General features: G+C 38.0%; 2 protein-coding genes and 2 long non-coding RNA genes across 4 annotated transcripts; 2 read left to right on the top strand and 2 right to left on the bottom strand.

The window, feature by feature from the left end:
- Positions 1-18,324: 18,324 nt before the first annotated feature.
- Positions 18,325-24,888, bottom strand: LOC141361624 (uncharacterized). Its single transcript, XM_073863181.1, has 8 exons — positions 24,748-24,888; positions 23,002-23,234; positions 22,776-22,867; positions 22,586-22,690; positions 22,294-22,487; positions 22,188-22,211; positions 19,514-19,878; positions 18,325-19,231 (listed from the first exon to the last, which is right to left on the bottom strand). The coding sequence occupies exons 2-7, from the start codon at positions 23,102-23,104 to the stop codon at positions 19,761-19,763; spliced, it is 636 nt and encodes a 211-aa protein (XP_073719282.1). The 5' UTR covers positions 23,105-23,234; positions 24,748-24,888; the 3' UTR covers positions 18,325-19,231; positions 19,514-19,760.
- A 19,938-nt stretch (positions 24,889-44,826) lies between these two features.
- Positions 44,827-46,975, top strand: LOC141361457 (uncharacterized). The gene is made up of 2 exons (XR_012367540.1): positions 44,827-45,696; positions 46,213-46,975. It is a non-coding gene; the product is annotated as an uncharacterized lncRNA (long non-coding RNA).
- Positions 46,976-47,668: 693 nt separating this feature from the next.
- On the top strand, positions 47,669-51,760 carry LOC129437187 (uncharacterized). The gene is made up of 4 exons (XR_012367539.1): positions 47,669-48,662; positions 49,170-49,234; positions 49,362-49,460; positions 51,408-51,760. It is a non-coding gene; the product is annotated as an uncharacterized lncRNA (long non-coding RNA).
- A 12,139-nt stretch (positions 51,761-63,899) lies between these two features.
- Positions 63,900-67,680, bottom strand: p2ry12 (purinergic receptor P2Y12). The gene is made up of 2 exons (XM_055195738.2): positions 67,527-67,680; positions 63,900-66,619 (listed from the first exon to the last, which is right to left on the bottom strand). The coding sequence occupies exon 2, from the start codon at positions 66,603-66,605 to the stop codon at positions 65,568-65,570; it is 1,038 nt and encodes a 345-aa protein (XP_055051713.2). The 5' UTR covers positions 66,606-66,619; positions 67,527-67,680; the 3' UTR covers positions 63,900-65,567.
- Between the last annotated feature and the right edge of the window lie 4,409 nt (positions 67,681-72,089).

Here is a 72,089-nt window from a genome sequence, read left to right as displayed (position 1 = left end):
ACGCAGGTAGTGCACAGTGACTGGATATCAACTCGCTGTGGCGTTTATAAGCGTGCAGATCAAGTGGACGCGCACATTAACTAAAGTGCAGGGAATATAAAACTGACAGATTTGGATGGATAAACTGAAAAACCGCAATTCACATGCGCGTATTGCACCGTGGGGGTCGAACTGAACGGTTCAATAATGTATTGAGAATTGTGGCATCCCTAGCATATACTGTATATATATTTGTCAAATAGCTCTGCTATTACTATTTATCTGGCCTGTTAATTGTTTTGTCTAACTTGGGAGAGATTTTTGAAATCAGGAAGGGAGCCAACACTTTTTCATTACACCACTGATCTATGGCCTTCCTTTAACTCAGCTTTCCGTTGTGCCACATTACCTTGGTTGTGCATTATTTTCAAAAAATTCAAAGGACCGGAGTCAATTATTCCTCTTATACCACGTTTACCACAAAAATTGCTCTGTGCCTATTTTTAACACATTTCAAAGGTTAGATGTGGGGTTAACGAAAAATAATGAACACCCATGCACTCTTAAAAAGAATGTGTTAAAATAAAAAAATCTGTGTTATTTTTGGAACAACACACCTTGTATTGTTTTAACACATCTTGTGTTGTCCCTTTTACTTATTTGAACACAAAATCAACACGAAATGACACATACTGTGTTAAAATAACACATAATGTGTCAAATAGTAAAACACAAAACAATGTGTTAAAATTAACACATCCTTCAGAATCCTTCAGCCAATCAGAATAAAGCATTCAACAGCCCTGTGGTATAACTATATCAAATGTAGGCATACATAAACTTTACCTAAATTAACATAGTCATCATTGATGATTTACATCAATGACTCAGTAAATGTATAAGGCAATAATTAAAAATAGACAGCTCCACATGCATGGCAGACGCACACCCTCATTACATGGTAATTTCTAACTTGATGCTATATAAATCAAAAGCTACACATTGTTAAATTGTATTTGTTTAATGTTTTCAGTTGATAAGACATGCTTTTTGATTATTGAAATTAAATTTAACCACTAAAACCAGAATCCTGAAAAATGAACACAGAATTTGAGAATATATAGATCGGAACTTGGGAAAAAATAAAACATAAATTTCATAGGTCCCTACTGTATATGATCAATGTGACTGCCACAACATACAGGTTGTGCTCAGGTCTAAGTGCTCATTTTGCACGTCATCGATCATCTAATTCACTAAGACGACAAGTGCACAAAATGTGGCATTTAGCGGATTCTGCCAACAAATTGACGTGACGTTTAGCTGATTCTGAGCGGTATTTCTGAATGGTGTGAGGCCAGGATTAAGCACATTTATAAAGAAAAGTGTTTGCTTAACATATAATACGTATGAGAGCATTCTGTCAATATCATTATATTGCATCTGAGCTCCTAAATTTAAGCTCCAGTTTTAAGAATTATATTTTCTGTGTTGTGAGACTATTTGTTTGTTACTGTGTGTTTGTACTAGTTATGATAAACATAATCAAAGTAACTAACATAGTAAAATAGGCCCTAATCACAACTAGAATATAAGTTAAAGCTTATAAATGTTTACATATTTAATATCAGGTTAAAGAGTTAAAAGTTTACATAACTTATGCTGATTATTTGGCAGTCATATTTAGTATATTATTACTTACCTATTTGTTAGATAATTCTTGAATCAAAACATGTGCAGTATAGACCCATGGACCAGAGCTATGAGATCTCAGGAGCATAAAACACATAGACTCGGATGTGCAAATGCTTCAAGCTTATTTGTTCTGTTTAGAAAGTCATCTTAAACAGGAAGTCTTGGTTGTGGTGGTTTTCTTTTTATGCCAAAAATGTTTGCTCTTAAGGAAATGATGAAAGCTCACAGGAAAATTACTGAGAAGGCACAATATGTGACCCTGAACCACAAAACCTGCATTAGGCACAAGAAGGTCCTAAAAACAGAAAAGCATTTCAAGTGGGATGATAAAACTCCCCTTCAACAGCTTTAGTTGGTGACTGCGGTTGCAAAAGAAAGATTTACAAATGAGGTATACAATAGAAGCAATTAGAACAACACAAGAACAGTAATACATAAATGCTAGTCTCATCAACACAGTGTAGCTAAGGGTTAAAGGAATATTCCATTTTCTTAAAAGAAAAATCCAGATAATTTACTCACCACCATGTCATCCAAAATATTGATGTCTTTCTTTGTTCAGTCCAGAATAAATTATGTTTTTTGAAGAAAACATAGCAGAATTTTTCTAATTTTAATGGACTTTAATAGAACCCAACATTTAATTCTTAACTCAACACGTAACAGTTTTTTTCAACGGAGTTTCAAAGGACTATAAACAATCCCAAACGAGGCATAAGGGTCTTATCTAACGAAACGATTGTCATTTTTGACAAGAAAAATAAAAAATATATACTTTTAAACCACAACTTAAAGTCAAGGTCCAGTCCAGCGCGATCTAACGTAAATGCGTGGTGACGTAGGGAGGTCACGTGTTACATATCTAAAACGCACATTTGCGGACCATTTTAAACAATAAACTGCCACAAAGATATTAATTAGTATCAGTTGACATACAACAACGTAGGAACGGTCCTCTTTCTCAACACATGTAAACACTGGGGCGGAGTTTCGCGTTCGTCCTCTGTGACCTCTTGACGTGATGACGTATTGCGGTGACGTAGTGGGGTCAGCTGGCGCATCACGACCGGATCTACACGACGAGAAGTTGTGCTTTAAAGGTGTATGTTTGTTGTTTTTCTTGTCGAGGGTGACGGTCGTTTCGCTGGATGGGACCCTTGTGCCTCGTTTGGGATTGTTTGTGGTCCTTTGAGACTCCGTTGAAAAAGACTGTGATGTGTTGAATCAAGTATTGAATGTTGGGTTCTATTGAAGTCCATCAAAATCAGAAAAATTCTGCAATGTTTTCTTCAAAAAACATAATTTCTTCTGGACTGAACAAAGAAAGACATCAACATTTTGGATGACATGGTGGTGAGTAAATTATCTGGATTTTTCTTTTAAGAAAATGGACTAATCCTTTAAGTTACACACCAACCATTTAAATAACTGCAACTGAAAAACATTTCCATCACACACACACACGCCCGTGTGCGCATTCTGGTTTCCATGTTTTGTGGGGACATTCCATAGACATTTTCAAGAAACGTGATCCTGTTTGATTTATAAGCTTGTTTCCTCATGGGGACCTCAAAATGTCCCCACAAGGTCACCAGGTACACAAAGTCAAGAACAGTATTTTGCTCAGATGTGTTTACATGTATTTTTATGATTGTTTAACTGTAAGAGGCTTTTAACTATTGCGGCATAAGTACATTTCCCAGATGAGTTACGTGAATGCTTTGTTTCGGACAATCTTACTATTGCAAGATAAGTATATTTACTATACAAATTAGCTGAATGCTTTGTTAAAGAGAAATGTATTTAGTTTAGACTTAAAGTGATGGAATGTGTCTGATTCTTGAAACTTTTTTGGTAAATTATTCCAGAGCTTAGGGGCTAAGTAGGAAAATGATCGACCACCTTTAGACACTTTTGATATTATAGGGATAATTAAGTGACCAGAACTTTGCAACCGCAGTGTACGTGATGGATTGTATTCTTGATTGCCTTTATTGTCATTGCATATAGCAACGAAATTTAAATTCTGAACAGAAACGAAATTCTGAAAAAATTATTTCACCATGATCGGATGTTAAAAGTAGGTCATTTGTAACTGTAAGCAGTGTTGTCTCTGTGCTATGGTGGGGCCTGAATCCTGATTGGAACTTTTCATATGTACTATTATTCACTAAGAATGCGCATAGCTGGCTTGCCACTACTATTTCTAATATTCTAGAAAGAAAAGGGAGATTTGAGATTGGCCTAAAATTATTAAGATCTCCCTGTTTAACTCTTTCACCACCAGCGTTTTTTTTTAAATTTGCCAGCCAGCGCCAGCGTTTTTCATGATTTTCACAAAAGTTTAATGCCTTCCAGAAAATGTTCTTCTTCAAATATATAAACATACAATATACCAAATGAAAGAACAAACCCTCTGCTTTCAAACAAAAAAAAACCGTTTCATCCTACCTTCAGCAGTTCTTTTGTAATCAGCTTTTGAATATGGGTAGGTTTCTGCAAAAACACCACATTTTGAGCAAAAAGCAGAGATAATTCCATTTTTGTGACGGACTTTTCATAGAGATCCCATTCAGAGCGATCTTTAAAACAGACACCGACATGCAGCAGCTTGCCATAGGGCAATACTTCCGGGTTTAAAAAGTTGCGGAAGGGCGCCACCTAGTGGATAATAGCGGTATTGCGGAAAGACGGAAATACTCGTCATTGGCGGGGAAGCGTTTTCTCTTGATTGACGAGATATCTCGTCAATGGCGGGGAAAGAGTTAAGGTGCGGTCTAATAACTGCCAGTTTTAAAGCTGTTTAAACGTATCCTAGTTCTAGCGATGAGTTTAAGATGGGTCTGACACTACAGGAAATACCTTTTTAGCAATTTCTTGATGACAGGGTCTAATAGACACAACAATGATTTGGATAATTTTATTAATTTTGAGAGCTCTTCTATTGTTGTAGCTTTAAATAACTTAAGTTGTTCAACACTAAAACCTTCTTCACCAGCCTCACTACTTCATTACACTTAGGGCATGTAAAACCCTCTTTGCTGACAGAAGAAGCTAACCTAGAACATGTGGCATGAAATGTAGGTTACAATAACAAGCGGAGTCTTACCGCTTTCATGCTGGGCGGTGGAGTCTCCGAACATGGTTCGTGAAGCTGCATCACGTGGGGGACGAGGTCCTCGCATGCTCGTTTGCTTGCAGGGTCTGGGGCCAGGGTGATGTTAGGCACGCTGTGCTAAATGCTAACGTTAACCGGCACTGTTTGGTGATGCAAACTGTAAACCTGCCTTCCTTGGCGATCTAATAGCGGATTCATCCAATGTATGTTTTTCTGACCTGTCTACACCAGATCGGGAAGCTGTGGAGGAGCTGCTGCCAGGCCTTCACAGATTCAGCGTGCCTCATATCACCCTGGCCTCAGACTTTCACAGGCAACCGAGGCGTGCAACAAGCGAGCACCCTATGCGATGCAGCTTCACAAACCACATTCGGGTGAACGGAGACGCCATCGCCCAGCATGAAAATGGTAAGACTCCGCTTGTTATTGTAACATGTACTACTTGCCACATGTATAGTTTAGCTTCTGCCGTTAGCATAGAGGGGTTTACATGCACTAAGTGTTTTGACGTAGTAAGGCTGACTGAGAAGGTTGCTGAACTAGAATTGCGCATCCGAACGCTAGTTGAGAATAGCAAGACTGCTAATGTTAATATTACAAATACTGTATCGAGCGCGAATAGTGTTAAGCGAAATACTAATGGGTCGGTTCCAACAATAGATGCTAATGTTAATATTACAAATACTGTATCGAGCGCGCATAGTGTTTATTAAAATACACGTGGCGCGGTTCCGCCATCAGAGTCAAGTCGGCGGACTAACTGGGTGACTGTCAGGCGGCATAGTCATATACTGCGTCCATCTAAGACCACTACGGTAATTTCTAACAGTCTGTTAAAAGTGCCCTGGTCATTGGCGATTCTATACTCAGGAACATTAACATTGAGGCACCAACTACCATAGTCGACTGTATACAGGGAGCCAGAACGTCTGACATTAAATCCAAACTTAAAGTGCTGGCTAATGGTAAGCATACGTTTTCTAAGATTGTTATTCACGCTAGCACGAATGACACCAGGCTCCGCCAGTCGGAGATCACCAAAGATACTATTAAAGAGACGTGTGAAATTGCAAAAACAGTGTCAGACAATGTAATATGCCACCTACCCGGAGAGATGAAACACACAGTAGATTAGTATCACTTCACAGCTGGATGTCAAAGTGGTGTCCTCAGCATAATGCAGGGTTTATAGACAATTGGAAGCACTTCTGGGGGAGACCATTCCTCCTAACCTGAGATGGCCTTCATCCGTCATCGGAAGGAAGTGCTATACTCACTAGAAATCTGATCAGTAGTCTGACTATCCAGGGCCCAGGTCAAGAAACAGACAGATCGGCTTAACCGTTTATCTGTTAGCTGCCGGCGATATGTCAAGATCACTTATATCCCAGCACTTAGAGTCTATTCTACCAGAATATCAACACATTTCAACTGTATCTGTTCCCCAAACAAACAAATACAGAGCACAGCTTGCCACATCTGGTACAAATCTGCTTAACATAAAATTAGAAAACAATACACTAACAGATGAACCTCGAATGTTATAATTCGGCCTTCTTAACATTAGATCGCTTACCAATAAAGAATCTACTGACCAAAACTTAGATGCACTCTGTTTAACAGAAACCTGGCTTAAAGCAGACGACTACATTAGTTTAAACTAATCCACCCCACAAGACTACTATTATAAACACAAACCTCGATTAAAGGGGAGAGGGGGTGGTGTAGCTACAATATACAACAAATTTTTTTAAAGTAAACCATAAATCTGAACTAAAATTTAAATCATTTGAAATAATGTTGTTAAATATGGAAATAATTGATCACAAGAACAAACAGCTTTCTTTTGCCATAGCTACAATCTATAGACCTCCGGGCTACCACGCAGATTTCCTTAAAGAAATAACAGATTTCCTGTCTGAGCTTGTAGTCACTTTAGATTAAGCTCTTATCGTTGGTGACTTTAATATCCACGTTGATAACCCAAAAGATACATTAGGATTAGCGTTTATGGATGTTCTGAATTCTCTCAATATTAGACAAAAAGTGACAGGGCCCTCGCATACTCATAAGCACACATTGGACTTAATTTTGTGACTCTGGCTCAATATTAATGACATTGAAATATCACCTCAAAACGATTTCTGACCATTACCTTGTGTCATACACTGTACTTTTAGATAGGATCACTCGATCCACAACATGCTACTGACTAGCCAGAACAATAATTTCCACCACTAAAGATAGCTTTATTAGCACTCTTCCAAAAGGTAGCTAGAAAAATGAAAAGAAATTATAGAAGCACAAAGTTAGAGGTATAGCGTTCACCATGGAAAGAGAGTGTTCAACACTACAGACAGGCTACAAAAATCGCCAGATCTACGTATCTCAGCAAACTTATTAAAGAAAATCATAACAACCCTCGTTTCCTTTTCAGCACACTTGCGAAACTGACTAGAAACAAAGAACAAACAGAGTCCAATAGTAAACTCCAACACAATAGTAACGACTTCATGAACTTCTTTTAGGGCTGGGCGGTATGAGCAAAAATTTATATCCCAGGTTTTTTTTTTTTAGGAATGGCGGTATCCGATATATATCTGGTATTTCTTACAAAAAGGATAATAATGTTGTCATGACTGGGTAGGTGAGACAGGACGCAAACGCAGAGTTCAAAATATAAATAACATTTAATAATAAAATGGGGAAACAAAAACACGAGGAGTAACAGGGTAGCAAAAACATAGTAACATCCAAAACAAGTAACACGGGAAACAGACATGGTAAGCAATGACAATGATCCGGCAATGAGTGTGACACAAACACTGGTATAATACACAAAGACTAATGACACACAGGTGGAATGAATGATGTGATAATTAACAAGTGTCCAGGTGATGACAATATAGACACAAAACATGACACGGATCACCGTGACATAACCCCTCCCTCTACGAGTGGCTACCAGACACTCACATAAACAAAACAAAAACAAAGTCTGGTAGCGAAAGTCCAAGGGAGGGGTGGAGGGCTTGGGGACCCTGGCGAAGCCGGCAGCCGCCGGGATGAGACCAACAGGACGGTTGGCCGGACTGCGCAAGGAGAACCGGAGCGATCGCTCCGAGAACCGAGGCAGACGAATTACCCCCCTCCTGGGAATCGTCGACGATCAGATGCCCCCGGAAATCATCTCCCATCCCCTCGCGGAAACGGAGACCCTCACTCGGTAGCCACCCCGGGGAAATGATCGGGCGTGGTCCGTTCCGGATCCCCCTGCGAGCAGGATGGTGGTCCTCCGAGGGACCGTCGACGACGACTCAACCATTGGGGGACCGCCTGGGCCGATCCTCCTCCCGCAGGCCCGCAGGAGCGAGCGATCGCTCACGGTGGTCCCCAAGAGACATCGGGGCTGATGGGGAACGAACCCCGATGTCACTACTCCCCCTCGACAAAACCCCTGGGGGAGCCACCCTCCATGAACCTGCTGCGTCCAATGTGGCCGGATCATTCTGTCATGACTGGGTAGGTGAGACAGGACGCAAACGGAGAGTTCAAAATATAAATAACATTTAATAATAAAATGGGGAAACAAAAACACGAGGAGTAACAGGGTAGCAAAAACATAGTAACATCCAGAACAAGTAACACGGGAAACAGACATGGTAAGCAATGACAATGATCCGGCAATGAGTGTGACACAAACACTGGTATAATACACAAAGACTAATGACACACAGGTGGAATGAATGATGTGATAATTAACAAGTGTCCAGGTGATGACAATATAGAACAGACACAAAACATGACACGGATCACCGTGACAAATGTTACTTGAAAGTCAAAGCCTTTATTTAAACAGTTTGCATAATCTTTGTGGCTGAAGTTGTACCATAAAGTTGTAAACACTCCCTAATAAACTATCTATTCCACTGCAAACCAAAACAAAAAATAATGCTATACCATGCAGTACCATATAAAAAAATCATCTTTGTTAGAGCCTTTATCTTACCTGAAATGACTGTATGCCCATGTCCTTGATGGGTGGTGAATGTTTGTCAAACCAAAGTTGTTTAACTGGGTTTACTTGACTTTATATACAAACCAGTGAAGTTCTTAATCATTTCTTTTTTTAACTTTGCTTTGTGCACATTGGCATTATCATGTAATATGATTTTTTAATCTATAATATAATTATAATTATAGAAAAGTGTCCTGCCCATACTATTGAAATTATTATATCCATAAAAACACACAATTCTCATTAATATACTAAACTGCCTGTAGCATTAAGATTCTTGTTCACAGAATTCACTAAAGTTGTCAAACCTCTTCATTAGAAGGGGTGTCACAGTCCTTTTGTCCTTACAGTGTATTCCAGTCACAAACATTGACAAAACTTTAAAAACATATCATCCAAAATAATAAAGTTTATACAACAGATGTGGTTCTGGAATCTGATTGGCTACGTGCAAACTGAAACTATAAAGCACGCACATTCAGCAAGTTTAAACTGTCTCTGTTTTATTCACACACATCCTCCCTTACTATTTCTCATTAATAATCTCATTAATTCACACTAATAGCTTTACTGAAGCAGCACAGTTATTCGTCGTTACTAAATCTAAAGTGACGTTTTAAAATTAAATAACGGAGACTTGTTTGTGGCTGTTATACTGGGCTTTGAATCTGAGGAAAAAGTTCACCACAAAATAAAACTCCTTCGAAGTTTCTGTTTTATCTACGCACTTGTCCCGTCAAACTGATGTATAAACACAATATCAATCACCTGACATTGCTATAATAGTGATGAGGAATAACTGCAATAGCGTATTAGATAAATATGTGTTGTGATGGAGCGTCAGACATGTTGTTGTTGGGATAAAAGCACACATATACAGCGGTAACTTAATTCCAATTAACTCTCTGTAAAAGCAGATTGAGGAGACATTTTATTTTAGCCTTGAACTCAATTATTACAATGCTGCGAGTGCATGCAGCTGCAGTTTTTGAATGTCCACATTCATGAGGCGGATCCAAGCGTCACAGAGTTTTTGCGTGCTTCTCCATGTCGCGTACTTGCTGTGACGGGCGGGCTCGGGCAGAGCGCTTCTCCATGTCGCGTACTTGCTGTGACGGGCGGGCTCGCGCAGAGCGCATGTATGCGCGCGTGAGTTGCATTAAACCATATCGATATGAACGGTATTGGCTAATTCCACATCGCGTCGGGAACCGATATCGATATACCCCCTAAATCCGATATACTGCCCAGCCCTAACTTCTTTACTAAGAAAATTACGATTATTAGGGAAAACATCGTAGGTACGCAAGCAGCCACCAATCTACCCAATAGTACATTTAACACTGGATTACCAAACGAACATCTTGAGTCATTTAAAGCTACTACAATAGAAGAGCTCTCTAAATTAGTAACGTCATCCAAATCATCGTCCTGTAAATTAGACCCCGTTCCCACAAAATTACTAAAAGAGGTATTTCCTGTAGTATCAAACCCAGCACTAAATTTCAACTCATCTCTAGAATTAGGCTACGTTCCAACAGCTTTCAAACTAGCAGTTATTAGACCACTCATTAAAAAACCAAACCTTGACCAGGGAGATCTTAATAACTTTGAACCACTCAAATCTCCCTTTTCTTTCTAAAATATTAGAAAAAGTAGTGGCAAGCCAGCTACGCACATTCTTAGCAAATAATAGTACGTATGAAAAGTTCCAATCAGGATTCAGGCCCCACAATAGCACAGAGACAGCACTGCTTAGAGTTACAAATGACCTCCTCTTAACATCCGATCGTGGTGAAATCTCACTCCTTATATTACTAGACCTCAGTGCAGCCTTTGACACAATAGATCACACAATCTTACTCAATAGACTAGAAAACTATGTTGGTATCAGTGGTCAGGCGTTAGCCTGGTTCAGATCGTATCTAACCAATCGCTATCACTTTGTTTATGTAAATGAGGAGGAGTCATATCACCCCCCCCCCGTTAAATACGGCGTACCGCAGGGATCAGTTTTAGGTCCTATCCCAGTGGTCTCAAACTCCCGGCACGCGGGCCATTTGCGGCCCGCCCTGCCCCTCTCTGCGGCCCGCCTCACCTTTCAAAAATATAACATAATCTGGCCCGCAGAAAAATTTTCATTCACTTTGTTTTATATTCGTTTGATTTTTGATTTAAACGTTCTAGTGTTCGTTCACATGTCGCGTCTAACAACGCGTTAAATCGAGTCAAAGCATTTACTTTCCAAAGTGCTCGGGAGCGGAAGTTGCGCTCCGTGGCGTGGGTCGCGTTACCCATTGCTACGCAGCCATGAACCACGCGCTCCTTATGTCGAGGATAACGGAATGCGTGATCGGATTTTAATTCCTCAACTGAACCTCGCGTCAATCATATCATTGTCACCATGCGATCTGTTAATCTGGTCGGGACTTTGTAGTGTTTGTCTAGAGAAGATTTGTTACTTCCGGGTGGATATCAGCTGTTACTCAGAGAAGATCGAGCTGCGGTGGGCTTCACCTCACGTCACAGCATCTAATGGAAACACCGCATATGGAGGCAGAGCGGTAGATGTAATGCAACACATTTTAAACTACAGAAAAGAGCCATCAAAGTTCCCAGGTTAAGAAACGAGAAAAGATGAGGAGAAATGTAAAGAAGATAAAAGTATGTATACTGCTATATATAATGAAGTATAATATATTATTATGTAGCTTTCTATTCAATTACACATAGAGCAGTACTATTATTTTTTCTGTCCAATATATCTTATATAACATGGACTAATTCCAAAGTTATGGGATCACTTTCAATTATTAATATTTTCCCACATATAATAGAAAATTTATGAAAACTGAAATAATAAAGAACATAATGAAGTCAATACTATGACTGAAAAACAATCCAAAATAAATCAAAACAGAAACGCTTACTGGTGGTAATTTTTATAATAGTTTATAAATGTATACAGAAATTTAATTTGTTAGTTCAGTGCAAGGTTATAATAGGTCTTATTTAAGATAAGGATAAGAAAAGATTTACTTACTTTTATAAAGTAATATATATTAAAAAGATAAAAAGAAATATGAGCAGTGGTTTTAAGTATTATTATACATTAAATAATAGAAATTAAACATGACATTTACAGAAATATTGTACTTTTTTGAACGTTAAAATAGCACTGCGGCCCCCTGATGAAATTTCTGTCTTAGAAATGGCCCCAAGCCAGTTTGAGTTTGAGACCCCTGTCCTATCCTGTTCTCGTTATATATATGTTGCCTCTACTCTAGGAGATATTATCAGGAAACATAACATACGTTTTCATTGCTATGCGGATGATACCCAACTTTACATCTCCACACATCCCAGCGAAACATACCAGTTTTCTAAGCTAACAGACTGCATAAGGGATATTAGTGACTGGATGGCACATAACTTTCTTATACTAAACTCCAATAAGATAGAGATACTTATTATCGAACCGAATCGCTACAAACATAATTTGACAGATTACAAGTTGCCCATAGATGGCTGCACTGTGGTGCCAACTTCCACAGTTAAGAATTTAGGTGTGATGTTTGACAGCAATTTATCCTTCGATAGCCATATCTCCAATGTCTGCCGCACAGCATTTTTCCATCTTAGAAATATCTCAAAAATACGCCATATGTTGTCTGCATCAGATGCAGAGAAGCTTATCCACGCTTTTATGACCTCTAGAATAGACTATTGTAACTCGTTACTCAGAGGATGCCATGCAAATCAGGTAAACAAGCTTCAGCTAGTTCAAAACGCTTCTGCAAGAGTGCTTACTTGATCTAAGAAGTATGACCACATAGGCCCAATTCTGGCATCTTTACACTGGCTACCAGTTAAATATCGCATACAATTTAAAATATTATTAATCACCTACAAAGCCTTAAATGGCCTAGCACCTTCATATCTTCGAGAACTACTATCAGAATATAATCCATCACGTACACTGCGGTCACAAAATTCTGGTCTCTTAATTATCCCTAAAATATCAAAAGTGTCTAAAGGTGGCAGATCCTTTTCCTACTTAGCCCCTAAGCTCTGGAATGATTTACCAACCGATGTCTGAGAATCAGACACAGTAGATAACTTTAAATCTAGACTTAAAACTTTTCTCTTTAACAAGGCATTCACATAATTTGTTTTAATAATGGTACTCATCTCACAATAGCTAGTTTGTACAACCTAATAAATAAATAAATTAAAACCTAATTTTCTTCAACTCTTCAAAGCATGGTAAATGTTATTAATATATGTTCAAACTTTGAATTAGTAGTCAGTTGAGTCTTAATTTGGCACATATCTGGGTTGCGATTTTGGCTTTTTCCCATGATTTTGAGAGTATGTTTCTGTTTTAAAGTTCAGATGGGGGGCCCCATACATAGACTCGCCCGTTACATTAGTAATATGCTCGCTTATTAATTCATAGCCGCAGCAAATTTAGCTGCTTGTGCTATCGCATACCTGTCAAGTTTTGGATTTGAAAATAAGGGAAATTTTCCGGCGCCCACCGCGAACAGTCCCACCACCAACCCAAACAAGCTCCAGTATTCCTTACATTTTAAGACTGGTGAGGGACGGATAATATTTTTTAAACCAGTGCTGATAATTGTGTTAAAATTAACTAAACAAACTAATTCATTAGCAAGAAAACTAATGAAACACACAGCTCTGTGAAAACTACATTTCATAAGTCACACTCAAACTGTACATACTATTGTCACGGTAGGCAAACACACTGTTTCCTCCGTGTCTTGTGTATGGTGTTTACTCACCTGTGATGTCATGTGCTCGTTATCCCGATTCCCTTCACCTGTGTTGATTGTCTCACTCCAGCTGCTAATCATTACATGCTCTCCATATATACTCACTCTGCTCTCTGTTCCCTGCCAGATCCTTGCTCTATGTCGATCTCAGTATTGTTTTGGACTGTTTTGTATAGCGTGTGGATTGTTTCGTGTGTCGTCTTCGTGTTGGATGTTCCGGTCTTCACCTCTTGGATTATTACCACAGACCCACTCCACCAACGGCACCAGCAATCACCAGCACCCGCTCACCACCGTAGTCCTTCAATCACCATTGCCATCATCTGGACATTTGTGTTTGTTCCTGTTCCCTGTGTGTCATTCCAGTGTTTTAATAAATCTTTGTTTACATCTCCTGCGACTGTTTCCTGTGAAGTTTATTGTTACAACTATACACATAAATTTGCATCTGTACAAAACCCACTGGCCTTAGGTTGAAAAGCCTTATTTTAACTTCTTTTGCATTATACCTTAATGCCAAAATTATTTATAAACCATTCACTTTTCTTTGTAATGAGAACTGTCATTTAGAAAATGAAAATGCTAGATGGGGCAGTGGCCCAAACCAAAAAGAGCACTACGGGGGGTGGTACTATTAGTATGGTTTTAATAAAGTATTATAAATAAATGATGTGTTACTATATTACTAGCATCAACTTAGACTTAAGTGATTACAAGTGATTATAATGGGAAAATATAATAACAAGAATTAAAGTTTGACAATAGATATTCAATATGATTTACCTGCTGGCTTGATGGAGCTTTGAATCCATGTTTGCAATGTTTAACTGCCTTTACCAGCCTCCCTTTCCGTTCTCTGTCTTTATTTTGTGAAGCCATTGGTGTTTTTTGTATTTTTTGTCTACAAAGTGTGCCAACAACAGCAAATTTAGTGTTTATGTTAACTTAGATCTGACCGGGAACATTTAATTCATTAGACAAGCATTGTAACGATAATAATGTGGATATTTTGTTGCTGTTTGCTTGCTAACTTGTTAGCACTTTTAGAACACCGACAGCAAATCATTAACCGAAGAAATACATAAACAAACTTCCAAATTAGTAATTCTGCAGTTTAACAACTGATATAATGTAATAAATCTACCTGTTGATGCAACAAACTTCAGACAGAAACTGTCGTCTTCGCTCTCCAGGCAGAGAGTGCACACAGAGATGCTGCGGAGCGGGTGGGAAAACACGAAGTGGATTAGCGGAATCAGTGGACCTTTAGCGATCTGGGATTGGGAATGTTTTTTTTATTACTCCGCCCGGGCATTACTATTTTTGTAATAACGCAGGTTAAAATACGGGAGATTTACGGGAAAATACTAACACGGGAGGACGGTGGGAAAGAAGGGTAAAATACGGGACTTTCCCGGCCAAAACGGGATACTTGACAGGTATGTGCTATCGTGTATTATGTTGTGCTATCTGTCGATTTTTCTGTGCTTTTCACTGCTTTTATTAATGTAAAGCTGCTTTGAAACAATTACCAATTGTGAAAAGCGCTATATAAATAATATTGAATTGAATTGATGCTAGCAGACTATATGCTAAGACTGGGTGTTACTAGTAATAAATTGTTTCGCTTAGTAATACTATTCAATAATGTCAATGTTAAGTATTCCTGAGATAAACTAATAAGTTATATTAAATAAATAGGAACAAGAGAGTAAAAAAGAGGATTTAGACAATAAACTTGACAGAGTTCCAATCTTAGATCATGCAGCAGCGAACTGGAACCGAAAGTCAGCAGATGAGTCAGCAGATCTCTGTCTACAGAGACCGCGTTTTTTTTACAGTGTGATCAGGAGACATGCAGCTAGCAGATAATGAGGAGATCTTTACTGTATGAAACATAAATGTTTTATGGCCTAAAACGACGAGAGAAATTCGCTTAGAGCGCCTTTAAAATACCACAACATTTTAAAGTAACTTTAAACTAACCTTAATTACCAATTACCATGTTACTCCTTCCTAACACCATTAGGCTGGTGTAATTACACATATATTACTTCGCAGTAAGTAAATCTTGAATATTTATCATTTGAGTAAGCATATATTCCCCTTCAATTATTACCATTTTATTATACCTTTAAATCAACACAATTTACATTGTTATTGTCCTGAAACTGTACAGAAATTGTCTGGAGATTGCACAGTAATTACTTGTGCAAGGTTAAAATAAAATAAAAAATGTGGTTTAAAAATAAAATTACCAAGAAATGACATATAACCATAACATTACCTAGTTATTATTGGGACAACCTGGAAGGGCTTTGGGACAGAAATTTACTGTGATCATTGCTCCTAAGATCTTGTAAAGTGGTTGAGTGGTTCATGTAGGTTGTCTACAAATCGGAAGGTTGGTGGTTCAATCCCCGGCTCAACCTGACCAAGTGTCGAGGTGTCCTTGAGCAAGACACCTAACCCCAGCTGCTCCCGACGAGCTGGATGGCGCCTTGCATGGCTGACACTGCCGTCGGTGTATGAATGTGTGAGTGAATGGGTGAATGTGAGGCAAAATTGTAAAGCGCTTTGGGTGGCCATTGGTCTATGAAAGCGCTATATAAATGCAGTCCATTTACCATTTACCATTTAAACTTGTCGACCTTTATCATCTTTACACTTAAATAAAGTATACAAGAATGTAATTCAGAATTTTTTCCACAACAATTTGGTGTCAGAAGTGGCATCCCTTGACTGGACTACTCGGACCTTGAAGGGAAGGTGATTGTGCATATTGGACTTCGTTGTAACCTATAGTTTGGATATAATGCTTGTTATAGTTATTCTGACAGCTATTTTTTTATTCATAATTTTCTGTTTTTTCCCTGATGTTCTGCATATCTTAAATAATATATCTGGCAGTAGACCCTGTTTTCTAAACAGGATGGAATTAATAACTATAGTGTTATGTCAATTAAATATACTTTGTGTTACAACCTAGTACATTAATGAAGTCAAATAGCACCATAGACCACCATCTACAGTTCTACATTTCATTCCGCTTTGACATTATAGGTTCTCTAAGCGAATCTGCGAGACGCCAGTTTTTGTTGACGTTCAAAGTGTTGTTAAACAAAACGGTTCGTAGCTAACTCCTCCCCCTCCCTTCCGCGCTTCTTCATGAACGCGCAGCAGTCTACCGTATGATGCTGCGGTGATGGCTCAACCAACTCCCTCAGGCTCTCCGTAAGTAAATTGTAGAAGTTTAAAATAAAATGTACGTTTTAATTTTAAGTTGTTAAACATTAAACAATAGTCTGTTGATTGTAACGGATTCTGTAATGTGAATCCAGTAAGCATAGCGGTATCCTACTTGCCATAAAAGACAAGCGTTAGCCCCCGCGTTACAAATTCTTATAATACATTGTTAGCTGTGTGTAACTTCTCGTTTCAACACTCATCATATAGTTCTGCTACTCCTGGAAGAGGACGTGGCAGGGGTCGGGGTGCTGCCATTCTGTTAGAAAGTGTTGATATGCAGCGAGTCCAGATGTTGCGGGCTGAACGACTCACGTCAGAGCAAGTAGGCTAGCATTTGTTGCCATACCTGAATAGTTTCACTAAATCTTATCTTCATATACCTGTAAATTATCTGCATTACACAAATGGTAATACTCTAGGAACAAATAATATATTCAATGTTATTTCAGGAGAGGATCCAGAGTCTTAGTCTTCAGGAGTCACATCAGCTCCTGCAGAGATCTTATTCGACATCATGGCCACACAGGACACCCCTGCAGCAGCCCCCACTCCTATCCCGGGTCATCCTACCTGGTGTGTGTGTCTGCATTGCAGAGAAATGCCAACAGACATAGAAAGCAAGTGTTGTGGACAACGTCCGAACAGTTGCATTTCCACCCTACCCCATTTTGACATGTATATTTTAGAGGAAGGGGTCCTTAGATTATCAAGAAGGGTCTGGAATGACATAAGGGCTGTCCAGGATGCCCCAGAACCTGGTGAAAGCAATAAACAGTTCCGACATGCTGCCTACAGGCAATATGTGGTTTGGCAGTATGGGTTCCTTGGCCCAGGACATAGGGTTGTCATACCAAGCTGCTGCGTGTGTAAGATCAGAGAGCAGTACCCAGAATCACATGGTCAGTATACCGGGTTTGTATCTAGTAGAGTTTAGACCCACCTGTTGTTCTAAATAGTTTGACTGATAATATTTTATAAATATATTTAAAATTGTCAGTGCGATAATGGTTTTTGGCCATGGTTCTGTTCACATTTTACTGTTCATTTTATTAATGTTATTTATTTCACAGTTTTCTTGTTTACATTACATTTTTCTTTTCAGAAATTGTATGTATTTGGTATTGTTAAATTATGTCTTATTAAATATTATAAAATGACATGAGAGTATGGGTGTCTGTCATATACAATTTACAACAGATAAGTAAAAGAACGTGTCACACATTGAGTCAACTTTGTTTATTGCAAGCAGTGTCAGGAACAAAAAAAAAATATAAAGTGCGTAGTTCACAACAGCAACATGTGGAGTTGGCCCTCATTCTAGTGCCTCTGGGTGCCCTGTACACAAAGAAACACAAAAAGTGGTTTTCAATATTTATTTATTTTTAACTCAAAACAATTGAAAGTGTGATGGTTTATAAAAACGTTAGCAGCAACAAAACGGAAGAACCATGGACATTTTATTCTAACAACTCTAACACACTTGCTAACATGGATAGATTTATATGTTTTGTATACGTTTCTGTAAAGTCGATATATATATGAGACTTATTGGTATTGCAGATATGTGTAGTATAACACTCATCTAGGTTAAAAATATGGAGTATAGACCCACAATGAAGAAAATATATATAATGGTGATGGTGTGTATATTGTTATTTGTATATGTATGTATTGTGGCTGTGTATACACACATACATACCACACACACGGGCATGGTGCAATATTAAATTTTTACCTCTGCAATGATTTGATTATGTGGGTATTGTTGATGTATATGGGTATGGTGCAATATTATATCCTTACCTAAGCAATGATTTGATTATTTGTTTATTGTTGTATATGTATATGGGTTTGGTGAATTCTGCAACTGTATTGTTATCACTTTGCAAATGTTATTTAAATGGACAGCTGTGTAACACGTGCTGAAAGTCTGATGAAGGGTCGTAAGGGCTTGAAACGTTACAAATAAAAATCACTTTATTGGTAGTTCTCTGGTGTTCGGATCTTTACTTTTACTTTTATCCATATCTTTGATCCTTCACCCGTATTATTTGGATGTGCGTGATAACACCGTGCTTATAGAACCATGGACATTGACAATACTGCAAATTTGTACAAATGAGCATCTTCTCACCTATTCCTCTGGTGTGCTGTGTCCTTAGAAGCTCCTCTGTTAAAGGTGCTGTCACACCTGACAGGACTCCAAGACGTCTTGGGTCACCAGGTCTTTTTGTTGCCCTAAGGGGAAGAGCTGCGGATGCCAGCCTTTTCCGTACAATAGCAACCTGGAGCTCTGTGATGTAACTGTAGTCTTTCTTGACCTTCACTGAGTACAGCCGCCATCTCCTGGACCGTTTGCTGTAAAGCTTGGCATACCTGTTTAAAAAAACCCCAATAAAAAATAGTGCTGGTAGGGGCATCTTAGTATTTTAATGTTTCCAACATATTTATAAACAAGTTTATATTTTTGAGATCAATTAAGCACAGATTTATGTTGCTGTAAAGTATGGTGTATGGCAATACACGTTGGTCCAAAAGTTAAAGCCAGGGTATGTGTGCTTTAACCAATAACCCCTGCCTGTTAGTCAGTACTTTCCATAACACTTCCCCTTGTGACCCACCCTAACAACATTCATTGAATATCGTGGAACATCTTACTGAAGACTGCCATCTCGTTTTTTATTTGGTGCTCTGTTGATGTGGTGATTGTAGTCAAGAGCGGCAAGGAAGACTCGTGCACTGTACACTGCATGTGTGAAGCAGAAACGTTTGCTGGCGTACATTAATATGTGATTATGGTGCTCTGTTGATGTGGTGATTGTAGTCAAGAGCGGCAAGGAAGACTCGTGCACTGTACACTGCATGTGTGAAGCAGAAACGTTTGCTGGCGTACATTAATATGTGATTATGGTGCTCTGTTGATGTGGTGATTGTAGTCAAGAGCGGCAAGGAAGACTCGTGCACTGTACACTGCATGTGTGAAGCAGAAACGTTTGCTGGCGTACATTAATATGTGATTATGGTGCTCTGTTGATGTGGTGATTGTAGTCAAGAGCGGCAAGGAAGACTCGTGCACTGTACACTGCATGTGTGAAGCAGAAATGTTTGCTGGCGTACATTAACCCTCTGGGGTCCGACCATTTTGGGACACTGTCAGAGGTTCTGACATGCTCTTACATTTGGTCTTTTTTCAGTTGCTTTAAAACATAACAATGGCAAGTGTCTCATACCACTGTGTTCAGCACAAACTGGGCTAAAATATTATATGAGCTACATGTATGTACATGTTTGTATTTTTGAGAGAAAAAGGTTTATGCGTGGTTTTTTAAAAAGCTAAAATTTTAAGTCACTGATATAAGTCCACAAAACCCATACTAAACATGTTTTAACAAGACTTTCCCAAACAGAATCTAGTAGTCTAGAGTTTTTTCTTTAAAATGATGTGAAAATCATCCTGCCTACTCATTCACATAAACCAGTATATTGATTTAGAAATTGTAAGACACTTTTTGTTTAGAGGGGCCGTATGCGAGAAGGATTGATTGACAGCTAGCAAACAAAGGCTCGCATAATGAGCTGCATAATGAGGGAGGAGGGAACTACAGTAAAGAATGTGAGGACAAATGAACATGTTTGTTTGAGGTTTATTAAGAAGTTAACAATATAATCAAAATAGAAATGAAGGTCAGTAGGACCCTATTCAAAAACTTGCTGTAAACTTCATGTGGCTCATGTTACCATACAACTTTATGTCCAAAGAGTGTGAATATGTTTTTCCACTTCATAGTTTACTGATGAGAGGGATGCAGACCTGTAAGAGAGTTATGAACAGCTGTTAGCATAAATTGTCCACAGAAATACCCTTACATACATAACTGATGGGTAAATGATAGCACTTGTAACGGTGGTCGCCTAAACTCAATATACTGTATAAAAAAAACTTGGCCTAGGCGGGTTTCGAACCCGGGTCTACCACATGGCGGCCTAACGCACTACCGCTGCGCCACCATTTGGTCACGTGATTGGTGTCTTTTACACACCTAGGTAGACTGGCCAAGGTAAATTTATAATTAAAAAAAAAGGCGAGTCTCCGTGTAAACAACGCGGAGCTCATAATAAAACGGTGTCGCGTGTAAAACGCAATGTATGGAATGCGTTGCATGTAAACAATATCATATTACAGCAGACCGGGGGGGGGTCTGCTGTAATATGATATTGTTTACATGCAACGCATTCCATACATTGCGTTTTTACCCCAGTGCAGCATTACTCAAAGTTGCCATGAAGGATACGAAAGTGTCTACTGTACAGCATGTAACAATGAAATCCGCCATTACGTGATCACGCGTACTCGTTTGTAAATAAGCATGTAAACATGGAATCTTACAGCACACACTTAAAAGACACAGCAGTGCAGCATTACTCAAAGTTGCCATGAAGGATACGAAAGTGAATAACTGTGTCTAACACTGTACAGCAAACAATGAAATCCGCCATTACGTGATCACGCGTAAGTTACTCGTTTGTAAACAATGCAAACGTTTTTCAATCCGAGGCGTGCAGTCTGTTGAGGTTGCTTATGTAACGTTAGGCTGAACTGCACAAGCCATAACATATTACATGATAGCAAATATAAATGAAGACAAATGACTTACAGTTTCTTCAGGAATATATCCGCCTCCATTGCGCCTTCCATTGTTCTTCTTCTTAGGTAACGTTAAAGATAAACGCTTCTCTTCCTCAATGTCCAGACATAAATGAAGATATTCATCTCGTGTGTGTATAAAGTTTATAATCCAAACATGCGCTAAAGTCTTTAAATCTTATCAAACATTACGCTTTGCTGGTGTGAACAGCTCATCTCTTCATTACCATGTCAACAGCGTGTGGGCGTGACGGCATTAGAGATAATGAGCTCAGCCAGGAAAAACGGTACTCTCTTTACTTCAATGCAGATTATATAAACAGAAAATATTTGTTTTTGATAATAATTAGCTTGTTTAAAAGTAGACATTTCAGGCTTTCTTTGGATATGTGTATTAAGTTTCAACTAATTTTTGTAACGTGATTTGAGAGACAGCTGGCGGAGACAGAAATGTCTGAATGAGCCCCCTGTTTATTTTCTTTATTTGACAAAAACACAAAGATCTGTTGTTATTGTGAATGTACACTAATTAAAGAGGACCCTTCAGAGTTTCAAATGATGTCAAACACGTAAGTGTTTGATTATTAATGATGGAGTATTTTAAGTTGATTCTGCTATGATGAGGAGAAAACACGTCAAAACGCGTCCCGCGTTTTTGGACCCCTGGGGGTTAATATGTGATTATGGAACGACTCAAGGTCTGCAGTTGATCTGGGGAAAACAAGAAGTGTAAGTTGAACCATTTACCAACAGTGAACACATGAAATGTGTTATCTACAAAAGTATTACTTACCTGAAATGTAAATACTTAGGAACATCCTTAAGCCATCGTGCATTAAGAATTAGTTCACAGAGTTTCTGATGGGCTTCTGAGTTAGGCTCTATCCATTCTTTTTCCCTTGGCTCCACAAGGGGACCATGATGGCAGCTACCCAGAGCCCAAGAATGCTCCCCGGTTACATGGTGGAGTAGGCCGACCCACATGTCCTAAAATGTAAAAGAAGGCAGAAATGTCAATTTCTGTTGCATATTTATATCCACATGCCAATTACTTGTTCGTTTTATAAATTGACACAAATACATACAAAGAATTCATCATAGTTCTCAGCAGTCTTGCAACAGTGCCAAAAATGGTTGCAGATGTCTTTACACCATTCCAGAAGAATAGAGCACCCCTTCTGTTGGCCTAGCTGTAAAACAATATATAATGTGCATGTTTTATGGCATGTCACAGAAAGACTATTACATATGTGAAAATACAAAGTGTGGTATTACCGCTGTCAGCCTTCTGCAAAGATTTTTTGAACCATGCCAGACATCGAGAGAATGGAGAACACCCTTATCTTTTAACACACCTGTCTTTGGATCTGTAAAGTAAGAACAAAAAAAAAGAGAGATACATGCACCCATTTAAAACGCATACTGAAAGTACAGTCCTAAAGGCAGCTGTGTTGCAACAACAATCATTCCAAATAAATACTCAAGCATAACCACTACTTACTGAAAAGAGCTGAAATCTGTGTGTTGACATCTGTGCATATCTCAGTCAGCTTGACATTTCGACAGAGGTCATCAAATGTTCGGAGAAACCCCTCCTTCTCCATGGCCACTGAATTTCTTGCCGTCTCCCTCTTGTCAATATTGACAATTGAAATGATTTTTTTGTGTCATTGTCCATGACAGAGTATGAACAGTACTGTGCGCAGAAACCAGGACTGTCCATCCGGCCATCTCCTGTTGGCACATTTGAGAAGCAACTGAATAGAAGTGTGGTTACATTGACCCGTGACAAATTAAATGTGCAGTAGAGTCCAGAGTTATTTAAAAAAAAAAAAGAAAATGTACCTGTAAGGTTTTGTTCTGTGTTTTCTTGTATTCTTTGTATTTTTGTTATTTGTACTTGTATTTTGATTCTCTGCTCTTTTGGACTTTTATTTTGAAACTCATCATGGCATGTCACGCTTCACACTTCCTGTTTGTTTTTGTATTTAAGTCACTTCCTGTACACCTGTTCCCTGCTGTATATTACAATAGTAAGCCAGCCTGTTACCTGCTCCTGTTATCTGTTTGAATCTGTTTTTTGTTATCTGTAAACCTGTTGCATGTATCTGTTCCTGTTTTGACCTGTGCCTGTACTTGGTAGTGGTGGGCAGAGCGAGGCTTCGTGAAACACTGAAACAGTTGAATCAATTGTGCCGTATGTTTCGAGGCTTCGAAACATCAATCCGAAACCGCCTCCACAGTGACACCTAGCGGTCGTTTGCATGTCTTTACATAAAGCAGCCTTGACAAGATTTTAGATGAGCGCTGACAAATTGTATCCCACATGTTGTTTGATTGACACATAACTGATAGGATGGGAGGGTGGATAGTGCTCTCGACTCTCATGCGTAGATCTTAGGATCGAACCCGGGAAATGCGTGCGCTACGTCATCATAATAAAATTCTTTTTGTTGTTGTTTTAACATCTGTTTGACAACTACATGAGCTTTTAGGCTCACAATTGTCGATAACTATAGTCTATTCGGGTCTATTTAATAAAAAAAATGGAATAGAGATATACCAAATAAATAATAAGAGATTCATAAAATATATCAAGCCATAATATGCCACATTGTTTACATATAAAGATCTTTATTCAAATATATAAATTGTTCTGTGTTGATAAACTCAACCAGCTTCTTTTTTACATATAATTTCTCCAGCCTTTGAAAACATTCTCACACAAGGGACACTTTTGCTGGCATGCATTTTTTTGTAAGTGTTACATACATATGAGGAAAAATGACTTCTTTTCAGTAAATTATAGTATTTGATCTTGCCAAAAACGCATCTATGAGGTATTGTCAGATTCGTTTCCTACCCTGTCAGTTTAAGATTCAACGCAGATTCGACAGGTACGCCAAATACTTTCGAAATACTTGTGAAATGCACCGCTTAGTGTTTTGAATCACTTCATCACATGACATGGGTGTTTCGAATCACATTTCGGAGCAGTGTTTCGATACATTTACGCTTCGGGATCTCGACACAGTATCGAAACGTCAGTTTCGCGGGAGCCATCCCTAGTACTTGGATATTGCCTGTTTTGCCGCCTGCCTTGAACCTTAGCCTGTTATTGGATTACGATTGTGGATTACCCTGTTTGGATATGTTTGCTGGCCCTTTTTGGGATTTTACTCAATAAACACCTTTTGCACATGGATTCACCTTTTCTCCGCTTTCTTTAAAGCACCCGTTACAGTACCCAGGGCCACAACACGTTGATTTGATTGAAGCTGCCTGATGATTTCTGTTCTTTTTGTTTCCCAATAATCAATTATCGTGTTGATACAGAAGTGATCCTGGATCCTGAAGAAAGTTGTCTGGTTTACCATTCGCATATTCATGAACTTGAATAGCAGAGCAATTTTGGTGTAATTGTTTCCGGACAACAATATGTTGGTGCTAAGAAGAAAATCGTTGGAGTGCATACCTTGTGAGAACTTTGGCTGCGAAAACCACTTCCAAACAACTTGACCACGTAGACATATCTGTAATACATTTAAACATAAGAAATGTGTATAGCTATTGACACAAATTTCATAACCAATACAAGGTATTGCTCTACACAAAATACAAACATATTCCTGATAAACACTGAAAATTTACCCATTCAACAACTGCAGCAGTGCCTCTTTCCCGGACAACCACCTCAAACGGTTTGGGTGCGCCACAACATTTTTTGGTGGTCCGGTCCAATCGCTGTACATGCTCTGACTGGAATGTCCAAATACTGCACAAGCTGTTTCAGACTGCTGTGGTATACTATTGAGGCTGGTACACCAATGATGTCATCTTCACATAAAACTTTTATAAAACCAGGATGTGGTTGATCATCAGTTAAGGTGTTTTCCTCTTCCTCCTCAATGTCTTCAATATCATACAATGTGTCTTCCATATTCATTTCAGGAACATCATCCAAGTTCAATTGTGTCTCAATGACCCCACCAGTCTTATTCACAAACATAATGATGAGAAACCATAACATGAGTCTGAATTGAGAAAAAAATACATACCCATTATTGTTGCATGACATACCTGACATAAATCCTTGGTACATAGTCTGGATCACTATCTGAACCACTGGTTTCCTCTTGGTAATCATCTGCAACATCTAACGGGTCCTCTGGGTCCTCGTCAGGACAGGTTATGGTGTCCTCACAGTCTATACTACAGAAAGTGTAAAGATAAAAATGTTATGCTTTTACAAACGTGAGATGTACCTGCAAACTACACAACAACTATTACTTACGTGGCATTCCTAAGGTCATTGAAGACATTCTCGTCGAATGTATGTGCAGTGACCGTGGTCTCATTCAGATCAACTGATGACATACTAGAAAAGATGTGAAAATAGTATCACACTATGCTTCGGGTTGGGAATATAGCACATGTGTAAAAATAACTTTGCTATCTGTGTAATGCTGCATTGGTCAATGGTAATGTGTGTATGAGCAATATTCAGGTGCCCAGATATTTCACAAAGGTTGTTATAACTTCCAAACTGGTCTCACAACCTTCTGTTGAACCAAGTATGTGATAATGGAGTTATCTTGACAACCTTTGGCTGGTGTAAATCTGCATTGTGTTATGCATATTAGCATATGACTTGAGTTAGTAACTTTTAGCAGTTCACTCAGACGGCCTGGGACTGGAGATGAAGAATGCCTAAGCAAGGCGTTGGATAACATGGGTTCATTGTGAACCTTTGTAACCTTTATACAATTTTGCATTTGAAGAACACCTGAATTTTGCTTCAATAAAGAACAGAAAAAAACAGAAAACTTTTCCAGATTATAGTTATTTTGTACACACCTGGCTTCCAATTGTTCAACTACTGATACAGTGCTCCCGTCCATATATTGCACTCCCTGCATGGCAAACTCATCTCTATTACACAAACACAAATAGAAGAGATTATCACATAATTTGAGACAGAATATCACATAAATACAGTATGCATAACAAAAATTTGAACAGTAATCAATGACAAACTCTCTCACCGTCCGGACAAGGACTGGGAGCCAATGCTAGATAATTGTGGTGGGGAAGGTATCATGGTCCCAGCCTTGAATGGCGTGGAGGTATATTTGTTCGTCTTGTAGCTGTGCAGGCAACAAAGTGAAAAACAAAGCAATAAACTGAAATGATCGTTATAAAATAAAATCCATGAGCACTTACATATTTAGGTTTTTGTGTTAGCATAAAGTCAAGTAAAATTATTCATTAAATACAAAGTGTAGTGTTACTGATACTTCATTCAAGGTGTAATGTCGCCGTATAAACGATCATGTAGAAAATCGAAATATTACTAGAAAACCACTGCCAATTGGAAAGCTAAAGTTCTCCCAGTAAGCATAAATAAAGCCTCCATCGTAATCAAATTATGTCAAAGTTGTCAATAGGATATAAGTGAACATTCACATTCATAACATTGTCTGTAAACAATAATTTACACAAACTTTCGCCCTTCCGTGAGTTTGCTTGATCATGTCCACTTCAGAGCTTATGTTAGCCCAAAGGTTAGTTGCTATAAACCTATTAGTTATATTCACCAAGGTTAGCACTGGCTGCATAATTCTAACGTGAGCTAATTTCATCGTTGTGTTGGTAGGTTATAAAGAAAAAACAAATTGAAGTTACGCACCTGTCCAGCAAAAACAGAGCCACCTGTACATCGGATTGGAAGCCCTTCTGCCCGCGGAGTTCTCCCCACCTTTCAAAGGCTTTTCCGATGTAAATCCGGGACTTCGAACGTTCCTTTTCCTTTTCTGCCAACTTTGCCCTTTGTTCAGCGGAACGTCGTCTCTTTGGCCGTGTATCGGCCATATCCAAATTTCAGATTTTATAGTCACCGTCTACGAGAGTTATCCTGACCTCACGCTTTTCCCTTCTCCAGTCCTCACACCCCGTTCATGTGCACGCGCACTAATTCCCCAAAACCCACCCCCAAATCCTTCTTGTCGTTTATTGGCTGGAACTTGTTTGTTATGCTTCGTTGGGTTAGGTTTGGCCATTTTGTTATTATTGCAGTTTGTGAAGCCTGCGCTGTCTACTGAGACCGCTTTTTTTACAGTGTTATCAGGGAACGGGTAGCTAACAGATAGTGAGGAGATGTTTGCTGTATGTAACAAAAAATGTTTTATGGCCTAAAACGCATCAATTCGCTTAGAGCGCCTTTAAAGTATTATTAACTTGTGCAGCATTGCACTGTCTCTCCCTGCAAGCTTTATACTTGTCTTGACTCATTACCATAGATAGGGGTACTGATTGATAGAGGTTTTGGGATACTATGTTATGTTTACAAGCTGATATTCACTTTGAAAACTGTTTCTCTTTAGGCAGAGATTGTTTTTTTCATGTTGTAGTTCTGTTGTCTCTTACACTGTACAATAAATGTTCATTCTGACATTTCAGCAGACATCCTATTAAAATGTATGTATATGGTCCTTGTGGTTGTGGAGATATTCAACATTTATTGTTGGCATGTCGAGTTGAACAGGAAACCAAAAAATTGGCCTGAAATTGCATGTACAAGTAAAAAAAATTCAGCTTGACAACCACCCTAATATCTTGCCCATGGGTGTCTTCTAACTAAAAAATAAGATGACAGCTTGTACTAAAACATGTCCGCAAAAGTCTTAACGGAAGCCCTTTTCAGAATTGGCCCCCCTGACTAAAATACGAAACAGATTTTTCAGAAAACACGTGTCAATGTTATGGGCCTAATTAGGAAGTATTATGATGAGTGTCACGGTAATGTCCATATGGCATAAATGTACAGCTGTAAGATAATACAACGTGTTTAAGTTAACATTTTGTTTATAGCTACATTTAAGCAGAGACAGTAAATGTTTAAGGAACGTACTGACAGGCCCCCCTCACAAAGTACATAGGGTCCAGGATCGGCCCTGCTCTTTGCAATAAAGAAACTCTCCGATATAGGCAGAATAGAAGGATCATGTAGAAGAGCTTCATGTAGAGGCCTGAAATGTTTTTAAGAAATGGGCTGAGTCAGGCAAAAGCAGGCATGGCCCCTTGTTTGAGAATAAGAAAAGCACTATCTGCACCATGAGTCTCATAACCGCGTTGCAGATTGGTGTGTTAGCTACAGTAGGCTACTGATCAGTAAAAGCAAGTGAAATATCTTGAGATGAAGGAAAATATGCTTTTATCCTTACAAAATCACCCTTAAGGTATTTAATTGATGAATAAATAAAGGTTAAGAAGATTGGACCAGAGCGACCAACGGAGTCAAATAATTTGTGTGCTCCACCACTTCTCATGCCAAACGAGGCTGGCTAGCTGGATATCATGTAAGTCCTGAGTTTTATTTTTTTCCCCTGTTTGCTAGACTGCACAAAATTTTGTGGCGCGTTTGAGCTGCCGTTGCGTGGATAATGAGAGCTCATATATAATCCGGTATATTCCGTGGCTTGGTCAACCTTGAAACGAGACAACGAGAAAACAACTGTGTTTAAGAGAACTTCAAGAACCATGTAGAATGAGCTGTTGGACTGTAAGTAAAAAATTGGCTATTGCTATAAAAGCAAAAAGAAATGTATTAACCTGTGATTAGGCAACTTTAGTGTCTCTTTTTGTGTGTGTTTGGTCGCGTTAACCAAAAAGTCTTTGACAGAATTTTTTTAAGCAGGGAAAAGGAAATTCTGAACGCCATTTTGGCAGATTGCACATACTACTTAACTTGAGAATGTAATTCCTAGTCATGTCCGGTCGGTGGCAGTGTGTTGCTCAAATGACGCCCTGGTTTCTAAACATTCTCGCGATATTTTGATGTCTTACACGGATTGGTTTGCACATGGCTGCTGAAGTTAAACACTACAGGAGCACTGCAACCAGACGCCTGTCTAAGGACACAAAATCTAATGACAAGACTCTGCATTAATCTGCCTTCATGCGTTTATTACACAAGATGGTTTCTTCAGATGAGTTTAGTTCAATTCATATTTTTACACGTTTATTGATATTTTAATCGCAGTAGTATTTCGTTATTTGATTTGTTCATATTTGCCTGTTCAGCATAAAGATTTTGAGTTTGTTTGCACCCCCCAATTTTTTTTAGCACCAGCCGCCACTGATCAAGATGCAGCACACTAAATCCTGACACGTTGCAGCTTTAAAACCACACACTTGCTTTATCACCCTTCATGCAGTTTGTACACATCCACAAGATCGTTCTGACACAACCTTATCTGACAGTGACTACAAACTTTTTGTTGATGCTTCTGAAAAATGTGATGAACACACAGGCCAAAACAGAGCATATTTGCAGTTACTGTTAACCCTCTGGGGTCTAAGGGGTTTTTAGGGCCCTAGGGAAGTTTTGACATGCACTGACATTTGTGCTTTTTTCAGTTGCTTAAAAACATATAAATGGCAAAAGTCTCATAACACTGTATTTAACACAAACTGGGCTACAATATTATATGATCAATATATATGTACATGTTTGTATTTTTGAGAGAAAAATGTTTATGCGTGGTTTTTGAAAATGCAACATTTTTTAAGTCACTGATATAAGTCCGCAAAACTCATTCTAAACATGTTTTCCCAAGACTTTTCAAAACAGGATCTAGTATTCTAAAGTTTTTTCTTCAAAATGATGTGAAAATCATTTGGCCTACTCATTCACATAAAGCAATATATTGATTTACAATTTCTAAGACACTTTTTCCTGGGAAAGGCTGTATGCGTGGAGATGGGATAGCTCCTGAATAATCAGTGATTGACAGCTGAGGAACAAAAGATTTGCATAATGTTCAACACTGTAGTAAAACCATGATAAGGTTTACTTGGGAATTTATAACAAAAAATTATATATATAATGTGTGTATATAGCAGTAAACAGCTCGAAATAAAAACCGCCTATCTTTGTCTGGACTCTTATTTGTGTTTTTGTAATCATTTTAGTAGAAACACAACAAGGGACAAGTGTGTAAAAACTTATCAATGTTTGTTTACAGCCGCCGCCATTGCTACCTCACGTGTTGATCATGAAAGCAGTGAATGTGTGCACACGCGAGTGATTCTGTGTTTAATAAACTTGCTGTGCGGAGATTTGCGCTTAGACGCAACTAAATAAGGATTGTACTGTTTGCAATCGTGTATTTTATAAGAATACCAAAACCGCGTAGAGTTTCCTGACACGTGTGTTGGGTTTATGTGTGTTCCCCTCGCGTGAAATGTTTGACGGAAGAACAAAGACAACACTCGCGTCTAGAGATACTGACACACATACGCAAGTAAATAAGGATTTAGATGTCATGTTTGGTGCATTCGGATGAAACAATAAGGAATGGAGAGACTGGATTGTGGATTGCGTATCCATTGACTGCAGGAGGCACGAGTTATGCATATGGATGTTTCTGCTCGTTCACATCAATGGCGCGGGGGTGTGGGGATCTCATCTCATTACAGATAATCAGGTAACTTGAGATAGACGGTACTTCTCCTCCTTCTCATACAGTTTACACCGAATGACAATATATGTTTTCGATCTCACTTACATCTTTAAAAGCTGACATTCCAAGCATTATGTAGACGTTTATCTTTTGTTTCTATGACATGTATTCGTTAAGTTACAGTTTATTTTTCTGACGCGTTTGAGAAAAGACTTCACTGAGGGAGAGAGAACAAAACGTGCATCATGTTTATTTTCTTAATTTTGCGAAAAGCACAACATTCTGTTTTTATTGGGAGTGGACAGAAAAAAACTAGACACTTTAACATTTTAAATGATGTATAAATCATATCTGTATGTCCAAAATCAGCAGAGTTATCTAAGTCTCTTTGCGGAGTGAGCCGACCCCAGAGTGTTAACACAATTCTTCTTTCTAAACCCTTATCTTCACACCTCTCTGCACAGGCAACCGAGCTTGTTGCACTGACAGGGATTAACAAGCTGTCACAATCTACAAAGATTCATGACTTTAGTGCTCTCGGAAAAACAGAAACTTTCTTGAATCAAATGAAAAACCATCATAGTCCAATGATTTCTGACTTACTTGAGCCTATAAGCTTCCAAACCCATTATTGTTTGTAAATGTGCAGCAAAGACTAACAGAGTTGATTTTATCTACACAGGAAATTACATGGCTGACATAGATGCAAAGGCAATTTTGTTTCTTTACAGGTTTTTTTTCGATTGCTAAACGACAGTGAGCACAACTGGAGCTACATGTGCAAAACTCTAACTACAGTCTGCTCTAAGTCACCTGAGCTAAACTGTACATATCACCTGCAAAACTCACTACAAGCAACACAACTCTTAACACATGACTCAAAACAGCTCAGTGCAGCCAAACACTAAACACAACCCTCACTGAGATAACACACACTGTCACTCAGAACACACTGAGAGGAAAGACACTAACATCAAACACCAATACAGAAAATACAAACTTTCATCTTTACAGTTTGAACAATTTCAGTGACTTCATACAAAGTTATATTTTCTTCAAAGAATGATTTGTTTACTTATTGATTTATCACATGATTTATTGAAATTTTTAGACCAGAACAATTCTTTAAGGTAAATGAAAATTAGCAGTTTGCTTCAATAGTCTGTAGTAATTTATGTAATTATAGTATTGAGGAAAAAAAGGTAGAAACTTAAAGTACATACTGTAATTTGAACAAATAATTGAGGGGCTAATCTTGGCTCTCTTTAGCGTCAGGCCACTACCTCCCACCCTTGTCCCTCCACAAACCCGTCTTCCTTGTTCCATTTCCAAAATTAGTCTTTCTGAGCTCTTCCTATCATATTTATATAAAAAGTAATATTATATATAAATGAAATATATATATGAAATTGGAATTTATATTTATATGAAATTGCAGTAAGCAGTGTTTGAAAGGCACAAGTCTGAAATCAATTGTGTTTTGAATGTGTGGTTCACAGTTTTGACAGCAGTGTGTTAGCATTTGAACAAAGTGCTGTAAATCCACAGTGTTGTGCAGGTTGTGGTTAAAGTCATGGGATAAGTGTGTAGAGTTTTGAAAACTGTGTTCAAGCAATGAAAAACCAACTAGAGTTTGGTCCACATGAACTGCTGCTGTGCAGACTGTAGTTAGAGTTTTGCACATGTGACTCCAGTTGTGCCCACTGTCGTTTAGGCCGTTGATTAAAACAAACTTAACTTCCCCTTCTCTTTCGTTACAGAGCATGCAGTCTATCGCCACAAATAGCGAAAGGGACATCTGGAAGCGCTCTGGTTTTGCATTTGTCGAAGACATTTGGGTTGATATCTACCCTGTTAACCAAAATATTTATTTCCAAATTATACTTAATGTATCATTGCTCACAGGGCCGGAGTGGGACTCATTTTCAGCCCTGGAGTTTCATGCCTTAGACCGGCCCACTTTAGTTCACGACTGACTATTAAAATAATATCTTTAAACCCTCAGTAGTATAAGTCTGCAGTAGTGCACTGTTCTCTGCAGCCTTGCAATTCACTGTATTTTTCAAATATATAATTTCATATTCCGTGCAAATGCAGTAAACAATTATAATTTTTGCCATAATTATGCAGCCCTACCATAAGACCATAATATTACTAAAGTAAACTTATTCAAAAACTAAAGGAAACAAATGTGTTTGTATTTTTCTCTATATTTCTATTTCTAAAAAATGGTGAGTCTTGAGATTAACTGTTGGGTTGATAACGTTTGGAAACCCCTGATATACAATACACAAGCAAGATTTATCAAGTAGGCCTATGCATTGGAAACAAATGGAAATAATCTGTATCTTTTTTTTAGTACTTAGATCATGTCTATTGCTAAATAACGTAGGCCTACATTGTGTTAAAAAAAAGAAAACATCATGGATATACTTTTGAAACTAATGAGTTTTGCATCAAATAGATTTTTGTTCCTCTTGCAATAAACGATGAATAATGACTATTCATAGAGAATTCATCTATGACTTGGATAAAAAAAATACGTTTAGAGGCCAGCCCGTTTGTATTAAGACGCGCTCAAGTTTATTTAAAATATAATAGACGCGCGGCCGGCAAGCGCACTCAAACGACGCGCTCAAGTTTATTTTAAATATAGACGCGCGGCCGGCAAGCGCAATCAATATAGACGCGTCTGAAACAAAACTCGTGTTCAAGTAAGCGCTTTGAAAACCAGAAGACAGCGGCACGTCCTGCGTTTCCCATGCGTTTTAGATGTCAATGAACCCTAATGCAAGAATTCTTCCAATAAGTGGTCGGGACTCGGGACACAATCATCCCGGTGGCATGACAACACCGGCCCTCGTGGCCAAAAAAAAAACAGACCGGCCCACCGGGAATCCTCCCGGTTCTCCCTATGGTCAATCCGGGCCTGATTGCTCATATCATAACTTATCTGGGAGAGCAGTAAAAACAAAAAATGAAACAATCCTAAATAAAGTGTTTTGAAGACATGAGGCTATCATGGGTAAAAGTCCTACACACTGTGTTCATTTACATGAAAATTAGAAAACAGGTCAAGGACAAACCTTTCTTTGGCAGGCCTGCATTTATGTGAATAAGAACAAGAGAACAACAATTTCCCTTCAACAGATGTGTTAGAGCGCATAACATGTTGAATTATTGCCAGGAAATGTCTTCTCTGTTTGTCTAATGTTTGTGTGCAGGGTAGAGCTGTTCAATTGAGATCTGCAGATATAAAATCTGGTGACTTTGTGGTAATAAGAGACCTGAGAAGGAAGCATTAGTAGGCCAAGAGATGGCAAGGGCAGATGTGGAAAGAGTGATACAATATTCTGCTCAAGTTAAAGTACTCTTACTTTAATAATAGTTCACTTAAGTACAATAAATAAAATAAAAAGCTTTGTAAAAAATTGGCTATAATTATGCAGCTGGTTGCCAGTAACTTGCTGTAGAAGATAAAGACTGAAAATGTTTCATGTTCATTTAACTTTGAACAAACTGTTGCCAGTAAATAACATAAATGTCAAATCTACAGTAAGTTACTGGCAGCTAGTTGCCAGTAATACTGTAATTTCTACATAATTTTTTTACAGTGCAAGAAACATTTATGGAATTGTTTTTGTGAACTTTTGAGTCAAAAATATGAGGTCAGCAGCTAGTAAATACAATAACTATAGTTAGGTTGTAATTGATTTATTGCTGGTACCATATGTGTGTGTGTGTGTGTGTGTGTGTGTGTGTGTGTGTGTGTGTGTGTGTGTGTGCGCGCGCGCTATTACGGGTTAACCGAAGTGTAATGTAAGAGCACGAGATCCATCTCCAGAACAAAAGTAAAACTGTAAGACATCGTCTATTTGAGTTAAAAACACAAAATCTAATGACAAGAGTCTGCATTGATTTAATTAAATTCAGATTTTTTACACATCTGTTGCTATTTTAATCACAATAGTATTTTGTGATTTGATTTGTTCATATTTGCTGGTTCAGCACAAAGTTTGCGTGTTTTATCATCTCAGCTGTCTGTCACTGCGAGATCATTCATTAATCTGCTTCATATGATGTTACAGTTTTTTTCAATTGCTGAACGACAGTGAGCACAACTGGAGCTACCAAAAGTCACCTGAGCACAACTCTTAACACATGACTCAAAACAGCTCAGTGCAGCCAAACACTATACACAACCCTCACTAAGGTTGTTTTCACATATGTTGGTGCGCACCGTGGTGCGGCCTCGGAGCGCACCAAAATACATTGTATCATTTTTCAGTTAGTGCGGTCCGTGTTCACATATATATATATATTTTTTACTTTACTTGAAATGCCGCACCGTACACCATGTGACAACGGTCAGCGCTGTCATTGGTCTCTGACAGCTCTTACCGTCTCATGACCACCCCCACGTTTCCACGACAACCAGCCTGACAGGGAGAGCGCAGCTATCAAGATGTGGAGATAAACGATGCACGTCTTTGTGAAGTTTCTTTGCTTTAACGCGAAATTGCGTAGCTGTTCTATTAAAGCCTTTCTCACGGAGCCGTTTGCTAAAAAGCCCGTAATGTCACTATTTGTGTGTGGAGGACAGCTATGCATTTATAAAATCATCAGCTCAAACGTAAAGGAGACAGCGAATCTCTATGCAACGGACCAGGATTGGCTTGTTTGTTGTTAACCCACAATGTAACACCCGGCTCACGTCACAACGGAAGCCCAGTGGCTCAAACATGTGGAGAACTTCCTGTATTTGGTTCGGCCCGAGGTCCAGCAGTGTTCACACCACAGGTGGGTCGCCCCAGAGTTCGGCAACAGCCGCTCCGAGACCACCTGTTTAGAGCGGTCTCGGAGCGGCCGTTTAGTGCGCACCCGAGTGCGGCTGTTGTGTTCACACTGACCCAAACGAACCGTACTCGGAGCGACACGTCATTTGAGCCGACCTAAACAGTGTATATGTGAAAACACCCTAAGATAGCCTAACACACACTGTCACTCACAACACACTGAGAGGAAAAACACTAGCATCAAACACCAATACAGAAAATATAAACTTTTTATCTTTACAGTTTCAACAATTTCAGTGACTTCAGACAAAGTAATGTTTTTATCAAAGAATTATTTATTGATTGATTTATCACATGATTTATTAATTTTTTTAGAACATCATAATTCTTTAAGGTAAATGAAAATTAGCAGTTTGCTTCAGTAATTTACGGAATTACAGTAATGAGGAAAAAAAAGGTAGAAACTAAAAGTACTTGGAAGGTAATATTTTATATATATGAAATATATATATATGAAATTGGAATTTATATTTATATGAAATTGCAATCAGCAGTGTTTTAAAGGCACAAGTCTGAAATAAATTCTGTTTTGAATGTAGGGTTCACAGTTTTGAGAGCAGTGTGTTAGCATTTGAACAAAGTGCTGTAAATCCACAGTGTTGTGCAGGTTGTGGTTAAAGTCATGCGATAAGTGTGTAAAGTTTTGAAAACTGTGTTCAAGCAATGAAAAATGAACTAGAGTTTGGTCCACATGAACTGCTGCTGTGCAGACTGTAGTTAGAGTTTTGCACATGTGACTCCAGTTGTGCCCACTGTCGTTTAGCAATCGAAAAAAACTGTAAACATGTAAAATGATGCGCGGTCTCTGTTCATATGCTCTCTTCACAAATAAATGAACACATTTGAGCTTGAATGCTCGTCTTTTAAGTTCATGATTAAAAATTAACAGGTGAACGAAAACAATTATTATCATTAAAACATGAAATGACGGATAATTGACTATGACGGGATTTTTAAAAGTGAAAAAGTCTAACGCAACCTGTTTGTGTGTGTTTGTGTGTGTGTGTGTGTGTGTGTGTGTGTGTGTGTGTGTGTGTGTGTGTGTGTGTATGATTACTGTACCATAGTTCATTACTGATAATAAACCTACATTATACTCAGATTTACAGATTCATAGTACATTTATTCATGCTTTAGTTGACTTCAATAGTAACATTTTAGCATTTTAGTTAGGCAGTAATGATATTTATCACCTGATAAACGGCTATTTACAGACCTGCATTACTACAGTAAAAGTTTAAAGAGTAACTAAACCCCGCTTAGAGCCTGACTCCACCCACTGGCAATATTTGAAAAATGCAAGAAAACAGACCCCAACAGAGATAGAGGGGACGAACTGAGCTTGTACCAAGTGTGTGGTGAGATTGTAACAAGGGCGTGGTGAGCTTGAACCTGCTTACGTCACAAGTTATTTTTTGGACCCAACATCCAATAAAAAATTCAACTGCAGTAGCCACCGTTCAACCTGAAGAGGGCAGCACTCAGACGTGTTTAGACCATATATTGTAGTATTGAAACACTTTATATCCAAATGTCAAAAAACTTACTAAAATCAACAAACAGCACTAATAAACCATCATTCTTACAGATCATTAACTAAAAAAAGTTGGTTTAGGGTTTAGTTACTCTTTACTTTCAAGTTTGTATGCTCCCCCAAATATTTTTTAGCACCAGCCGCCACTGAAGATAACATGTAGCCTGGATTTCCCCATGCAGCCTTGCGCGCAAATTTATTCACGCTGCAAGTCTAGCATGGAAACTATGGCCCTTTTTTGCCCCTGAAATATCACAGAACGGGGAGGGGCAGCAAGACGATGACGAAGTCTATGCGACACACCGAAGCAGTTTTGTTATTTTTTATAACACAGACGGAAAGTAACTTTTCAATGCAGCCTTAGTTAGTGTTCTAAGTAGTTTTGAACGCAAGTTTATTTAAAAAAGAGCAACTTTTGGCATTAAACAATTTCATATCCACGAAGGATGTTTGGATATGGCAAGACATAATAACCACAGAGATTTATAGGACCAACCTGCTAGGCATCGTCGTCGACGAGGTACATTTAACTTATAAATGGTAAGTGGTATTTATTAATATCATATTGTCATTATGCCTGAACTGTGTTTGCCACTAAATTGTGTAGCTTTTCAATATCAATATACAATTTATTGCATAGCTTTCAGTGCTGTGTGCACACGAACCGCTATAAGTCATTTACGTTTGAATTGATCTGGTATAATTAAAACGATTGGCTATGAGCTACGTACAGACGCATTTAATAGACATTCGTAGCGAACAATAAACGGCTTTGGGCATTCATAAACCACGCCTCAAATATGAGAAAATTAGCATATGGTTCCCAGATCATGTATCATTCTCTATGAGACTGGTCTGGTGTTAGCCAGGCTATATAACATGCCTTCATCCTGGGATAATTGGGTACAAAACCTGTGTGATGGGGATATTGGTTAATGAACACACTTCCACCAGTGGTAATTGTAATAGTGTTCATTTTGCTGTTTGATCTCTTAGAATTCAACATCTTACACGCTTGATACAGAGAAGGATTAGAACTTCAGTTTCCATAAAAAGGGTAAGATTGGACATACAGTACAAGATCACATTTTTGAGCAGGATGAACAAAATTTCGAAGAGAGTGATGCAAAAGAAATATATTACTTTGAATAACTATCATTGCTTGCAGCTGTCAAACAAAATATCAGTGAGAGATCAGTGAGTAAGATAAATTAAGCAATGTGTGGGTTTACAAAAGAGGAAGTATGAAATGTTTTGCATAGAGAGTTGAGCTCTACCTATAAAACTGAGACAACCTAGAAGGGTCTTGTAAAATTGTTGACCTTTATCAACTTCATACTTAAAAAATATTAAAAGACAAGAATGCAGTCATTCAGAATTTTTTCCACAACAGTGATTTAACCAGGCAGTGTGTTTTTTTCCCCCGCAGATACCCACATGGTGCAGATAATTTTCAACTCATTTAGCAGATAGACGATGCTGATATAAGCAAGAAAAAACTTTAACTTCCGTATTTTTTCTTCACATATTAAGTGTACATAAAATATTGCACAGCTAGTCTTAGGTGTTTTGGAAAAGTTCATTTATTTCAGTAATTCAACTCAAACTGTGAAACTTGTGTATTAAGTTAATTCAATGCACACACATCATTTTTTATCTTAATTGTGATGGTTTTGGCTCACATAAAAAAAACACCAATTCACCATCTCAACAAATTGGAATATGGTGATATGCAAGGCCGCCTTAATGCACGGGCTTACCTGGGCTGAAGCCCAGGGGCCTCCGAAGTTCAGGGGCCTCCCATGTTCACGTTCATGATGAGCTGAAAATGTCATTTTGTTTTGTAACTTGTCAGGTTTTCTGTCAATCACTCTAATTGCACGTTACATGTCTGCTGATTGGTCCCGTGGTAACTTACCGTGAAATAAAATGTTATTTTTCTATTCCGCGTAATGTAATTAAGTGCACGTTGTCAACTTGGCTTTCCTGCATGTTAGACTGAGTTTACTCGCGTTTATATCAGTGCGCAGCTTGAGCGACGTAGTTTGACACGACGTTAGCTCACAGTACAAACATCTGTTGGTTGAGAAAGACGAGAAAGAGACGCAACGGTAAAGGTGCAAGTCTTAGAAAGTAAAGAGCGAAAAGACCATCTCAAATGATCATCCCCTGATAGCACCATTCATATTTATAATCTCCTTATCTTAAGATCTTATATACAGGTATGTTCCCTGTCTGTCTTGTGCATATTCATGCTTGTTCGTTTTACATGCTTATGTATGGATAAATACTAAATACAGTGCATACTATATCTTCCCTACAAAATAAATAACTGTTTAAAAAATAAGATTTTGTCTATAAAGACTTATCTTTTGTTATCATTAATGCATTTTCACTTTAAAACTAACTTTAACTTATTATATTTTTAAAACTGTGCTGAGCATTTGGTTGGTGAGTGGCAATGAATTTTCTGCAAATTTGTATATTCCAAAAACTATATAAACATAAAGCTTATAAATATATACTTTCACACATTTTGGTTTTATGAACACCACAAGTGTGTTTATGCTCAAGTGGGCTTAGTGATATGTTAATAATGATATTATGGTGTTTTCTGGGTCAAAGAGGGGAAACTCCCTGTTGTATGTCTTGAAAGAAACTAATGCATTTTGTGATGTAGATTACCTAGATATTACACTTAAAAAAATCAAACTATAAATTAAAGGGATGGGGGGCCTCCAAAACCTTTCAGCCCCAGGGCCTTACATTATAGGTTAAGGCGGCCCTGGTGATATGGCAATCAGCTAAATAACTTTAAATATCTGCAAAGTTTCTTCTCTGTTTGGTTCACTAGGCTACAAAATCATGGGGAAGACTGATCTAGACAGTTGTCCAGACGACAATGACACCCTTCACTAGGAGGCTAAGCCACATTCATTGCCAAAGAAGCTGGCTGTTCACATAGTGCTGTATCCAAGCATGTTAACAGAAAGTTGAGTGGAAGGAAAAAGTGTGTAGATGCACAACCACAACCACCTGAAAGAACCGCAGCCTTGGGAGGCTTTTCAAGCAAAATCCATTCAAGAATTTGAGTGAACTTCACAAGGAATAGCCACCACATACAGACGTGTCAAGGAATTTGGCTACAGTTGTCGTATTCCTCTTGTTAAGCCCCTCCTGAACCACAGACAATGTCAGAGGCGTCTTACCTGGGCTAAGGAGAAGAACTGAACTTTTGCCCACTGGTCCAAAGTCCTTTTTCAGATAAAAACAAGTTTTGTATTTCATTTGGAAACAAAGGTCCTGGAGTCTGGAGGAAGGGTGGAGAATTAAGCTCATAGGCCAAGTTGCTTGAAGACCAGTGTTACGTTTCCACGATCTGTGATGATTTGAGGTGCAATAATGTCATCTGCTGGTGTTGGTCCACTTTTAAAAACCAATGTCACTGCACCCTTTTACCAATACATTTTAGAGTATGCTTCCTTATGCTTTTACTTATGCTTTTTAAAGGAAAACACCACAGTTTTTCAATATCTTACTACACTGTAAAAAAAATTTGTACTGTGGGAGTGAACCCACAATGACACAGAGAAAACATGCAAACCCCACACAGTGTATGTGTATGTCAATTAAGGGTGCTACTTAAAACTCAAGTTTTAACGCTCCACAAGCATAAGAATACAGTATATATAGACTAGTTATCCTTATTAAAATTAACCATAGTTTTATTGTGGTAAAAGTGTAGTAGCCATGGTTTTACTAAACTAACCATGGTTTAACTATGGTCTTTAAAAGCAATAGTTGTCAAAAACATGGTTATTTTGTGGTTTACTACAGTTAAAACCAAAAACCATGGTTAATTTCCATAAATGTAATTTCTGAAAACAATCACCTTTGGCTAAAAAGACTTTGAATATGATCGTGCAAAAAAAATGGTCAGATTAGCACTGCTAGGATATTCAACATGATCACCACAACCTCAAACATTTAAAGAAGCATGACGAAGGAAATCATTTCATTATTGTTAATTTCACACATTCAATAATGTGTAAACCACTTCTTTCACAATCTTGCAATTTAGTCTACAAATAAACATTTGTGTTAATGATTCATGTTGTTAACACTTTTATAATAAGAATCAGACAAGATTTATTGCAAAGTGTGCTTGCACACACAAGAAAATTTATTTGGTTATTGAAGCCTCCAGTAGGCTACACACATTTAACCCAATAACAAGACATGAAAATAATTTAAAGACAAATGATCAAAAATTGAGCTGAGCTAAACCAAATGGTTATTGAAGTGCACAGAACATACTGGATAACTGCTGTGTAGAACTGGATTAGTAGTTCCTTTGGTAGGTTGAACTTTCTTAGTTGGCGATGGAAGTACAACCTCTGCTGATGTCTTCAGGTCCTGTCTTGAGTGCATTCAATTTTAGGTTACTTGCATCTTCAGAATTGTCAGTAGAGATGTGCTCATTTGTGTAGATCGAGAAGAGCAGTGGGGAGAGAACATATCCCTGAGGAGCTCCAGTGCTAATGGTACTTGTGCTGGATGTAAATTTTCTTTCTTTTAATGGCGGGTGGCACCAACTTTAAGGTGCATTACTGCCACCTACTCTATTGAACTAATTCCTCTATTCCACAGCGCTCATATTTTCCTGTTGGATTTTTATTTATTAATTTTAAGGTTTTATTCATCCTAGTATGTCCCAACCTTAATCTTGTTAAAATAGTTTCCTCTTTTGTGCTTCTTTTGCTTATCCTCACTACTGCTACTTCTTGCTGTATTTCATAAAGTTGATGTCCTGTATTTCCTGTATCCCATTTTTGTTGCCATTCCCTAATAGTATATGCTTCAATTATTGCTTTTCCTTCAGATTTACTAAGTGAAATGGTCATAGATACTCTATCAGATCTAATCAGATACTCTATGTTCGGGCCCATTTCGGAGCTCAGAGCCCTCTCCATGGACAGCATGCCAAATAGGTTTACAAGTTTAATCTATCCAACTTATTTGTAAGTGTGAACTCGTGAATCAGAGTTTAGTTAGTGTTTTGCAAGTAGTTAGCAAAAGGGACCTAGTTACAACTACTTACGTTAATGTAATTATGTAGGTTTCTGAGGTATTTCTACATTTCTGAGTGTATTTTTGATTCTGTAATGTAACTTTTTACTTCTATTGTAATTTTAGGACAAATTGAGCTAAGTAATCTACTTCGCTACTTTAAAAATCACATTTGTTACTGAGTACAGTAATGTTCAAAAAATATTTGTTGATGAGCTTTATTTCTATGATGAAAATGGTAGGCTGCGTGAGTGTATTGGATTCCAGATCCCCTTACAGTTTGTGTTTGCCGACCGGGTGAAGATCAAAGTTAATCTCATCCACAAGGTAGATAGTTTACAATAGACAGCGCTTAATCTGCTGAATTAGTTCTTTGGCAGTTTGTTTAGTATTTCTCCCGGAAATTTATTATTTTGCCCCTGGTCTACTAATATGGCAGTAACACCATCTTTGCAAGTCTGTTTGTCTGATCAAATTATTGAAACCTATCTGATCTAATACAAATACCAGACAACTCAAAAAAACATCATGTATATCTGATTTATACCACATTGGTTGAAAAATGTTCAACAGGTATTATTTTTTGATAAACACCCACCTGACCTGTCAAATGTCTTAAAATAACTACCAGAACAATGTTTGTGGTAAACGTGGTATAGGAGGAATAATAACTCTAGTCCTTTAAATTATTTAAAAATATTGCACACCCGCTATGTAACTCCACTTCACATCGTGCCGCATTACCAATTTGAGTGTGCATTATTTTCAAATAATTCAATTGGTTGTCATCAATAATTCCTTACATAAACACTGGCTAAACAAAAAGTTATAATGATCAGCCCGTGAATGAATGGACACTGAAACTTCTACGTTTGTTAAAACCACCTTTAAAACATTTGACTACAGACAGTGGCTTAAAATAATGTTGTGTAGGCTTGTAATGTCACTTAAAAATAAAACAAATGTGCCCAGCCAGAATTCAATATATTATGCACACGTTACCCTTATATCAGTTTTTTGTTTATAAAGTCAAGTAGTTATAAAGTACACAACCAATTAGTCTCATATTTATACATTAGTACAGTAATAGTGTGTAAATATACTCATGTCCCTCTGAGCTCAGTTAAACAGTCTTCAGCTTCTGTGAAATGTGTGTGCACGCCCTGTGCATGGCCCTTTATATTAATGGAAAACAGAGTGAGGAATAAACAAGACTAAAATATTTTTAAAAAGTTACAATACAAATATTCTGTTTATTTATTGGGTGGCATAAGTAGCACCTCAGAGCACAGTGCACAAGCTGCACATAGGCCTGTGGAATATCACAAACATGAGGGAAGAAATCCATTTAAATTAAACAGTTTTTTATGACAGTTTTCATTAGACTTGTAACGTTGGCAAGCCGAGGCAGGGGATCCAAATGCAAGGTTTTTATTTATAAAACAAAACAAAGTAGAAAACATGATAATCACAGGAACCGGGAACCAACACATTACATTAATTAACAAAGACTAACAAAAGACAACTGAGACACTGGGCAATATACTGAGGGGAAAATCAGCAGAAACCAGAGACCTGGGGCATGTTCAAGTTCAAAATGGTTCTGTTTAAAAAACGTTTTGTCGGGGCTGAACGCAGCCCAGGGTGGAGCTGGAACCCAGGGTGGTGCTCTGGACCTGAAAACGGGGACAGGAGAGGGGCTGGCTTTGTCATGAGATTGGAGAAGTGATAACCAGACATCATAATAAGGCCATGGAGTTCAGAGACAGCCATCTTGGGCAGAGCAGAGAGTTCAGAGCGCTGATGATAGGCCATCTTGGGCAAGGCAGAGAATTCAAAGAGCTCGTGATAGACCATCTTGGGCAGGACAGTGAGACTAGGGAACTCTGAAACAGCCATCTTGGTCATGGCAGAGAGTCTTTGGGAGTCATGCACTGCCATTTTGGCAAGGGCAGAAAGTCTATGGAGCTTGGCCATGGCTGACCTACAGGACACGGGAAACTCAGGGGTGACCATCTCTGCTTTGACAGACTCGCAGGAAATAGGAATACAGGCCTTATGGTCAGGACAGAAAATTCAAGAAACTCAGGCTCAGCCAACATGATCAGGACAGGAAGCTCATGGCCCGGGTTCAGTCTTTTCAGCCATGACAGGAAGTTTACAAGACTCAGGTTCATCCTCTGAGGGAAACGAAGAACAAAAGACAGCTCCCCACACACCACATAGCTGTAGCCATTACAGGCAACACGGAAGACAGGACATACATCAGATGCCATTGGACTAGAGACCACCAGACTAGGGACACCAGATGCCCGCACTGACATCAAAGGAATATCCGTTAGACTCTGAACCAGCCGCCCAGCCAATAATTTCACAGGAAACACTGTAGAAGTGGGCCATCTTGGGAATTGATGCTGATGCACTGGGCTAGATAGAACCTTCTGGATCCATTGTAAGTCAGTCGTTCTGTAACGTTGGCAGGAAGGCAAGCCGAGGATCCAAATGCAATATTTTTATTTATAAAACAAAGTAGATAACACAGAAAACATGATAATCACAGGACCTGAGAACAACAAAAAGACAACTGAGACACTGGGCAATATATACACTGAGGGGAAAACAAGATAACAAGACACACCTGGGAAACAATCAAGAACAATGGCCATTAAGAAACAGAACTACAAAGAACTACAAACATGGGTGACAAAACAGAACTTCAAAATAAAATATATAGACAGTGGAAACACAAGATAGGACTGATCACTACAAGACTGTGTACACTATCTGAAAGTCTTGTCGCTTATCTATTTTGTAGAAACACCTGCTATTAACCTGACTTTTAATTAATCAATTGGTGTTAGAAATAGCTCATATGAAAAGCTAAAACTACGGTGGCCGTCAGGGGTCACTGCCTTGCAATGAAAGAAAACACATGCAAATAGAAAAAACACCAGCAAATCAAGAAAACATCTTCATCAGTTTGACAACACATGCGCTGCAGATATCGCAACACATCCAAATACAGAAACGCGTTGCAAATATCACAACACGACCAAAAACAGAAACGCGTTCCAAATCTCACAACACATCCAAATACAGAAACGCGTTGCAAATTCTTACAACACGACCAAAAACAGAAACGCGTTCCAAATCTCACAACACAACGGAAGTGTTTCAGGGGGGTCACAAAAAGTAATGCACCGGTCTGAGAAGTGTTTTCGGTTTACATTCAATTCGTCCGTGGAGCTTTTGTGAGTTTACATCGATCAAATGTAAGTTTTTCTTGTTTATTTTAATATCCTAATTGCATATTTTTTTAGCCTTTCTATTATTATTAGCCTATAGACTCAAATAACTTGACGAAATACATAATAAACTGTGAAACGTTGTGTTAGCTGGCTTAGTTACACAAATGTCACTAGATAGTGTTCTAGGAGGACAATAAATACCACATTCTTCATTAAAACAAGTAAAAATAACGTGTGTGTGTGTGTGTGTGTGTGTGTACACGTGTGTTTCTATGGGAGGTTTTTGTGCTAATAATAGCTTATTGAACGTCTAACCAAACGTCTTGTGTGTGTGTTTTATTTTCAGGCAGCAAGCATACTGTTTATAACTATATACAATAGTGTTAATTCAAGTTGTTTTTCATATTTTATTTACACATTTATCAGTTTTATATCATCTCTTTTATTATGTCTCAAACTTGTTTATTTTATATTGTGTGCTATGTGATTTTACGAATAGTTAACATAATTATTCTGTATTTTGTCTTTTTATTCTTCTAGGAAAGCTAGAGGACCTGTTTTAACATTGAGGGAATCCTGAGCAGATGCATAGTGTGATATGGTAGCATGATTTAAATGAACTGCAAGAGCCTGTAGAGAGGGATAAAGTCTACTGAGAGGAACACAGTACAGAAAGGAGCCGGTTCCATTGTTAAAATGCCCACTTATACCAAACTGTTTCCACCTACATCCTCTGGCAATACATACAGAAGTGTAAGCTACAGGACGTAAAGATTGAGGAACCGTTTTATCCAGCAGCCCTCAGTGTTCAATATGTCAAAAACATTAATTGACCCCAATATCACTGTCATTATTTTAATCTCTACACAAACATTAGTTTAATACTGCAGGTTTTGATACACATAGTCATAGCCTAGTGGTTAGAGGGTTGGACTTATAACCCGAAAGTTGCCAGTTCCAGTTTCCGTCTCTGCCGGCAGGTTGCGACTGTGATGTCCTTGAACAAGGCACATTAAACCCAATTGCTCCCCGGCCACTGAAGGAATAGCTGCCCACTGCTCCATGTGTGTTCACCATTTACTGGGATGGGTTAAATGCAGAGGTCACATTTTTGAGTATGCGCTGCATACTTGGCAAGCATGTCACACTTACACTGCACAGACAACATTATATTGTATAACAGGTTTCTTTCTAGTTTATTATTTTAATGACAACCACAGTTTAATGTAATGTGGCAATAAAAAGGAAGAATGTCATTGTACAGGTATCTATACATATGAAAATAAAGGCTTTAAACTTCAAATGCATTTTTCATTTGCATATTTAAGAGAGAATATTTAAAATAATTTCTTTGATTCCTTTAAAAACACTCTTTCATTTTAGGGAAGAAAAGGAAACAGCAAGATTTATAATCTTAAAATGTAAGTAATTTGATAAAAATAGAAAATAACCTACCAAGGATGATAGAAAAGAAACAATTTTGTTACTGTATTTGCATATAGCCATGGTATTTGTAGTAAACAAATAGGCAATCAATCAGCTTTACTGCAAGTTTATTAACAGCATTGTCCTTTACGAGAAGTTCTAAGCAGGAATTAAAAAGAAGTATCAACATTGTAAGATGTTATAGTATTATTCATTCAAATAAAAGTCATACAGTACATGTCAAAGCGATAAGATTGATGTTCTGGTTGTAGTTAGCTTCACTACATTTAAGGTTTAGCTGGTTGAGGTGGCTAAATATGGAGCAGATTCCAGTAAGAAAATCAGGAGAGGAATCTTTGAACAAGATGTTTAATGTCAATCCAATTTATGCATCTTCATATGCAGCTGATATGATATGAAATACAATGCAGTGGTCTACAAAGAATCAAGAGAAATAATTACAAATAATCACCATTCTCAGATTAACATTAACATTGTAAATCTGTATGACCAGATTATCACCTACCAGCATCTAAAACTGTCAGAAGTTGAGCTACAAAACATAAGCTGTTACTACCCAGCAAGCAATAGCCGTCATTTCAACGTCTCGTTTCAGTATAGACCCGATATAGCCGGGCTGTGCCTAGCCCATATCTAGCCCAAATAAACTTTAATTTGGTTACATGTGGTTTTTGACAAAATAATTTGTGAGATGTATGCTATTTCATCATGTAAGCAAAGTTAACAGCGATTACAAGGTATTTCGTTTCATTTCTATAAAGTGTTTTATGCATCGTCTGTACGTAGTCACAATTTAGCTCATAAATAGACCGACTACGAATAAACCACGTTTAGCCCAGAAATAACCATGAATTTAATTACATGTTGTTTTTCCAAAATGATTTGTGAGATGTATGATATTTAATCATGTAAACAAAGTTCAAAGCGATTAAGGTATTTTGTTTCATTTCTTTAAGGTGTTATATGCACCGTCTGTACTTAGCCACTATTTAGCTTACAAATAGACCGACTACGAATAACCCACGTTTAGCCCAGAAATAACCATTAATTTAATTACACGTGGTTTTTGCCAAATAACTTGTGAGATGTATGGTATTTCATTGTGTAAGCAAAGTTAACAGCGATTACAATGTTTGTTTAATTTCTTTAAAGTGTTTTATGCACCGTCGCACATAGCCACTATTTAGCTCATAAATAGACCGACTACGAACAAACCATGTTTAGCCCAGAATAACCTTGAATTTAATAAAATGTTGTTTTTGCCAAAATAACTTGCAAGATGTATGATATTTCATCAGGCATGCAAAGACACCAGTGAATTTAAGATGTTTGGTTTTATTTATCTTATCTGAATATCTGCTGTCACGCATAACATTCATTATTGATATACAAAATCCAGTTACAACCCCGAACCACTAGATGGCAGCTGCAGTACACAAACACGAAGCCAAATCTCGCGAGAAAGATTTCCGCTGTTTGAAAATCAACAACACCGACCAGCGAGCAGCCAAGGGGAAAGCAATCTTCCACACTCGTTTGGTCTTGTAAGTGGTTTTTATTATTTTATTTTACATGTGTTTAAAATGTATTTACTTTATTTGTTGTTGGAATCGCGACATTCTTGCGGGTAACTTTACGTTAAAGTAAGTAACCCATGTTTTATAAAACCTAAACACTACAACCTGCAATGTAATAAAATAGTGGAGGTAAATGAGTCTATGTAACAAACGTTAAACTGAAGATTAACATAAGTGATTTGTAGGCTGCTTTTTAGTAACAGCAGTAACTTAGCTAAGTTATCACTGTGTTGCTTACAGTAATGTAGGCAGTTATGCTTTACAATTATGCATACACAGATAGATTGTGGGGGAAAGCTATTTTTCCATATGGATTTAACTCACAGGCCTTCAGTTTGTTGGAAAAAAGAGTTTTATTGTGTTAGTGAGGGAAAACTTGTAGGTCAGTGGGCATTAACCTTTAAGGTTGGTAAACACTTGTACACTGAAGCATACAATACCGTACAATTACTGACATAGGCATGTGCTATTCAGGTGTCAAAGCTGTGCGAAACTGGAGGGAGAAACTTGAGAGACCATGCCGGAAGAATGCTGGACAGGTAAATTCTATAAACATGCAATATTAATAAGACATTGTGGTGTCAACGCAGTCTTTCATGTGGTCAAAAAAAATCAAAAATATATGTCAGTCTGCAAATGTTAACGACATTATCTTTTGTATTTTAGAGTTCCATAAAATTCATTAATTTCAAAGTTCAACATGAATGGTGGTGGTCCACTGCAGAAGCAAGCATTTGAAAAAACATCAGTTCTCAGTTATTAAAGGTAAGTGTGTTTGTATGTAGTTTTAGGCTGAATGGTGTTTCACAAAATAATACATTTAATATGACATTAGGCTATGTGAGGTGTAATTGACGACAGTCCGGTACTGCCTTAATATTTTCTAAATATTAAAAGCCCCAGATTAAATTACTCTTTGCCGATACAACAGTTAACTCACCCATACAATATTGTTTAGATGTTTTATGTCCATAAGATTGTATTGTGAATATTTTATGCTTGGCATCTTAAAGGAATAGTCTACCCTTTTGCCATATTAAACTATGTTATTACCTCAACCTAGACGAATTAATACATACCTATCTTTTTTCAATGCGTGCACTGCACAGTGTGTTGTTAATGTGTTAGCATTTAGCCTAGCCCCATTCATTCCTATGGTACCAAAAAAAAGTTTTATTTTGTGGCACCATAGTTACTGGTATAACTCCTCATGTAACATTCTTTAAATAGGGAAAACACGGAAGTGTTTGGTGGCTTCCCTGTTTGGTACCATAGGAATTAATGGGTCTAGGCTAAATGCTAACACATTCACGACGCGCTATACAGTGCACGCATTGAAAAAAGATATATGTATTAATTTGTCTAAGTTGAGGTAATAACATAGTTTAATATGGCAAAAGGGTAGACTATTTCTTTAAAGGGCAGGGTATTTGATTTTGAAAAATACTAACTTTAGCCTACACGCACCAACCAGAAGCACACTCCTATCTCATTAACCAGTAAGACTGACAAAGTGAATAACATTACCAAAATAACCAACATAAACAACTGTTTTTAATCCGAATTAAATGCAGCACGTTTAGAAATTTGAAAAGATAAATATCATTACACTAATTCGTAAAGGAACACAAACTACATAAGCAACACGTTTCATTAAAATACACTCTGAATCCATCAAAATAGAATCACACCGCACACCTACCTTTCCAAAAGAAACACTGCAACGACCCTTTCAGACCTGTAGCTGTTTCCATCTTGCAGAAAAGCAGTGAAGTTTGGGTTTTTGCTCTTTGCTCATCCAGATGTTTTTTTTTGTTGTTTCAAACTGTTTTTCGTTTTGTAGCTCCTGTGTCAATTCAGTTGGAAAGTTTATTTGATTCTCCCTATTTTTACAGAGCGTGAACAGGGTGTGAAGTGGCATGCAAAACACGTTCACAGAAGAGGGGCAAAAATTTAATGCGTCCAATTAGGCATGAGCCGGAATGAGAATCTGGATGATAACCATAAGCAAAAATACCACGGTGTTACGGTATTGCCATTGTGACACTAAAATGTGTTATTTTCAAATGTCTGCGTATTAAAACATAAACTTTTCAACCGGACACAATACATTTTATTTTTAAACAACAAACAACGTTTATGCCAGTTTAAAATAAAGCCTTTAAATGATAATATTCTTTCAGTTGTAAATGTAAACATGAATTCAATTACATGATTTAATTCACTTTGTGTAAACACAGTTCATACATTGAAAATGGTATCACAGAAATTTTTTGTGTTTTTTAAAACCTTGACTCTGAAAATCTCAGTATACCTTTAAACCTGTAACTGGCCCATGTCCAAATATTGCATTCGGTCGGGGTTCAATGATTTGTTGAACGTTTTTTGGTCCTACACCTTTTACAGATGACACAAATATATAAAAATACACATTAGACAACTTAACATAGTGATTGCTCTCAAGACTTGAGGAGACTTTCAACCAGCATAACTAAAATGCAGATACCCTGCCTTTAAGCCTCTTTTGCTAGTTCCAGAATGTCATTAAACACACGCAGAGAAACATGCACTTGTGTTTGTAGTAATGAGAACGATATGATTACTGTTGTTGACCTGTCAATATTTATATATGACTTTTTCCAAAGAGAATGACTATCACATTTAACATAAAGCAAAAATACTTGTCTCATGCATTCTTTTCATATTTGGCAGATGCTGTGTTGAACAACTTCCCAGCAGCAACAGAACTGGAAGTGAAGGATGCAATGGGACCATTTCAAACAGGCACCAGGGAGGACGTGGTGTATAGAAATTAGTACAATTAATAAGTTGAAGTGAACTGAAGATAGTTTGTTAATGTTTAGATGTTATTTCATTTTTAAAATTGTATTTTGTTATTTATGCTTTTATTTTGTTACTGTTTTTATTCTTTTTGTTAAAAGTAGTCTTTCTTCATTTTGTCTTATCTGAATTTCTATTGTATTAATACTATTTTTTGTAATAAATTGCATGATTACATGTTTATGAGAACCTTTTTTAATGGATTAAAAAGAATTCTTTAGCCATTCTTTTGTTGTTTATTTGACACACACATGTAGTCATTTAATAGCCGTCTATTTAACGGCTATTCTTGGGCTAAGATAGACGTCTACTAGATTTTCACTGACAGCCCAAAATTAGCCTTTTATTAGCCTAGACCCACATTCACCGTCTATTAGACGTATATATGTAGACGTTTAGTAGCCGTCTATTTGATGACTAGTCTATTCTTGGGCTATGATAGACGTCTACTAGATTTTCACTGACAGCCCAAAATTAGCCTTGTTTTAGCCTAGACGTCAGAGGGGTGTTTAGACGGCTAGACGTCTATTAGCCGCAAAATTGCTTGCTGGGTAATGAAAAATACAAATTATGGCCCTGATGCTTAACTTTAACTTAAAATTGTGTTACAATTAGAAAACGTGTTATTTGTTATATGTTATGTTGTTTTAAGCTAGTAAACAAATGTTTTTTTTAATGCAATTTAATTTTTATTTAGTTTGCAGTAGAAATCTTGCTCTGGAATAGATACAATGATAGACCAGTCTGACACAAGCCCCAAGCTCAAATTTAAAGCTACCTAACAAAACTCTGGTTAATTTTGGTGCGTTAGTTTGTCAAATGTGAAAAGGAAGGCAGTGGTGTTCCTCTCAGTAGACTTTATCCCTCTCTACAGGCTCTTGCAGTTAATTTCTATCATGCTACCATATCACACTGCATCTGCTCAGGATGCTCTCAATGTAATAGCAGGTCCTTTAGCTTTCCTAGAAGAATAAAAAGACAAAATACAGAATAATTATGTTAACTATTCGTAAAATCACATAGCACACAATATAAATTAAACAAGTTTCAGACATTAATAAAAGAGATGATATAAAACTGATAAATGTGTAAATAAAATATGAAAAACAACTTGAATTAACACTATTATATATAGTTATAAACAGTATGTTTGCTGCCTGAAAATAAAACACACACACACAAGACGTTTGGTTAGACGTTCAATAAGCTATTATTAGCACAAAAACCTCCCATAGAAACACACGTGTACACACACACACACACGTTATTTTTACTTGTTTTAATGAAGAATGTGGTATTTATTGTCCTCCTAGAACACTATCTAGTGACATTTGTGTAACTAAGCCAGCTAACACAACGTTTCACAGTTTATTATGTATTTCGTCAAGTTATTTGAGTCTATAGGCTAATAATAATAGAAAGGCTAAAAAAATATGCAATTAGGATATTAAAATAAACAAGAAAAATTTACATTTGATCGATGTAAACTCACAAAAGCTCCACGGACGAATTGAATGTAAACCGAAAACACTTCTCAGACCGGTGCATCACTTTTTGTGACCCCCCTGAAACACTTCCGTTGTGTTGTGAGATTTGGAACGCGTTTCTGTTTTTGGTCGTGTTGTAAGAATTTGCAACGCGTTTCTGTATTTGGATGTGTTGTGAGATTTGGAACGCGTTTCTGTTTTTGGTCGTGTTGTGATATTTGCAACGCGTTTCTGTATTTGGATGTGTTGCGATATCTGCAGCGCATGTGTTGTCAAACTGATGAAGATGTTTTCTTGATTTGCTGGTGTTTTTTCTATTTGCATGTGTTTTCTTTCATTGCAAGGCAGTGACCCCTGACGGCCACCGTATAAAACCCTCCCAAATGATGTTTAATGCACTGAAATGAATTAGTTTCACCAAAATATTTTTATCATTTAATAAAGACAGAGAGGTCAAATTTTGGCAAGACAAAAGTTTTGTCGCCTATACAGAAATTGAACAAATGTACTGCAAATACAAAAATATTTCAGCAAATTAAGTAGTGGTGCTGTGAGATCCAAATTTAATATCTTGTATGACTTCCATGAGCTTGAAGGACTGCATCCATGCAGTTTAGCAAGGATTCATACAATGTATTGTTGAAGTCATCAGGAATAGCAAAGAAAGCAGTCTTACATGCCTCCCAGAATTTATCAATATTCTTTGGTTTCATCTTCCATGCTTCCTCTTTCATCCTACACCACATATGCTCAATGATGTTCATGTCTGGTGACTTGGCTGGCCAATCCTAAAGCATCTTGATCTTCTTCGCCTTGAGGAACTTTGAAATGGAGATGGAAGTATGCGATGAGCACCATCCTGCTGCAGAATTTGGCCTCTTTTATGGTTGGGAATATAAGAGGTAGCTAAGAGATCTTGGTATTTTAGACTATTGATGTTGCCTTCCACCCTGCAGATCTCTTGCACATCCCCATACTGGATGTAACCAGACCATGATTTTTTTGCCACCAAACTTTACTGTTTTCAGGGTGAATCTCGGATCCATGCGGGTTCCAGTAGGTCTCCTGCAATATTTGCGGCAACTGTGGTGTAATTCAACAGAAGATTCATCTGAAAAATCCACCTTCTGCTTTTCCAGCGTCCATCCTTTTAGCAGGCTGTGGGCGTTTTGTTTAGAGCTGGCTTCTGGGAACTGAGTCGACCATGTAATCCATTATGAGACAGAATCTGACAAACTGTTCTGGTTGACACAGGGATTTCAGGTGACCAGGTCTCGTGGAGCTCTGCTGCAGAGGAAAATGGGCTGGCATTGGATTTTCGAGCCGACAAACGGTCCTCTCAAGCAGTTGTCTTCCGGGGTCTGCCTGACCTGGGCTTGTCAAAAACGTCTCCAGTCTCTTCAAACCTTTTTTTTATCCTCTGAACTTGACTCTGAGACACATTGAAGGTGTCTGCCTCATCAGCTGTGGATCTGGTCTTCAGCCTCTTGATAATGAAAACTTTAGTCTCAGGGTGAATCTTAGGCATGTTTGCAGAGGTCTAGTTGCAGTTGATGTGAAGGTCTAGTGTACTAGGGGTCTTTTTATACACACCTAAGACCTAATTGATCCATTAGTCACAGATGAACCTTATATGAGAAGGCGACAAGACTTATGTCTTTGCAAAAATTGACTCAATGGGCTTTACCAAGCTGTGAATATTGTAATACTTTTGACAGTTTAGTTTTGCACTGAAACATTATTACAAAAGCTGTTGGGATTAAAATGAGCCATTTCTTGAAAACAAATCTTGATTAGAAATATATTTTAGCGGCACTTCAGGTCAATTTGTACACAAGTGACAAGACTTTTGTCAGGCAGTGTATAAAATGTTCGCCATTTGTGAGATGCGAAAGGCTGTGCTATCTAATGTTGCTTAAGAAGCAGAGCACCATGCATTAGATGCACGGTCCAGGTTTTTTCCAATCCTCTTTTTGAGAGGCAAAGATGTAAGAGTTCTCTTAACATTACAAGTTTTGTAAAACTATTTTAAAGCAACACTATGTAGTTTTTTTGACCTTTAAATAATGTCTCTAAAATTATTTCAGTGATAGAACAACTTTTAACTGGACAAATTGTACTGTTGCTGCAACCTGAGCAGGCTCCTAGCTCCTACAAGCACACTCTAAAAGTGGCAGTGGAGGGTAGAGCACACAGCCCGCCCCTCCCCCTGCCTGCAGAAGAGTGTCTGATACCAGGCACTGTTGCGCTTTTCAACCACATGGGGGAGCTGTAAGTCATTTTTTCATGGAAACTACATAGTGTTGCTTTAAAGGTATAGCAGAAGATTTTCTTTTTCTGGGTGGATCATCAAGGCTATTGGTCATCCCAGTTGTCAATCATTCTGATGATATGTTGATGTAAGGCCGTCATATGTGCTCGTCCCTAGGTTCGCTTTCTGCACATGCACACTTTCAGGTGTATTTGTGTGGTGGGTTTCAGCCATTCATTGAAGCTCGCGTTCTCACTTTGTTTTTTAAATGTCTGAGGGTCACAAGAGAAAAAGTGTTTACAAATTGTATGACAAGAAGAGAAAGGCCTCTGAAGAAAGAAACAAGACCAGAGTGTTTTTGGGAGAATATTTCACACAAGTTGGGCTTCCCACTGATGCCTCATTCGCGAAGTTTCTACTCGACAGGTAAAGTTTGGCATGCTTTTTGGAGAAATCCATTTTAAATCACTGCTAGGAAAAGTTGATGTAAGCTATGATTAGCGATGCTAGCCCTGGCACAAGTCACGAACCGCACAGACACGGTAAACATCTCAATGTATGAGCCATGCTGGCAATTTGTAAACAGACCGAAGAGAAAAACTAGGCTTGTGCATGCTCTCTCCCTTCTGCACACGTTTAATAGGCATTCCCAACGGGGAGCAGGTAGAGTGTTGTGCATGTGCATTTTTTTTAAAAGTTGAGGGGCGGTTATTTTCAAAGATTCGGGAAAATCTTCCACTATACCTTTAAAATAAGGTGTGTGAATTAAAGTTTCATATATTGTTAACTGACCATCTGTAGAACAGTATGTGTTTAGTTAATCTAACAAGGATATATTGTTGGAATACGTTTTATGTTCAGTGAACAAAAAATTAAAATGGCCTGTTCAGCAATTTTAAGTAGATTTAACTTAAAAGTACTTGTTTGTTTAACTTAAAGGGATGGTTCAAGTTAAATCTACTTAAAATTGTTGAACAGGCAATTTTAATTTTTTGTTCACTGAACATAAAACGTATTCCAACAATACTGTTTGGTTTCTCGCACAAACCGATCGTTTCGTGTCTTAGGACATCAATGTGTCATCATGAGCTGCATGCAGAGTTTAATTTGGATTTGTCTGTGGATGTTTTTTTCTATCAGATTTTGTTACCACCCAATTGCATTATACAACTGACAGACTCAAACGGTTGGAGTTAAAAAATCTATCTAATTGTGTTCTACTGAAGAAACAAAGTCACCTACATCTTGGATGGCCTAGGGGTAAGCTGATAAACATAAACATTTAATTTTAAGATGAAAATCGCTTTAAAATTTCTTGTGATTTACAGTCACAGTGTGTACAAATAAAAAGGTCATATGAGACACAGCAATTTTTTAACCGTATACATACAGGGAACTATACTCTCCGAAGGCGAAGCACTGCTACTTGGGTGGAGTGATTTGCTCGCAGCACCTGAGAAGCCCTGTGGTGAGAAGCAGAGTTTTCACAAAGTGTTGCACTAATCACTACGACCAAGTAGCAGTGCTTCGCCTTCTGAGAATATAGTTCCCAGTATGTATACAATTAAAAGATGGCTGTGTCTCATATGACCTTTTTATTTGTACACGCTGTGACTATACAAATCACAACATATACATGTAAATAGGAAAATGTTGGTGTCACTTATTGGGAGCGGTATGCTAGCTGGTGCCATTTACTTCAAGTCTTTGTGCTAGGCTAACGGTGATTGCGTCAGACAGAGTTAGGGGACGCACAGAGATAAAAAAAAAGGTATGTATGGACTTATCTAACTCTGGGGGATACAGTGAATAAGCTAAAGTCTGAAAAAGTAATTTTGTTCCTTTAACAAAAAAATACAGGAACACTTTACCAAAATAATATTTAACTAATAAATTAGCTAAATCAAAATTAAACCAGCCTCATCATCACGTTTTTTTCCATTCTAGGGCATCATACATGAATAGTCAAACCTTACTGTATTATTTCAATTACATTATTAATGTTTTGACAACACAAATGTATGGAATGTAAATGTATCCTTTACCATTATGTAATATATGCTCCTGTTATGGAGTTAAAAGTTAACTTATGAATCCCACAAATTAGGCTTTTTATTCTTGGTATTTGAGGACCCCTTGTGGACATCAGATATAATGGGAGACATTACTTTTGTATGCTGCCTGTTTAATGTATTAAAAAATATATGGTGTTAATCTTTGATATCTCCTACACAACAATTAGTGATTAAGACCAAATTGGTATTGAGATACTATGGGGTTTTATAACCTTACCATAGTGAATGTTAAAGTATACTAGAGTGTTTACTACAGATTATCAATTCACTTTAGGTAATATAGCCTACTACAGAATACTGCAGTGCACAATAACAGATTGCAATATACAGTTTACTATAGTGAATACCAAAGAATGCAACAATATTTTAATGTGGGCTAGTGAATGCATTTAATAAATAATTTAATAAAGAACAAAACAGCTGTTTCAAACTTTCAACTCCCCCCTCTGTCCCCCACTCCCCACTTCCTCTTTGTCAACTAATGACTTTGCAAAGTTTTTCACTAACAAAACATTATCGGTCTGCAACTGATTTTCACTACCACAAACCTCAAAACACACTACACTCCCATCCAACATCTATTTTTCATCTTTTTCTCCAGTACTGACACTGAAGTTACTAAACTTCTCTTCACCAACCCTACCACATCCCCCCTCGACCCAATTACCTTCCATTTCTTACAGACCATTTCAGGCACACTCACACCTTTTTCGTCCACTTTTATAAAAGGCTCTGGTCACTGCACTGCTTAAAAACCCCAGAATGAACACCATCATTTATTTGTGCAATATTTGAAAAATGTGTTATATTCAAACTTAAATATGTAAATGTGTCACGGTACACATGCAGAAGACAAGGAGTACAAAGAATATATATCAATGACATTCACAAGACGGTACAGAGACAAGATCAGACAGAGACAAAGGGAGAACACAGGGTTTAAATACACGAGGATGGCTAACAAGGGACAGGTGAAAACAATAATAAACCAAATGAACAACAGGTGATGATGATGAAACTAAAAACCAAACTATGACAGTACCCCCCTCCCATAGGCGCGACTTGGGCTGTAACCAAGACAACAACGAAGTGGTGGGAGAGGGGATAAACAGAGGATAAAAAAGGCAATAGAGTCTGGGTGGTGATGGTGGGAGGAGCCCGGAGTGAGGTGTAGCCAGGATGAGGGCCCCAGGGTAATCCCTGTCCGGGAAACCGCCCCATAGTGTTTTAGCTAAAGCTAATTCACCACACTTTCCAAACACTTGTGTAATCCTGAGGTGGAGGCGGGAGGAATGAGGGAGCCTGGCAGAGCAAGTGGGATATCAGGCTACAATGAAGACAAGGGAGTGCAGAGCCGAGATGCAGCCGGAGGGCCGAGACAGACCCAGACCCCTCACACACCTGGTCAGGTGTTTTTAAGGGCTCAGGCTCTGGGGGGCTTAATTGGTCAGTCACTGTGGGCTCCCGCTCTATGTCTGCAGTATGCAAAGGCTCCATGGGGGTGGCTGGCTTATGTAGGAGTGGGACTAGCATTGTCAACCACGGTCAGTGGAAATTCACACCCTCCCCAGACAACTGCGACCCTGTGGCGAGTAGCTAACAAGGGACAGGTGAAATCAGTAATTAACCAAATGAACAACAGGTGGTGATGATGATGATGAAACTATAAACCAAACTATGACAAAATGTCATATGCCACTTAAATGCAGAATATCAGGAGCACGTTCAAGTTCAAAATGGTGCGCCACGTTTTGCTACGGTTCCAGGTTAAATGTCATGTTTCCTGGAAATGGTGTGCAACAGGGTTGGAGATGTTTTCTCTTGTTTGGGGGGTGTCAGAACTGTAGTCCAATCAGCAGCAACGTGTAAATAAACCATGCGGTACTTAAAGACACACTATGCAGTTATTTTACCTTAATATAACAGCTTCAAAGTCATTTCGATGGTAAACGAAGTCATAGTAGGGCGAATCATCCTCCTGTTGAAGCTCGGGGAGGACGCTGCTAGCAAAACCACCAATGCAAGCTTGAGAGAACCGCCCCTGACAAATCTCGCGAGAATCACGACTTGCTTTACGGCAACGACGTCACACACGTTAGGCTTGTTCGACTTTGTGCAGCACTGCAAGAACCGGCAGTCGGATGACGTAAAAGTACCGCGAGAATGATCCAAGACGGCAAAAACGTCAAACTGCATGGAATGCCTTTAAGAGACAGCTCACACAATGGGTTCAGTTTGGAATGTTGTTTTTGATTCTGAACAGCAAGTGCAGGGACTGTAACATTGAGGGTATTTTACAGTATTAAACATGTATTTATAACGATTTCATTAGGCTTCAGAAACATTTAAAAAAGAACACAAAGAATGGCCTTCTCAGCTACCATAGTTGCTCTTGAATTATCAGAACAGGGTTTTCAACGCATCACCGTTTCTGTTTTAAAAATGTTGTGCAACGTTTTGTCGGGGTCAAATGCAGCCCTGGTAATGTAAGACATTTTCCAGAAGCATTTAAAGGAATAAGGAGGGATTTGTAAACACTTTTGTATTAGGGAGGCATGTACATTGGTGAAATAAAAATAATAATAATATCATAATACATTGTCTGCATTGAGAGAACTTTTATGTTGTGGACTTTATTTTATTTATTTTACATAATATAATCTGAATATAAATGAAAAAAATAAAATGAAATGTCTTTACAATGCAGGGAGATGCGAAAAGCCCAAAGGGCTTATTTTAGGCCTCAACCTAATCAACAACACTAAAAATAATAATAAAAGTTGAAAATCAAATAAAACGTACAAAATGCAAACAAGAAAAAAATTAAAAGTAAAAAATTCGTATAAATAACAAAAACACATTTTGCTGTGCCTTTCCCTGGCAGTTACTGTGCAAACTGTACATACACAATTTAATAAAAAATGTATGTTGTTTCGGAATATTTCCTGATGCATCCCTGAATAACCAACCCACCCTACTGTTTCAGGTTAGTTTTTATGTACTAATGGCTATACTATAATTCCTGACTGCCTGAATTGCTCAATTCAAAGTACCTCTATCAGAACTGAAGAGTCTGAGAACTAGGTTTTATGATACACTAGCTAGTGACCCTCTGGTCTCTAGTGTATTTCCCCTACTAATGGAGTGGTGTAACCTCATAAACCTCCAAATGGTGGTGAATAAACCAAACTTAACACACACTTTCTGCCTCTTATGGCATCCAGTGTCTTTTCTTCGTGAATGGAATAAAGTATATATACACTCGTGTTTAAATAGGCCATATGGTGTCTTTTCACTCCACTCTGGGTAAAGCAACCCATTCACTCACGTTTTCTCCCAATCTCTTCCACAGCCCTAAACAAAGTGAATAAATGAATTCTTCCTACCACCACATAATGATTACCCGCATTCTGCACCATTAACTTTAAAAGGATTAACAGCTAAGACTCATATATCAATTAATACTAAATGAAGACCAGAAATCTTATATGCAATTAATAGAAGAACAATTTTACTTAAGATAATTATTTGCCGTTTATTCAGCAGAAGTCGCTTCAACACTCTTCAAGGAGTTCCTAGACCGGTCTGCTTACACATGCAATACAACAAAAATTATACTCCAATAGTATAACTAAGTCATTACTTCAAACTTCATGATTTTGATTGGTTAAGATATAGATAAACTTAGAAAATCTCCACACATTGACATCCATTCAGTTCTCTATTGATTAGCAGTATGACAGTAAGAAGTCTGAGTTTAGGCACAGAATGACCTGTGCACATCATAGGTTACACCTTTACATCTTTAGTCCAATCAAGGTGCCAACATTGTTCACCTGATTAATTAGTAGCCTAATTAAAAAGCACTCAAAAGGATCAAATGAAAAGAAGGTGGGGCTCAGGAAACCACCTATTTAACGTCAACGCCGTGAGGAGATGATGCATCATGCCATGCATCAATGATATTTAGAGTTCTTAAATAAATGCAATAATCCCAGATGACGCGCTTCTTGACTAAAACTTACATTTAATCAACTAATTTAACCAATCAGAATAATAACATAGGATATTACCAATAAAATATTATCAACAAAAGCAATGTTTATACTGCAAAAATGGAGAGCAAGCTAAAAAGTTTTTATGAATTATTTTCTCCAATCTCAAGAAACCTCAAGTTATAATGAATAAATCTGACTACACAATGAATCTCTTGCATCACATTTGCACACAGTTGTTTATAATGAACTCAGTCTTTAAATATCTGGCTGTCACGACAGGGTTGGAGAGACAGGAAGTAGGACGCATACGCAGGGTTCACCATGAAATAATTAACATTTAATATAAAATGAACAGAAACAAAACACGAGGAGTAAAACCATAACACAGGAACACGCAGTACATGGAACACAGGAACAGACATGAACGTAATGACAATGACAATGATCCGGCCACAGGTGAGAAACAGACAGCAGTATAAATACACAGTACTTAACACGGAACAGGTGTGATGTATCAGTTCATGAATTGTCCAGGTGACGTAATCGGAGACACAAACAAAACATGACACGGATCACCGTGACATGACCCTTCCCTCTACGAGTGGCTACCAGACACTCACATGAACAAAACAAACACAAAAGTCTGGTAGCAAGAGTCCAAGGGAGGGGTGGAGGGCTTGAGGACCCTGGCGCTGCCGGCAGCCGCCGGGACGAAACCAACAGGACGGTGGGCCGGACTGCGCCAGGAGAACCGGAGCGATCGCTCCGAGAACCGAGGCAGACGAATTACCCCCCTCCTGGGAATCGCCGACGATCCGATGCCCCCCGGAAGTCATCTCCCGTCCCCTCGCGGAAATGGGGACCCTCACTTCGGTAGCCACCCCGGGGAAAAGATCGGGCGTGGTCCGTTCCGGATCCCCCTACGAGCGGGACGGTGGTCCTCCGAGGGACCGTCGACGACGACGACTCAACCGTTGGGGGACCGCCTGGGCCGATCCTCCTCCCGCAGGCCCGCAGGAGCGCGCGATCGCTCACGGTGGTCCCCAAGAGACATCGGGGCTGGTGGAGAATGAACCCCGATGTCACTACTCCCCCTCGACGAAACTCCTGGGGGAGCCGCCCTCCGTGAACCCGCTGCGTCCAGTCTGGCCGGATCATTCTGTCACGACAGGGTTGGAGAGACAGGAAGTAGGACGCATACGCAGGGTTCACCATGAAATAATTAACATTTAATATAAAATGAACAGAAACAAAACACGAGGAGTAAAACCATAACACAGGAACACGCAGTACATGGAACACAGGAACAGACATGAACGTAATGACAATGACAATGATCCGGCGACAGGTGAGAAACAGACAGCAGTATAAATACACAGTACTTAACACGGAACAGGTGTGATGAATCAGTTCATGAATTGTCCAGGTGACGTAATCGGAGACACAAACAAAACATGACACGGATCACCGTGACACTGGCAAGCTTTTGCAACAGTGAATCATTCAAACTTTACTTATCAGCCATTACATTCATGCCCTCAATACAACACCTCCTTCATTTTTTATTGGCATCATGTGTAATAGATTAACATTTTTGAGGGCCATTTTTGGTAATCTTGGTCACATTTTTCAACAAACTCTCCCACTTTGTAACAAATACTGTATCTTATGGTAACATAATGTAATGAATATTAAATGTTAACGTCAAATATAGCTCTTTGAAATATAGCTCTTTGAATATAGTATACATATGGAATTAGCTCTTTGAATATAGTTTTATCTATCTATCTTTCAGCCAGAAAAGTGTGGACCACTTCTTAAGTCTTGTTTTCTCCTCAAACTGACTTCTCTTTTCTCTTTAAAGTGCTACTTTCACCCAGTGGCTTGTTTATTATGAAAGTGATTTTTGTAAAGCTGCTTTAAAACAATTTATATCTCTATAAAATAATATAGTTAGTAGAGGTGACAAGCCTGCTAGCTACTAAAAAAAGCTCACTGGGCAATAGGCTTCATGCATGGTGCAGTGTCTACATTATTCTGCCAAATTCTCAACGGCTACACAAAGTTTCAGTATTGTATCCTCCTCCAATAGGAAACCGGTTTTAGTTCATAAGCAATTACAATGCATGGCTCTAAAAACTAGCACATGATCCACCTCACTGTTGCCTCACGTGAAGTATTTTGCCATGTGTACATGACATCACGGCAAGACTGAATGTCTTATGGACAGCATTTCTGATCAGTGATGACAAACAGCAGACAATCTTTAATTCCTATGCACTTCTAATAGTGTATTTCTAGTAATAAAAGTCTTTTAAACAAGTTTGTATTAAAGTGTAAACGTGCCCATACAGACAGATGTTTTTAAATGTTGCTCAGTGCTCACGTCTCACTGTTTTTTCTTGCACCATCAGTGGTCTGTTTTAAACACTGTGTCAGGTTTAAGGAAGTTCAACTTCAAAACAAATTGTACTAACAGTGTTTGTTGTTGCATGCATGAGCGTTTTCTTATGGGCGTTTCACACGGCACGCGATTCCTCCACTTGTCACATACCATGTGAAACGGCCTTTACTCATTCTGTGCTGCCCGCTTTCAGTCCTTGTGTTCAGACTTAAATGAGTCATTCATGAACATTTTACACCAATCACTATTGTACACAGTAATTTACAATGAAACAATTATATATATATATCATTATTAATACTTTTATTTGTAAAATACATGATTGTATTACATATGAAAATAACAAAATCTGCATTCATTTTATCGATGAAGTTAAACCTTGTTAAATCTAACATTATTCTCATTTAATTTGAACTCAGTTCTCTCAGTTTGTATTAAAGCTTTTTGAATAAAGAAAAACAGCACGTGTGTTTGTATATAAATTAATTTCATCAAAACATAAGAAATATAGTATTTTGCAGAAATAAAACAAATTTTGCATGGCAAATTTGATCTTAATTTGCATTATAATTAAGCAATTTTTTTCATTTACAATAAGGTTCATTAGTTATCATTGAACAAACCATGAGCAAAACATTTGTTACAGTATTTATAAATCTTTGTTAATGTTAGTTAATAGAAATAAACATTTTAATTGTTTGTTCATGTTAGTTCACAGTGCATTAACCAAGGTTAACAAGATTTTCATTAAGTTTAAGTAATTGTTGAAATTAACAATAACAAAGATTAACTAGAAAATGTATTTCCGGAAGAACTGCAAAAGTGTGCTTGCTCTGGTGCCGCCAATTGAGTTTTTATCTTGTGCATCCTCACATTGGAGACCAAAATTAATGTAGAAAGTTTGGTTTCAATATGTGAAAGCGTTCCTGAGATATAAACTACTTCCTGTTTGGCGGCGTAAAATTTTTGAAAAAAAATTGTTCTTTTGATGATGTGCATCCTCACATTAGAGACCCAAATTCATGTACAAAGTTTGGTTTCAATACGTGAAAGCATTCCTGAGATATAAACTACTTCCTGTTTGGCGACTACTCCACAGGTATCTTTTGGGCTGTGATGGGCAAACGCTTCCAAAAATCCAAGGATCGTGTACGTCGAGTTTCGTGAAGTTCTGACAAAATTTGTGACATGTAAATATTTTTTAAGGTTTTCTGTTCAATCCAATATGGCGGAAGAACGACATGGATTTGTGACATCAGGTTTTCAAGCAACTTAGAACGGCACTGCCCGAACATTTTAAAGTTTGAACGGTGTCTCTGTGTCAAAAGGTCTAGTCACAGGAGCTGGCCAAAAATTAGGTCGGAATAATAATATTTATTTTGCAAGCACACTTAATAAATGTTAACTAATGTAGTTAACTCATGTTAACTAATAAACCTTATTATAAAGTGTTACCAAAATTACTACTGCAATCCAAACATTTAAAAATGTGATTCTTTCTTCATGTCTGATGTTTAGTAATATTAAATAACAGCAGTATTAAGAAAAGCAGTACAACAAAATCACTACTTTAAACAATTTAACATCTTATTATGCGATCTTAAAAAAATAATTTTTTTCTTTGGTTTTGGAGGTGAAATATTGACAGGTGTTATGAGATTATTAATGTAGCTGTAACAAAGCATGAGTCAGTTTAAGCACATATAATTTCTCAGGATAAACATATAGAAAAGCTCACTGCCACGATCATATTATAAGGGAATTTTCAGAAATCATAAAATAGAAAAGTTCTCTATCATGTCTGTGTATTACCCAGTCAGGTGCTGACCGAGTCTGTCCCGAGATCTATGCAGCATCCAGGAGAGATACTGAGAGTGTTAAAGAGAGATCTCCTGAAAGACTTGCAGAGGAAGAAGTAGATGAGTGGATCCAGCACAGCATTGAGAGAGGAAAGCCACAGCGTGCTCTCCTTCAACTGGAAGAATAACAACTTCTCCTGGCAGTTAAACATCTTTCCTCTTGTCTGGCTGATGGTGTACGGCACTCGGGCAAAATGAAATGGTACGAAGCAAACGAAGAAGACGGCCAATACAAGGAACACATTCACCTGTATACTGGATTTCTTCTGCTGTCCCTGGCTCACTGCACGTTGAGATCTCGTTCGAGCGATAGACTTGTAAAGCTCTTTTGAAATGAGAACGTAACATATTATCACAACTATCAGGTTTCCCCAGAAGATCACCTGGCAAATATGGTTGACCACCTCATGCCATAGTAGTCCCATCGGTGTCTTCAAGTCACTGCACTTAAAGCGAGCCGAAGTGTTTGGGCGACTAGTCAAAATAATGTTTGGTAGACAAAGAGCCACGAGCGAGGCCCATATGATGCCTGAGAGGAGCTTTCTGTACAGCAGGCGTCTCTTGCTGGTGCCGACAAAAGGCCACATGGTCTTTCTACAGCGATCGATGCTTATCAGGCCAAAAAACAGAATGCTGATATACATAGTGAGGTAGAACAGCACGGATGACACGCGACAGACGAAGACACGTGTCCCTATGGATGCTACGTTCGTGTCGCTGAGGATCTTAAAAGGAAAAGTGAGAGTCATGATAATATCGGCCACAACAATGTTCTTTAAGTAGATGATAAAGTGAGATTTGCTGGGGATCCTGAGGAAGACCCATGCTGCCAGACCATTCAGAGACAGGCCCAGGATAAAAAGAATGCTGTAGAGAATGGGAAACATTATTGTCTTTAGAGGACTTTCACGTGAACAGACATCTGATGAGTGATTTCCAGCGGTCTGATTAGAGTAAGTGTCCGTGACTCCTGTCCGTACTGTTGTGAACGCCATGGATAACTTGAGTCCTGATGAAGACAAAAACAAAATAAAACATTTACTGTCTGCCTATTGGATGCCAAATTATCAGAGATTTTACTTTAAAATTCTCCTCTTTGTTTACAAATCTTTAGCTTTCGCTTATCTCTCTGAACTCTTTCAACCATACATCCCACCTAGAAGCCTCTGTTCCTGGGATCAGGTTCTTTTGGTTGTCCCCCACATTAGACTTAAGCGTAGAGGAAAGCATGCTTTCGCGGTGGCAGGACCTAGATGGCTCTAGATATTAGATTGGCCCCTTCTCTGTCAGTTTTTTAAGTTTTTTTTAAAAAGACATACCTGTTTTCTTGTGCTTTTGACTCTTAACGTAGTGCATTATCTTAGTTATTTTTTATTTTAGTTCTGTTTTGCCATTTTATTATGTTTATCCTTTTTTCTTTGTTTCTCTTGTAAAGCACTTTGGTCAACCAATGGATGTTGTAAATGTGCTATACAAATAAAACTGAATTGAATGCTACACTTTTTAAAATTTGAAGTATACAAGAGTGTACACATAATATGCTCAACCTTAAAATGTCTCTTTGACATTTCATGTATTATTTATTATTAATTCCACAAAAATTGTATTCATCATTGGAACAAAAATAAAAATGTCATTTTCTGAGATGATAACTGGATTATACTGTATTTAAATGCAAAGTAATATTACAAAATGTACATTTATGTATTTTATCCAAATCAACTTAACAAGGTAGATATTGTATCAATATATATTGAACCCACATACTAAAGCAAGGCTCTACCACTGAGCTACAGGAACACTAAGAACACAACATATTTGAGTATTTGAAAGAAAAGAGAAATCAAATGACCAAGGTAGAACATCAAATCTAATTCTTAAATATTTGTGATAATGTAAAGAAACACTGAACTTACTTTACCACAAGAGTCCCAAATAGAAAGTGTTGAGCTGTTCCTCATGTCAGTATCTTCTGATGGGCACATTTCAAGCAAAAAAACCCTTTGGGTGTTTTCTTTTTAAAGGAAACGTCCCATCTGCTTCCTGCCATACAGACTCATACAGAGCCTACACAGTTCCTATAACTTAACACCTTAAATTCAGGTATGTGACTAAAGTAACAAACTAAGCAAAAGTTACACGCACAAAGCAATTCAATAAACTGTATCCTTTTCATGGCATAAAGTCTGAATATTTTCATCCAGTGTTTATCTAAATATATATTCTAGCATTCTTGAGAAGAGATCTAAGCATTGTGGATTTTGAAGTGTTTCACCTGCATGTGGTGTAATTTTTCACATTTACAATAACATTATTTATATTGACTTAATTTACAAACTCGGAGGCAAATTTTGCTCCAGTGCTAACATTTGTGAGTTGTGTCTGAATCACTTCTCTATTTCTCACGGCTCTTAGGAACTAAATTAAAATAGGAATCTTGTTTTTGAAACTAAAATTAAAATAGGAATCTTATGTAAAAAGAAAACATACATTGTGGAGTGTTGTGTGCCGGTACACATCTAAACTTTTCCTCTTTCTTTAAAATATGTGCCATATAACAAGTCAGTAAAAAACGTAAATCAGATGGTTCATCTACACAGCAATGTTTCACAATGCTTCACTGTTGCTTTGTGCACTTTCCCTTGTTTCTACAACAAGAGTATCAGTAAGTGTTGACAAAGCAGCATGTGGCCTGATATTATTGTGTAATCACTTTACTCGTGACTACCACACTTCCTGAAACTATCAGACAGATATACTAGCACAGAGGTTCTTAACCTTTTGCAGCTCACGGCCCACCAATGATTGTTTAAAAAATATTTGAGGAACACCTTTCCAAATTTGATAATTGAAAATGTATGCCTTTTTCATCACTATGAAGTCTATTAATGGTAAAATTTGGCCCTAGGTGGTACGCCTGTGTAGACGAATAAGAAATGCAATTGCTTCCAATGGGTTACCAAACCACACGCGTCATTTCCAGTGGAAAAATATTTAAAGTTCCACCTTTTAGGCTTAGACTTTATCTTTATTATGGTAGTACTCAAGGGTAGTAGTACCAAGTTACATTTTTTAAGTAAAAATATACAACCATCAAAAAACTGTTTTCAGTTTTTCTAAAAGTATTAAATAGGTGTGTATATAAGTAAAATTATCGTTTTAAAATTATTTTTATTTGGATTTAATTACTAAGAATTTAAATAGAGGAAAGTGGTCAAATTGAATACTGCAACAACACAATACTGTGTTTTCCCTCCTGACATAAAAGCTGGGAGTTTTTTTCTCCTAGGAGTTTTTTTAACCCCTAGGGAGTCTGCTGACATTCGCTTAACTTAGCACCCTCGTCTATACGTTACATTATTACTACGCTTGCTAGTATGGTTTAATCTTAGCCACTGTACTCTGCTGCTTATGTTATCCATTGATTTTTCTGTGTTTTTCTGTGTCGAGTGGTTCATGTAGGTTGTCTACAAATCGGAAGGTTGGTGGTTCAATCCCCGGCTCCACCTGACCAAGTGTCGAGGTGTCCTTGAGCAAGACACCTAACCCCAGCTGCTCCCGACGAGCTGGATGGCGCCTTGCATGGCTGACACCGCCGTCGGTGTATGAATGTGTGCGTGAATGGGTGAATGTGAGGCAATATGTAAAGCGCTTTGGATGGCCATTGGTCTATGAAAGCGCTATATAAATGCAGTCCATTTACCATTTTTCTATGTTTCTTCTGCATTCATTAATGTAAAGCTGCTTTGAAACAATTAAACTATAAAGTGATTTTTGCTGTCCTCATCAGAATCATTCATTCATCATTAATATAATCCAAAATACTGTCTCTTGAAACATGTTTTTCTCATTTTATACCATTTTCTTTGATTGGATGCATGCAATTTTGGAATGTCCCAGTGTGTAAAAAGTGAATGAATTACATTAAATTCATTGTCCTTAAGTTATTTGATAAAACAAGTAATTTTTAGAATTTATATTACATTTTCATAATAATATTAAACATTTTGCATTTGTCCCTGAAATTGCTGTCCACCCTGTCATTTTGGGGTAAAAGCCCCTTTAAGATACCAACTGATGTAGTCAGTGACATACCGTGCCCCATTTGGTCTTAATTCAGTAGAGGACAAAACATATATTCTGCAAAGGAAGTATCTAAACTATTTTTCCTTATTTTCATCATATTGTGTTTGAAGTTGCGTGTTGTTGAGCTTAAAATGTCAGTTAATAAGACACTACAGATTAGATTTTGCAGGAATCATGTTTGTGACCAATCTTATAAGAGACAAACTATCATCTCAGACACAGTGCAGAAATGCCATAGTGCCAGAAATTAAAGTAGTTGCAACAATTTTAAGATATTTGGCAACTGGGAAAATGCAACTATGCATCAGTGATAGTTTGGGTCTTTCTCAACCTTCTATAAGCAGAGTTCCAGCTGGCAAGGAGGGCATCCCTGCAGAGTTGTACAGGGCACTTTGTGAGGATGCACTCCAGGCATTCTACACAGTTCTGACCAGCATCTGGGAAGAGGAAGTTATGTCCCTGGAGTTTGGTGATCCCACAATAGTTGCCCTGTATAAGAACAAAGATGCAAAAGCTGAATGTAGCAACTACAGAGGTATTTCTTTGCTCTTCACTGCAGGTAAGGTTCTTGCCCACCTAATGCTCAACAGACTACTGACATCAGTCTCTAAACAGAACCTGCACAAGTCACTGTGTGGCTTTCGCAGAGATTGCAGCACCATTGACAAACTAATTAAGTTGTTCCACGCTAACCAAGCCTGCTGAACCAGGTTAAGGGTAGCTGCTGGGTCACTCACCCTCTGTAATTCAAGGCCTTGCTCACCCAATATCTGGCAACTGCTCCTGGCAGACTGAGCGGAAGAAAGCACTATAGTAAGCTTTAAAGGTCAGGAAAGCAAAGCAGCAATGCACTGTGAAGTGCTAAGGGCATGTTAGAGCATGAAAGAAAACATGGTCATCCAGTGCAGCAAATGAAGTCTCCAGGAGTAATGATTTTTCATGCCAATGGACTTAAGGGGTCTGATGCCAAAATAAAGGGACCCTCTCTGTACACAAGCTCTTCCAGCTTTATCTTCTTCATGGACAGGTTTCTTTGTGCACGTTCTATGGCAATCAGTGTTGGGCAAGTTACTGAAAATGAGTAATTAGTTACAGTTACTAGTTACTTCTTTTAAAAGTAATTGAGTTACTCTACCAGTTAGTGTATATCAAAAGTAATTAGTTACTAGGGAAAGTAACTTTTAAGTTATTTTTATGTCTGCTTTTTAAATGTAAACATGAACAGTACTGAACAGTCAAACAATAAAATGATATGGATGGGTTATTTTACACGTAAGACTCTAAGGGCTCAGTCACACCAAAAGCGTTTATGGCAGTTGCAGGCGCCTTTTTTGAATGATATTCTATGGGCAGGGCGCGTTTGCGCGCTGTTTATGCGTGCCTAGCGCCTTGCGGTTTTTGAAGGAGCGCTGAGAGCGGAGAAGCGCCTGACGTCATTAGCGTCTTCCATTGTCCAATCGAATGAGGGGAGAGGCGGGCCTTACGTTGTGGTGAGGGAAGTTTACAGTTGCTTTGAAGAACCGGACTCCACTTGCTTACTCTCTCCTGCGTGTTTGTGCACCTCTCACCCTCAAACAAGGTCATAGCAAGCGTCCTCTTTTTAAAGTTTCTGCTAATATGACAGTTAACAGCAAAAGAGCGTTCACGCTTCAATATTTGATTGACAAGACAGCTGACTCAGTGGTTGCTTAGCAATATGAAAAGCCGCGCTGCACTGCTCTTTTTTAAAAAAGGCAGTGCGTCGCGCCTTGCGTTTGCAAGCGTTTAAAGCGCTTTTGGTGTGACTGGCCCCTAATACTGTAGGAGCCTATTTTGCTTTAGATTCAGCCGTTGAATATTTTTATTAGAAATTATCTTAATATGTAAGCTTAGTTTATTTATGTATATCATTTAGACAAATATTCTGTGTGTTTACATTGAAAATATATAGTGTGTTAAAATTGTGTATTGTCTCTTTAAGAATTTGATGCTGTGGCTCCATTTGATTCGGCTCCATCCCAGGACAGAGAAGTTCAGCAGCATCCTGAGTGACAGAGCAACTTTTCAGGACAGCACTGCTCACCCTTAGAAAAGGGAGGGGCTTAGAGAAGATGGCCATACTTATCATAGTAAAAGTAAAGTAACATGCTTTTAGGTGGATTGATTACCATTTGTATAACCACCGTTTTACCACACATACCATGATGCTTTCTGTAACAAAAATAGGTTTAAGGTTTTATTTGTAGTAAAACCATGGTCATAGTAAAATGTTTAGGGATCCATGTGTACACAACCCCTTGTTAATGAAGAATGGAGGAGAACCATAAGCATTGGTAATGTTCAGGTTGATCTGGACCCAGCTCTTACCTTTAGTTTTTCTGCCAAAGATATCTTCCCAAATGGACATTGAAGGA

Source organism: Misgurnus anguillicaudatus, chromosome 24 (assembly GCF_027580225.2).
Source record: "Misgurnus anguillicaudatus chromosome 24, ASM2758022v2, whole genome shotgun sequence".
Classification (NCBI taxonomy): domain Eukaryota; kingdom Metazoa; phylum Chordata; class Actinopteri; order Cypriniformes; family Cobitidae; genus Misgurnus; species Misgurnus anguillicaudatus.
Note: the sequence above shows the minus strand (reverse complement) of the source record. Positions and strands in the feature narration are given on the sequence as shown.

Coding starts and splice junctions, on each gene's coding strand:
- LOC141361624 (XM_073863181.1), bottom strand. CDS start 23,104: ATGGAGAAGGAGGGGTTTCTCCGAACATTTGATGACCTCTGTCGAAAT. Junction 22,691..22,775: donor TTTGCAGAAGGCTGACAGCG/GTAATACCACAC, acceptor ATTGTTTTACAG/CTAGGCCAACAGAAGGGGTG. Junction 19,879..22,187: donor ACTGCAGACCTTGAGTCGTT/CCATAATCACAT, acceptor ATCAACAGAGCA/CCATAATCACATATTAATGT.
- p2ry12 (XM_055195738.2), bottom strand. CDS start 66,605: ATGGCGTTCACAACAGTACGGACAGGAGTCACGGACACTTACTCTAAT.